The sequence below is a fragment of the Hemitrygon akajei genome, chromosome 16, assembly GCF_048418815.1.
Source record: "Hemitrygon akajei chromosome 16, sHemAka1.3, whole genome shotgun sequence".
NCBI lineage: Eukaryota > Metazoa > Chordata > Chondrichthyes > Myliobatiformes > Dasyatidae > Hemitrygon > Hemitrygon akajei.
In genome coordinates this window covers 12826065-12898153 of record NC_133139.1, presented here as the reverse complement: position 1 = coordinate 12898153, position 72089 = coordinate 12826065, and the positions used below count along the sequence as shown (strand labels likewise).

General features: G+C 42.5%; 1 protein-coding gene across 1 annotated transcript; it reads right to left on the bottom strand.

The window, feature by feature from the left end:
• Nucleotides 1-31702: 31702 nt before the first annotated feature.
• On the bottom strand, nucleotides 31703-67127 carry midn (midnolin). The gene is given in 9 exon segments (XM_073068268.1): nucleotides 31703-34810; nucleotides 44425-44709; nucleotides 46043-46160; nucleotides 49103-49241; nucleotides 49243-49493; nucleotides 64075-64137; nucleotides 64256-64343; nucleotides 64604-65152; nucleotides 66668-67127. Coding segments are annotated over 8 exon segments (1419 nt in total). The 5' UTR covers nucleotides 64816-65152; nucleotides 66668-67127; the 3' UTR covers nucleotides 31703-34547.
• Nucleotides 67128-72089: the final 4962 nt, after the last annotated feature.

The window sequence follows — 72089 nt, the reverse complement described above, 5'->3', positions numbered from 1 at the left end:
ACCGTGCATAGGTGTAAAATGGGAAGTGGAATTAAAATGTGTGGCCACTGGGAGATTCAGGTTGGAGGAACAACACCTTATATACCGGCTGGGTAGCCTCCAACCTGATGGCATGAACATTGACTTCTCTAACTTCCGTTAATGCCCCTCCTCCCCTTCTTACCCCATCCCTGACATATTTAGTTGTTTGCCTGTTCTCCATCTCCCTCTGGTGCTCCCCCACCCCTTTCTTTCTCCTGAGGCCTCCCGTCCCATGATCCTTTCCCTTCTCCAGCTCTGTATCACTTTCGCCAATCACCTTTCCAGCTCTTAGCTTCATCCCACCCCCTCCGGTCCACTCCTATCATTTCGCATTTCCCCCTCCCCCCTCTACTTTCAAATCTCTTACTATCTTTCCTTTCGGTTAGTCCTGACGAAGGGTCTCGGCCCGAAACGTCGACAGCACTTCTCCCTATAGATGCTGCCTAGCCTGCTGTGTTCCACCAGCATTTTGTGTGTGTTGTTGTTTGAATTTCCAGCATCTGCAGATTTCCTCGTGTTTGAACTTAAAACAATCTTTTGTTCATTTACTGCTCACCTAATTTCCAGAACAGACACAAAGTTTCCAGTAACCCCATCATTCAATACGGTCATAGCACATCTGTCCCAGGCCTCTATCAGTTTCCTGTGACCTCAACTCTCTGATCTACTTCCTTTTTAAATTCTCCTAATGATCAAGCTTCTGCAGCTTTCCATGGTAAAGAATTGCACATAACCTCCTTCAGCTGGAAATTGTAATGCCGTTAGCTTGCTGGATATTAGTAGCATATGGATCAGGGATTGAGGAGTGGTGGAGGTAGAGTCATAAGCATTTAAAGGGTATCTGATCAAGCACTGAGATATTGACGGAAAAGATAGGATTGCTATGGATGGGAGCAGACTGATCGGTGTAAGTGTGATGTCCTGTAAGGCCTGTTTCTATGCTGCTGTGATGTGACGGTCAAAGCAGCATTTTATTTATTTCGAGATCCGGCATGCTAACATGTCCTTCTGATCCACTTACACCCATGTGACCTATTAATGTACTAAGTCGTATTCTGTTTGGTTTTATTCAGAGATACAGTGTGGTAACAGGCCCTTTTGGCCCAAAGAGCCTACGCCACTCAATTGCCACCCATGCGGCCAATTAACCTACTAACGGTACGTCTTTGGAATGAGGGAGGATAGCAGAGCACCTGAAGGAAGCCTACACGTAGATGGGGAGAGCATACAAACTCCTGACAGGCAACAGTGGGAATTGAGTAAACTGCTGGCGTTTTGGGCTGAGATCCTTCATCAGCAGTCCCGATGAAGGGTCTCAGCCCGAATCGTCAAATGTTTAGTCTTTTCCACTGATGCTGCCTGACTTGCAGATTTCCCCTCAGTGCTTTGGGTTTCCAGCATTTGCAGATTTTCTCGAGTTTAGTGGGAAGTGAACCCGGGTCGCTGGCGCTGTAATAGCATTACGCTAACCACTACGCTACCGTGCCAACTCACGATTTTCATCACAAAAACTCTGCAATAATTAACTGGCGCCTGCTTTCCAATACATCTCAGCAGGAATTAATTTAAACTCTGGATTAGAACTCTAATTTGGGGGAAGAAAGTCAGCATCTGGATCTCTCCGTCATTCTTTCAGCTTTATCGATGGACTATGGGCATCAGTGGCAAAATCAGCATTTGATGCCCATGCTCACCGCCTTTACAAGGCAGTGGTGAGTCACATTCTTCAGATGAAAGAAGTGCAAGCATGTGGAAAATTTTAAAGTCCAGTTCCCAATTTTGTTAAAGTTAGTTTAAGCTGAAGTAACGATTAAACTGGACTGAGGGAGGAATGGTATGTCAGCGTTATTTCCCATTCTGCGATACTGCTCATGAGACTATAAGGTATAGGAGCAGAATGAGGCTATTTGGCCCATCGAGCGTACTCCACCACTCAATCATGTTAGGGTTTTGGCCCGAAACAACAACTGTTTACTTTTTTCCATAGACGCAACCTAACCCATTGAGTTCCTCCACCATTATGTGTAGGTGTTGCTTTGGATTTCCAGCATCTGCAGACTTACTCATGTTTATGTTCAATTTTTATTTTCAACCCCACTTTCCCACCATCAACCTGTAACCTTACCAATCAAGAACCTATCAATCTCTGTCTCAAATACATGAAATGAATTGGACTCCACAGCCCTCTTTGTCAATGCATCTCTCAGATTCCCCACTCTCTGGCTGAAGAAACTAGAGGGACGTCCCTTTATTCTGAGACTGTGCCAGTGTCCAGTAATCATTAACAAAGAAGTCATGCAAGGTCATGATCTGGCTCAGCTGTAGTCTTGTCAATGGCAGGCAAAATAAACAACTTTTTCCGTTTCTGTAGATTGTAAACTAAGGAACAAAGGCTTCCTCAGGATATTATAAGTACTTTTGAAAATGGTCACGGTTGTTATTTAAAGAACACGGCGATTTCCAAATATAAAGCTCACACAAAGAGAAATATGATAACCATTTATAACAGTAATGGTAAAGGGATTTATTCAGAACCATTGAATACCTTTACTCCAGTTTAAGGTACAAACAATTTGAAAAGCTTAAGTCTATGGAAAAAGGAACAAAATGAGTGCGTCACTTCAATGACCTTTAACCATATAACAATTACAGCATGGAAACAGGCCACCTCGGCCCTTCTAGTCCATGCTGAACGCTTACTCTCACCTAGTCCCACCTACCTGCACTCAGCCCATAACCCTTCATTCCTTTCCTGTCCATATACCTATCCAATTTTATTTTAAATGACAATACCGAACCTGCCTCTACCATTTCTACTGGAAGCTCGTTCCACACAGCTACCATTCTCTGAGTAAAGAAATTCCCCCTCGTGTTACCCCTACACTTTTGCCCCTTAACTCTCAACTCATGTCCTCTTGTTTGAATCTCCCCTACTCTCAATGGAAAAAGCCTATCCATGTCAACTCTATCTATCCCCCTCATAATTTTAAAGTACCTCTATCATGTGCCCCCTCAACCTTCTACGCTCCAAAGAATAAAGACCTAACTTGTTCAACCTTTCTCTGTAACTTAGGTACTGAAACCCAGGTAACATTCTAGTAAATCTCCTCTTTAATCACAACTCAGATCTTCAAAGCAAACCTATCAAATGGTGAAAGGCCTTGGTAGAGTGGATGTGGAGACAATGTTTCCTCTGGAGGGAAAGTCTAGGACCAGAGAATAGAAGGGGTGCTTTTTAGAATGGAGATGAGGAGGAATTTCTTCAGCCTGAGATTGGTGAATCTGTGGAATTCGTTGCCATGGGCACTGTGGAGGCCAAGTCATTGGGTATATATAAGGCAGAGGTTGATAGATTCTTGATTAGTCAGGGCATGAAGCGATACATGGAGAAGGCATGAGAGTGAGGATGAGAGGGAAAATGGATCAGCTATAATGAAATGGCAGAGCAGACTCGATGGGCCAAATGGCCTAATCCTGCTCCGATATCTTATGTTCTTATGGCCTTAAAGCAGCAGCTTGGGCCTTTTCATCTCCAACTGAGAGAACATGTAGCTTCAACATTTTATGTCACATCCGAACAATTTTGTTCGAAGTGAAGAATACTCTTTGGAGAGAAGGAGGATGAGAGGAGAAATGATAGAGGTGTACAAGATATTAAGAGGAATAGACAGAGTGGACAGCCAGTGCCTCTTCCCCAGGGCACCACTGCTCAGTACAGAGGACATGGCTTTAAGGTAAGGGGAGAGAAGTTCAAGGGGGATATTAGAGGAAAGTTTCTCACTCAGAGAGTGGTTGGTGCGTGGAATGCACTGCCTGAGTCAGTGGTGGAGGCAGATACACTAGTGAAATTTAAGAGACTACTAGACAGTTATATGGAGGAATTTAAGATGGGGGGTTATATGGGAGGCAGGGTTTGAGGGTCGGCACAACATTGTGGGCCGAAGGGCCTGTAATGTGCTGTACTATTCTATGTTCTATACTTGAAACTTTATGATCATGTCCATGGAAAGAGTCCAGAGGAATTTTCCTGGTATGGTTCAGATCGAGCAGAGCAGACTCGATGGGCTGAAATGCCTAATTCTGCTTCTATGTCTTATGCTTTATAACAAAGTATAAATTGAGTTGATTGCCATCTGCGCGTGCGTGCACGTGCACACACACACACACACACACACACACACACACACACACACACACACACACACACACACACACACACACACACACACACACACACACACACACACACAATAAAAAACTTACCTCAAAGTTCAAAGTAAATCTATTATCGAATTACATATATGTCACCATATACAACTCTGAGATTCATTTTTATGTGGGTATATTCAATAAATCTATAGAATAATAAGCATAACAGAGTCAATCGAAGACCGCACAAACTTGGGTGTTCAACCAGGGTGAGAAAACAGCAAATTGTGCAAATACAAAAATAAAGAAATAATAATAATAATAAATAAATAAACAATAAATACTGAAAACATGAGATGTATAGTCCTTATAAGTGAGTCCATTTGTTGTGGGAACATTTCATTGACTGGGCAAGTAAAGTTGAGTGTAATTCCGGAAGGTGTTCAATAAGGTGCCGCATAAAAGATTTATCCATAAGATAAAGATGCATAGATTTGGAGATGATGTATTAGCATGGATAGAGGATCGGTTAACTAATAGAAAGCAGAGAGTTGCGATACATAGGTGTTACTCTGGTTGGTAGTCAGTGGTGAGCGGTGTGCTGCAGGGATCAATGCTGGGCCAACAACTGTTCACAATATACATTAACGATCTGGAAGAGGGGACGGAGTGTAGAGTATCTAATTTTGATGATGATACTAAATTGAGTGGAAAAGCAAATTGTGCAGAAAATACAGAGAGATATCAAAAGGCCAAGTGAGCAGGCAAGGGGCTGGCAAATGGAGAACAATGTTGGTAAATGTGTCTTCATCCACTTTGGAAGGAAAAATGGAAGAGCATATTATTATTTAAATGGTAAAAAAATTGCAGCATGCTTCTGTGCAGAGGGACTTGGGAGTTCTTGTGCATGAATCACAAAAGGTTGGTTTGCAGGTACAGCAGATATCAAGAAGACAAAGGAATGTTGGCATTCATTGCTACAGGGATTGAATTTAAGAGCAGGGAGGTTATGTTGCAACTGTACAGGGTTCTGGTGAGGCCGCACATGGACTACTGTGTGCAGTTCTGGTCTCCTTACTTGAGGAAGGATATTCCGGCTTTGGAGGTGGTGCAGAGGAGGTTCACCAGGTTGATTCCAGAGATGAGGGGGTTAGTCTATGAGGAGGGATTGAACACCTGAGACTATAATCGCTGGAATTCAGAAAAATGAAAGGAAATCTTATAGAAATATATAAAATTACGAAAGGGATAGATAAGATAGAGGCAGGAAAGTTGTTTCCACTGATAGGTGAGACCAGAACAAGGGGACATAGACTCAGGATTTGGGAGAGTAGATTTAGGATGGAGATGAGGAGGAACGGCTTTTTCCAGAGGGTGGTGAATATGTTGAATTCTCTGCCCATGAAGCAGTGGAGGCTACCTCAGTAAATATAGTTAAGACAAGGTTAGATTTACTTTTGCATAGTAGGGGATTGAGGAAAAGGCAGGTAGGTGGAGATGAGTCCATAGCCAGATCAGCCATAATTTTATTGAATGGCAGAGCAGGCTCAATGAGCCAAATGGTGGACTCCTGCTCCTATTTATAATGTTATGTTCTTATCCCCTTTGTTTCAAGAGTTTGATGGTTGCGGGGTAGTAACTGTTCCTGAACCTGGTGGTGTAAGTCCTGAGGTTTTCGTACTTTCTCCCTGACGGTAGCAGCGAGAAGAGTGTATGACCTGGGTGTTGGGGTCCCTGACGACGGATGCTACCTTCCTGCGACAGCATTTCATGTACATGTGATCTTACATGAAACACCAGAGGCACATTGCATCATATAAGCAGCTTTCAAAAGAAAAAGATAAGTAAAATATAAATTATATACATGTTTAGCTGCTTTAGCAATTTAGATATTCTTCTTACTTTTGTTTAGATATTGGTAACTTTTGTAGAACAGAATTTGATTTGCATGACAATTGCTCCATTATCTTTGTTCTCATTGCTGAGGACAATTATATTCTTAGTCTTCCTGCTGTAATCAGACTCCTGAACAGACCTCCTGTACAGTAAGATAGGACACTTGACCTCACAATCTATCTCAATTCGACCTTGCATTTCATTGCTTATCTGCACCATCAATGAAATATTCCCACAACCAATGGACTCTTCATCTCATGTTCTCGATATTTATTGTTTATTTATTATTATTGTTTCACCTTTTGTATTTGCACAGTTTGTTGTCTTCTGCACTCTGGTTGAGGGCTCTAGTTGGGTGAGCTCTTATTGATTCTGGTATAGTTTTTTTTTATTAGTTTTTTTATACATTTTCTACATCGCTACAGATTTTTAAAAAACCCAGATCGAAATGAAGAACATTAATACAGTGCAAAAATAAACATACAATAATAATATAATACAAAAGAAGATAATTGAGAAAGCACCCAAATTGAAGATATGTAAAATTAGTATCCTCCCCAAGCCCCGCAACAAAAAAGAACTCCAGACCAACCACAACACAATCTAGAGAGTATACATCAGGACATTCAAACCCCCAAAACTGTAAATACAATTAGCAACAGAAGATATTAATGCCTACTACCAACAAAAAAAGGAGCTGAAAGCAAGGGACCGAAAAAAAACCTTAGTTAAGAGGAAGGTTATGAAAGTACTCAATAAAAGGTCCCCAGACCTTATGGAACTTTGTATCCGAATTAAGAACTGAATGATGAATTTTTTCAAGGTCTAAGCAGGACATAATATCATTAAGCCATTGAGCATGCGTGGGCGGGGCAACATCCCTCCATCTAATAGTTTTTAACTCTATAGAAATGTTGAGTACGCCCACAAGCACATGAATCTCAGAGATGTTAATGGTGACATATATATACTTTGATAATAAAAGTTACTCTGAACTACCATACTTTGATCTTTGCATTGCACTTTCTCTGTAGCTGTTACAACTTATTCTGCGTTATTATTGTTTTATCTTGTTCTGCCTCAATGTGCTGTGTAATGATCATATCTGCTTGAACCAAATGCAAGACAAGCTCTTCACTGTGTCTTGGTACATGTGACAATAGTGAACCAATGCCAATACTGACCAACAGAAACTAGAAACTGGGTAAATAGATCATTTCTGGGATTGCAAGACATAACCAAAGTGTGCTATAGGGAATAGAGTTGGTACTTCAGATGTTTACAATCAATGTTAATGACTGAATTAACTGTGGCCAAGTTTACTGATGGTACAAGCATAGTTAGGAAAGCCATGTGTGAGGATAGGAAGTGTCTGCAAAATAATTGTTTTGCGATTAGGTAAAAATTTGGAGTATAAAGTTAGGTAAAATTTGGCAAACGTAATGCAAAATTGAGAGATATGAGGTTATCCACATTGTAGGCAGTGTAGAAAAGCAGATTTTTGCTTAAATGGACAGAAAGTATTTCTAGCATTTTCAGATTTTATTTTAGATTTCTATTTTCGTGCCCAGCATTTCAGTGTGCCAATGATTTTGTTGTAAAAATCTGGAACTTGCTGAAAAGAAAGGGATAAACACAAGAGATTCTGCAGATGCTGAAAATCCAAGAGCAACATACACAAAATGCTGGAGGAACTCAGCAGGCCAGGCAGCATCTACGGAGAAGGATAAACAGTCGACGCTTCGGACCGAGACCCTTTAACTGGGCTGGAAAGGAAGGGGGAAGAAGCCAGAATAAGAACGTGGAAGAGGGGACAGGGGTACAAGTTGGCAGGTGGTGGGTGAAGCCGGGTGAGGGGAAGGTAGGTCGGTGAGGGAGGGGGGTGGGATGAAGTGAGAAGCTGGGAGATGATAGATGGAAAATATAAAAGACTGAAGAAGGAATCTGGTAGGAAAGGAGAGAGGACCATGGGAGAAAGGAAAGAACAAGGGACACCAGAGGGAGGTGATAGGCAGGAAACAAGTAGGGACACCAAGAAAGAGTAAGGGGTAAGAGAGGAGCCAGAATGAGAAAGAGGGAAGAACAAAGAATATAGAAATCTACAGCACATATGGGCCCTTTAGCCCACAATGCTGTGCTGACCATGTAAGAGGAAGAACAGGTGAAATTGTCAGAACTTAGAGGAATCGATGTTCATACTGTCAGGTTTGAGGCTACCCAGAAGGAATACGAGTTGATGCTCCTCCAACCTGAGAGTGGGGAGATATTCTAAAATAGGAAGGAGAGAAGGAAGATGATGGAAGTTCAATAATAATTGGAAAAGGTCCCTGAAGGATTCCCCAATTGTATGCTGAGGAAATGGCACTATCACTCAGTTCTCTTTCAAAGTAATATTTCGGATTGACCTTGTTTGAGAGAGGTGCAATTAATATGCTCCTTTCCAGAGATTCCTGCATGCCAGAAATGAATTAAGAATATTTAAATCATTAAATATTTAATGTTCTGTGCACTGACCCCCACTGTGTTTAGTAAAACAGCTATTGCAATGTTTATAAAGAAAAAGCTTTTATTTATGGTTTTTCATGTTCACAAGAAGTTCTCTGTCCTTAATTCATAATTAAAAGACAGCAGTTATGAGGAGGAATTTCTTTAGCCAGAGGATGGTGAATCGGTGGAATTTATTGCCGTAGACAGCTGTGGAGGCCAGGTCACTGGGTATATTTAAAGTGGAAATTCACAGGTTCTTGATTAGTAGGAGCATCAAAGGTTACAGGGAGAAGGCAGGAGGAGGAAGCTGATAGCGTGATGGAATGGCAGAGCAGACTCGATGGGCCAAATGGCCTGCTTCTGCTCCTACATCCTGTGGTTTTATAATGATTTAGAAGGAGATATCTTTGGCCTATTCAGTACATGCTAGCTCGTTGTAAGATCCCAGTCGATTTCCCTGTGGCTCATTTTCTCCATGTTCCCATCAGCTCCCCTCACCCCCAGATTCCACCTACACACTACGGCCAAGTTGCAGTGACTGACAAACCTACCAACCCACACCTTATTGGGGAGTAGAAGGAAGCCAGAGTATTCAGGGTCAAGCCGTACACTCACAAGGGAAACACACAAATTCCACATGACAGCATGCAGGCTCAGGAGTGGGCCCAGGTCACTGGTGCTGAACGGCAGGTGTTCGGGGAGTTGTATCACTGCACTACGTCACGCAGTGAGTTACTAATATCCTTCTGATGTCTTTAAGGAGAGGATGCGTCATTGTGTGCATGAAACACGAGGATATTTTTCTCATAAGTGGACTGTCGTTGTATTAGCCCACACTCATCAATAATGTTCCTTACTTTACATCTATTTAACAGAGGTTCATAAAATTATTCTGAGGAATTGTTGAAAGAGGATTTGGGAATTTCTTCACTATCCCCATGTTTAATAAAAATGCCCTGCAGGAAATGATTCAACTATGCCAAGGTAATTGAATTTTCATTGTACTTACTGCACCAGGCAGAGAGAGCCCAGCAACACAGTTTGTAAGGTGATTATACATTCTTCCCTTGACTGCATTGGTTTCCCCCAGGTGCTCTGGTTTCCTTCCACATTCCAAAGGAGTACATGTTTAGGTTAATAGGTGGTGGACATGCTATGTTGAAGCCAGAAGTCTGGTGATGATTGAGGGCTGCCCCCCTGCCCATTCCCGGACTGCGTTGGCCATTGATGAAGATGACACACTTCACTGTACGTTTCGATGCTTCAAAGTATATGTGACAAACAATGCTAATCTTTTCTTGGACCAAACAAATCAGAGTCTTTGCGGCACCTAAAACCTAGGTCCAGCACCAATCAAAGACCCATTTCCAAAGGTGCTTGACCTTTATGATCACTGCAGCCTTATTGCTTGCGATGGGGTTAACAATGAGAAAACTGGGGCGTAGAGTGCATTTGCCTGACTTGGAAGAGGTGGACTGAGATTTTGGGGGCAGTGGGAAAATCATCCCTCTTGTTTTTCATCACTTGAGATTCAGTGTCACGCAAACCTGCCACGTTGATCTGGTCCACCCTTTCATTGACCAGGCCCAACACTTGCCTTTATTGGATCTTCCTCCTCCTTACACAAGTCAGCAGGTTTGTGGGGGTGTGGCCAGGGATAGTTGGGGTACACTTATGGTTATTTGGGGTGTGTGCCCCCTTGGACGTTAGGATTAGGTTTAAGGGGAGGGTTGGGGGATGTATACGTGGGGCTGTGGTGGATAGGATTGTGGAGTTTACTGTAGTGACGTATGTGGGGCTGTGGTGGATAGGGTTGTGGAGCCACTTTAGTCTGGCCCATGCCTTTCATTCACTTGGTCCAACTGACCTTTATTGGATCTTCCTCCTCCTTGCACAAGTCAGTGACCAGCATTAGTCAGAGTGCGTTTAGGGTTGGTTAGGGTGTGCAGGTTCTTTGATTTAGGATTAAGTTTAAGGGTAGGGTTCGTGATTGTCTACGTCGGGCTGGGAGAGATAAGGATGTGGAGTATAGTGTGGTGAGCAATGTAGGGCTTTGGAGTGGAGGGTAGTGGATAGTGGAGTGGATAGGGTAGCAGAGCTCCTTTAACCTGGCCCTTGCCTTTCGTTAACCCGGTCCGACATCACTTGGTTTGATTAAATGGGTGTACACTGGGACACATCATCAGTAATGCAATCTGGAGTCTTCAGGTGACTTTTTAGTTAATGACCAACTTTATCATAGAGCTAGCCCTCTGTTACAACTCTTAGACCATAAATCTGGTGATTAAAACAATCAAGGTAAAAGGCAGACAAGGTCTGAATGTTTTAATTGGGATTTAAAAGAACTAACAAATTAGGTTTTAATAATTTACCAGGACCTCCTGCATGTTGAAACACCAACAATAGTTAAGTATTAAACTAATTTTACCAGTCTGATTAACTTCTATTACTAACCGATTAACTAAGTAGTTAACAGGAGACTTATTGCATAAAATATCCTCCTGTTATATAAAAGCATGTACTGCAAGATTTGCAAAGAAAAATTGTAACATCAAAATGTTTTAGTAAGCATTTTTCCATTGTGCTTTCCTGCTATATTAATTCATTAACTCACCAATGCAAGTCAACAGGTGAAATATATGAAGGGGATATTATTGTGTGAGTTATTGATTTACTAATAATGTGAGATTGTGTGGTGAAAACTTACATCTAATCCTATTCATGTGGGACTCTTTGGAATTTTCTGTTTAATGTGAAACTGCAGAATGGTGGATACTATTGAGATTAGTGTTTTGGCTCAGGTTCAGACTTCATTTCTGAGCCTACAGTAACCAGTCAAGGTGGATTTTAAGGCCTCATCTTTCCAAAAGTTGGTCTCACAATGAAGTACTATTAATCAGTCAAACTGTGATGCCTGTGACATCATCTTTAGAAAGACTTGGGACAAAGCCATGGAGAACTTGGAACAGCGCCTAACTTCTGCCAGATTATTATAACAATAAATAAATAATATCTACAACTCACGCTATCAATATTATTTATTATTATTCTTTGTTCTTTATAATAGTTGCACAGTTTGTCTTCTTATGCACATGGGCTGTTTGTCAGTCTTCGTTGTGTGTAGTTTTTTGTTCATTCTGTCATATGTATCTATTGTGAATGCGTGAAAGAAAATTAATCTCAGGGTAGTATATAGTTATATATACATACTTCAATAATAAATTCACTTTGAAATTTGAGAAATCTGTATGGAAAATAAGTCAGGTTCCATCATAGAATCCAAGAGCACTACAGCGCACAAACAGGCACTTTGAACCACATAGTCCATGCTGAACTGTTATTCTGATTATTCCCAACAATCCACACGGACCATTGCCCTCCATACCCCTCCCATCCAGACATCTCTTAAATGTTACAATCAAACCTCTATCCACCACTTCCACTGTAAGCCGGTTCCATTCTCGCAAAAATGTCTGAGTGAAGAAATTCCCTTTCAGGTTCCCCTTAAATATTTCACTTTTACTTTTGACCTTTAACCTCTAGTTCTAGTCTCACCCAACCTCAGTGCAAAAAGTCTGCTTCTATTTACCTAATCCACATCACTCATAATTTTGTATACATAATGCCCACTGACAAATGTCACATGGTTTCAAGGCCTCCTTTTTGCTTCTACTAACATACAAACTTAGAGATTAGCAGAAGGAGTGGGCATATATAATCATGGCTGATCTGCTTGTACCTTCCTGTCTTCCTATGGTAAGTTACATCTCCATTTGTTTGTCAAGAGTCTATCCAAATCTTATCTTAAGAATATTCAAAGTCTTCACTTCTACAGCCCTTTGAGACAGTGAGATCCAAAGCCTTTTGAATTACCTCACTAATTCATCTCCTCTCTGTCATACTTACTGGATGTGACAACGTGGCTACTTAATACAATCAAACCTTCTCGACTTTTGACTGTGATAACCAGGATCATGTAAAAAGCTGCACCATCACACCCTCCCCTTGATACAAATTCAGATTCAGATGAATTTATTTATGACACGTGTATTGAAACATACAGCAAAATGTGTTGGATGTGTGAACAACCAACAGAGCCTAAGGATGGGCTGGGGGCAGCCCACAACTGTTGCCACACACTCTGATGCCCACAATACTCAGCAGAACAACACAGAGCACAACAAACAACAAAGCAACAACAGCTAAAACTAACCCCTTTCCTCTTTCCCACCTGCCCACACACAGGGACAGTCCTCTAGGCCTCCAGTCTCCAGGTTGTTGAGATAGCCTCTGACAACCAGGTCTAGCTCTGGCCTTTATGTAGCCTAGCTATTAAACCCAGAGGAACCGTTTCTACTGACAGGAGAAGAAGCAAAGGTGGGTCGCTGGTGCCTTAAAACCAGTTGCTTTAGGCAGATGGGGCTCATCAGCCATGATTGACAGCTCATCTAAGAGAAGGAAAGACTCTGATCTCAAACCTCAGCTGCCCTGTGGCTGCACCTACTCATGGGGAAGGCTTTGGGAGTAAACAATGAGGAAAAATCCACAACCGGGATCCCTAAGGCAGTCCTACGTTGAGTTCAATGCTGACTGACAAGTCCTGTGACACTGCTGGTGCCAAACTGTATTGGTCTCGCCAGTTCCTTTGGATTCATCAGCTGCCTGGAGAGGGAGCCTGCTGCACGGGGAACAGCTTGCTCTCCATATCGTACCACCCTGGCTTGTGTATCACTTAGACAGCTGAGACACATCATCCATGATCAACTCCAACCAACGGAGGGCCTCAAACGTTGTTGAGATAACCTTCTCCAAAGAGTCATATGACCCTTGTGCTCAAGGTATGAATGTTAGGCCAGAAATATTGGTGGGTGAAATGTATGGGGAAGATTTACCAAAATGGCTCCAGAGATGAAGATTTACAGCTATAAGACTAAGCTGCACAAGCTGTGATAGTTCTTGTTGGATCAAAGGAGGTTGAGAGGAGGTTTGACCGACATGTACGAGGTGGGAGTAAATAGAAGGAAGCTACTTCAAGAACCGAGCACATGGAAACTTTGAAGGAAAAGATAAAAGATGCTTTATTCCTCAGAGAAGAGTTATGATCAATTTCCCACACATTGACATTGTGGAAACAGAAATACCATCTTGAAAAGGAAAATAGGATGGGCACATGAGAGAGAAAGAACTGTGGGACTAAGGGGAACAAGCAAAGCTGTGTGACTGAGGGAGCTGCTCTACCAGGAGCCATCATTAACTCAGTCACTGATTTACACAGAACACAGACCAGTACAGCACAGGAACAGGCCCTTCAGCCCACAGTGTTGTGCCAAACCAGCTAAAAAGTTAATCAATAAACTCTTAAAAACTAGTCCCTCCTACCTACTCAATGTCCATATCCCTCCATTATCCTCACAGTCATGTGGCCATCTAAACGTCTGGGGTTGGCTATCAGGCAGCACGATCCAGGCATCCACCACACTTACAAAATTTACCCCTCACATCCCCTTTGAACCTACCTCTTCTCCCCTTCAATGCACTTCCTCCGGTATTAGAACATTTCTACCCTGGGTAAAAAAGATACTCCCTGTTTACTCTACCTATGCCTCTCATAATTTTATAAATCTCTGTCAGATCTCCCCTCAGCCTGTGGCACTCCAGAGAAAACAACCCAAGTTATTCCAGCCTCTCATCATTGCACGTGTCCTCTAAACCAAGCAACATCCTGTTAAACCCTTCTGCACCCTCTCCAAAGCCTCAACATCCTTCCTATGGTGGGGTGACCAGAAATGTATGATTGGCTCCCGTCCACCCTTTAAATCTATGATCTCTTATGATGCTTGTCCATATTTGGACATGAGTATTGAAAGGAAAATCAATTGATAGAAACACATTACCTAGTGACTTGACATTCCTTGCCTTCATCCAATGTTGACATGTTAGCAACAAGACAATTTAATTCTTTACAATTTATAAGCCTGTAATATCACAGGCGCCCCAATACATTTTCAGCTTTGAAGAGACGCATTTGTGCTTTTCTGTTTCAACTCGTTAACTGAAACAGTTCATCACAGATTTTGGAGAGAATAGTCACTTCCTGTGGGGTGTTTCTGATCTGAAGCAACACAAGTACACTCAGTGGCCATTTTATTAGCTACCTCCTCTACCTAGTAAAGTGGCCACTGAGTGTACGTTCATGATCTTCTGCTGCTGTAGCCCATCCTCTTCAAGGTTCGATATGTTGTGCACACCTCTGTTGTAACACATGGTTATTTGCGTTAGTGTTGCCTTCCTATCAGCCTGAACCAGTCTGGCCATTCTCCTCCTGACCTGTCTCATTAACAAGGTATTTCCCCCACAGAACTGCTGCTCCCTGGATGTTTTTGTGTTTTGGATAAACTCTGGAGACTGTTGTGCATGAAAATCCCAAGAGAATGGGAGTTTCTGAGATACTCAAACCACCCCATCTGGCACCAGCAATCATTCCATAGTCAAAGCCACTCAGATCACATTTCTTCCCCATTCTGATGCTTGTTCTGAACAACAACTGAACCTCTTGACCATGTCTGCATGATTTTATACATTTGCATTGCTGCCACATAAACCGGCTGATTAGATATTTGTATAACAAGTAGGTGTACAGGTGTACCTAATAAAGTGGCCACTAAGGTATGGCTTTAATTGATTTTAGACGACTTATAGTCTGCTCCAGTTGCCTGGATTTTCCTGCCACAGAACCTTTTACAAAATCTGAACAATTTCCTTAAAGGGAAAGCAGTATTAATAGATAAACAGCTTCATTGCATACCTCACACCTGAATACTCCAATAACATGATGACACAGAAGGTAATCTAGTATTAATGAAAATTGTCCTCTGCAATGAACGGAATATTTTTTTGACATGATTAACATGACACACAAATTGTTCCCTGCAGTAAACAGAATGGTTTTTTTAAAAACCTGACACAGATTGAGACTGAAACCATCAGAAGACTATCACTGCCACCATGATAGTGTGCACAGTATGTCAATATTTATAAGTACAACCAAGAGAGTGTGTCAATTTCTCAAGGGGGTCTCTACAGTGAAGAGCTGGAAGCCTGTACTCTGACCTGCTGCTGAGCAGTAATATCCAAGTGACTCACTCAATCACTTACGGCACAAATAATAGGAAAAACCTGGTGATATTTGTTATGCCTAACAGCCACCCGTCCAGCAGAAAATGTTAGGAGCACTCAACTGGTGAGACGGCACACATGGAAAGAAAACTGTTAACATTTTGGGTTAAAGACCCATGAAAATTTTTAAATCTGTTTCTCTTTCCATGGTTGCTGGATGGCCTGTTGAGTGATTCCAGTGTTTTCTGTTCGTATTTCAGATTTCCGACATCTGGACTTTGTTTTACGGTTTTCATTGAGCTATCACTAGAGTAAGACAATGGCCGGGGTTTGATGCCTGCTGCTGTCTGTAAGAAGTCTGCACGTTCTCCCTGTGAACACGTGTGCTTCCTCCCACATTAATAAGTTGTGGTTTAGCCAGAAGCATGGCAACACCTACTCAGCCCAATCCTTACTAATTTGATTTGTGGTAAATGACACACTTCACTGGACACTTTGATCAGAATTGGAATCTGGTTTATTATCACCAGCATGTGACATGATGTACATGTGAGAAAGAAAGCTAACCTTTATCTTGATCATCTTTATAACTCTTCTTTCAGTTGACCACAAGCGTGAAAAGAACCTGCAGATGCTGGAAATCCTAAGTGACACACGCAAAATGCTGGAAGAACTCAGCAAGCCAGGCAGCATCTATGGAAAAGAGTAAACAGTCAATATTTCAGGCTGAGCCCCTTCAGTAGGACTGTTAGCTTTCGGTTATCGGCTGGTTGCTGATCAGTTTAAAGCACACATTAAAATCAACCAGTTTTGAGAGGTTTGACTCTGATGAAGCGTTTACAGATAAAATGTCTATCCGTTTGCTCTTTTCACAGATTCCGCTTGACTTGCTGTGTGCTTAGATAATTTTCTGCTTCTATCACACCAACTGATAATGCAGTGTCCCCATAATATCTGAAAGCTCAAACATAACTCTCATTGACCCAGCCTATATCAAATGAGTGTTCAAGAGTTCTATGTTCAAGTACAAGTTCATGTTTATTGTTATCAAAGACATTGACACACACTGGGTATAAAATGCCATAAACTTTACTTTGCATTACGTACGTGGACAAACACAAATTTACATAAATTACTCATAATTTACACACATGCAAAATAAACAACAAAAACAACGCTGATGCAAGATAGAGACCAGAAAAATTTCATAGAATTTGAGGTGGTATTGATGTTTTTCAGGTCACATCAAGAACCTGATGGAAGTGGAGAAGAAGCTGTTGTTGAACCTTGAAGTAGTTTTATACCCAGTGTGTGTCAATGTCTTTGATAACAATAAACATGAACTTGTACTTGAACATAGAACTCTTGAACACTCATTTGATATAGGCTGGGTCAATGAGAGTTAAGTTTGAGCTTTCAGATATTATGGGGACACTGCATTATCAGTTGGTGTGATAGAAGCAGAAAATGATCTAAGCACACAGCAAGTCAAGCAGAATCTGTGAAAAGAGCAAACGGATAGACATTTTATCTGTAAGCTCTTCATCAGAGCTCAAATCTCCCAAAACTTCAGGTTCCTGCACCTCTGGGTGACGACGACATCGAGAAGAAGACGTGGCACTGATGGCAGAGGTCCCAGATAATGGTTGTGGTATCTGCTTTTAGGCTTTTGTATCCTCTTTCTGATATACTCCACCTACCTCAGACATTCTCTCTTCTGCCCAGTGGTAGAGGGGAAAAAGACCCAGGGTAAATGGGGCCTTTGATTATGCTGGCTGCTTTCCTGAGGCAGCGTAGACAGTGTCCATAGAGGGGAGGCTGGTTCCTGTGACGTGCCAAACTGTCTCCACAACTCTGCAGTTTCTTGCAGTCATGTGCAGAGCAGCTGCTAGTCCACGCTGTCAAGACAGTTGCTTTCTGTGGTGTATCAATAAAAATTGATAAGAGTTGATAGGTTATGCTGAATTTCTTTATATTGTTTAAACGGTGTTTAAAGCAATCAGTCCAACTCAGTCCACCATTTACCCTATGACCTGTCTCTCTTAAAAAGATTATCCGATCCTTATCATTGTACTGTTTGTCAGAGCTGAGCTCATTTGTGTAAAGTAACTACAACATTACAAGCTCAAACACCAAAACAGTGCCACTCTCACCGTGGGATGTCCAAAAAGGAATGTAAAAGATGCCAAGGATTTTCTCCATTAATTTCCCTATTTCTCTCTGTTCTGTAGAAATGTTGTCTGTTGCTCACAACTTTGAACTGTTGAGGTTTCCCTCAACGTTCAAAGCAAATTTATTATCAAAGTACATGAATGTCACCATATAGAATCCTGAGATTTATTTTCTTATGAAGATACTCAATGCATCCATAACTCAGTAATAACCATAATACGAGAGACCCCAGAAACCTGGGTGTTCAATCAGAGTGCAAAAGGCAACAAACCGTTCAAGTACAAAAAGAAATAAATAATAATAATAAATAAATGAGCAATAAATATCAAGAACATGAAATGAAGAGTCCTTGAAAGTGAGTCAATAGGTTGTGGGAACATTGTGGGTAAGTGAAGTTGAGTGATGTTATCCACTTTGGTTCAAGAGTCTGACGGTTGAGGGGTAATAACTGTTCCTGAACCTGGTGGTGCGAGTCCTGAGGCTCCTGTACCTTCTTCCTGATGGCAGCAGTGAGAAGAAAGCACGGCCTGGGTGGTGAGGTCCCTGATGATGGATGCTGCTTTACTGCAAAAATGTTTGGTGTAAATGTGTTCAATGGTTTGGAGGGCTTTACCCATGCTGGACTGGGCCAGATCCTACTTCTGTAGGATTTTCCATTCAAGGGCAGTGGTGTTTCCATACTAGGCAGTGATGCAGCCAGTCAATATGCTCTCCACCGTACATCTATAGAAGTTTGTCAAAGTTTTAGATGTCATGCTGAATCTTCACAAACTCCTAAGGAACTCGAGGCACTGCTCCACTTTCTTCATAATTGCACTTATCTGCTGGGCTCAGGACAGGTCCACCAACAAATTTAAAGTTGTTGATCCTCTGGTGAGGACTGGCTCATGGACCTCTGGTTTTCTCTTCCTAAAGTCAATAATCAACTCCTTGGTCTTGCTGACATTGAGTGAGGGGTTGTTGCTATGTCACCGCTCAGCCAGATTTTCAATCTCCCTCCAATATACTGATTTGTCACCACCTTTGATTTAGCCTATGAGAATGGCGTTGCCAGCAAACTTAAATATGGCATTGGAGCTGTGCTCGGCCACACAGTCTGCAAATTTTCACCTCCTCCGCTTTGAGGATATGCAGACCCTATCTGATTTCTGACTCCCCGTAGTAGTGAGTTGCCTTTCACTCTGGCAGCTAACTATAGCAAGTAGAATCAAGGATTGGGCTGAGGGATTATAAGTCATTGGTCAGACGACACTTGGTATATTGTGAGCAGCTTTGGAAGCTTATCTTAGAAAGGATGTACTGGCATTGGAGAGGGTCCAGAGGAAGTTCAAGAGAATGATCCTGGAAATGTCAAGGTTAATATAAGAGGAGTGTTTGATGGAGTTTAGAAGAATGAGGGGGAAATCTCATTGAAATCTATCAACCATTGAAAGGACTAGATAGAGTGAATGTGGAGGAGGAATAGAGGGGGAAATCTAGGATCAGAGGGTACAAATTCAAAATAGAAGGACGTCCCTTTAGAACAAAAATGAGCTGAAATTTCCTATGCCAGAGGATGGTGAGTCTGTGGAATTCATTGCCACGGAAGGCCGTGGGGGCCAAGTCATTGGATATATTTAAAGTCGAGGTTGATAGTTTCTTAATTAGTAAAGACATCAAAGTTTACAAGAGAACGCAGGAGAATGGGGTTGAGAGGTATAATAAATCAGCCATGTTGGAATGGTGGAGCAGACTCGATGGGCTGAATGGCCTAACTCTGCTCCTATGTCTGATGATCTTATGGTTTTATAGATCAACTTCATTCCCCATATATATTTATGTGTATTAGGAGTTTGTTGTGTTGGGTTGGCAGGGCATGAAACAAAAATAAAAAACATCCAACAATTTTAAAGGATAAAAAGACATAAAAATAATTCAGAGGTTAAAGTATGGATATGGAATAAAATGTGCATAAATACATAAATACCAGCATGTATTTAGTATATAAACAGTATTATAAAGTGTCATTTAAAATGTTTACAATGCAGTGACTGACGCCCAATAATAAGACTTGTAATGGAAACAAAAACCAACACCTTTGTTTCCGTATTTACTTCTGACAATTCAGATCCGCATTACCCCGATAACAACTGCTCCGCAATTGTGTGGGTCGACAGGAAAGTGCATGGAGCTCTCAAAGCACTAGTGCAAATCACAGACGTGACCTGTTTACGGCCTCCCACCGTCAGTGGGATGGGAGCTAGAGCATCAGGTCAGAAAGTGGAGGGACGGGGAGGAAAGTAGATGTCAGCGTCAGTTTAAAAACCGGCAGGAGCAGAGTAATAGATATGATGGGACAGATATCTTGAAATGTGTGTATTGTAGGAGTACTGTGAGTAAAGGTGATGAACTTAGAGCATGGATCAGTACATGGAACTATAAAGTTGTGGCCATTACAGACGATTACTGTAGTTGAGACAGGGACAGGAATAGGTGCTTAATGTTCCAGGGTCTCAATGTTTTAGAAAAGATAGAGAGGAAGGTAAAGGAGTTGTGGGAGCTACACTGCTAATCAGAGGGAATATCACAACTGCCCTCAGAGGGGCATAATGGAGACTCATCCACTGAGCCTATATGGGTAGAACTCAAAAACAGGAAAGGGTGCAGTCACTCTGATGGGATTCTACTACAGATCGCGCCCCCTCCCCCCCGCCCCCAGTGGCCACTGGGACACGATGGACGTTGGTAATATAAGTAAGGTTCATTGGCAAGACTGATGACAGGGGAGCAGTGAGGCCTCGGTTTTTGTGCAGACCAGGCCTTCATGCCGTGGCATTGTCTGTTACAGCCACCCAGGGGAGGAAGCACCAGATGCAGCGTGGGAGGAAAGAGAGGCGCAGAAGGAACACTGGCCCCTTCAGGCTGGACCTCCCGTCAGTGCTGTTGTCCCGTGTTCACTCCCTAGAAGGAAAACTGCCTTCATCTGTAGCTGATCCTGAGTGAGATGAGGAACTGCTATGTGCTTGTTCTTGCAGAAATGTGGCTCCAGGACAACATCCGATGCATTATCAATCTTCAGGCCATGCCACTCAAGGGTCTGATGCTAATATTATTCTGTGACCATGTGCTATTGTAACTTTATGTGCTGTGTTTTTCACCTTGGCCCTGGAGGAATGATGTTTTATTTAGCTATGTATTTTGACCTTGTATATGGTTAAATAACAATTACACTTGAATGTGAACTTGAAATTCAACTTGAACCATGAGGCTTGGAAGAAGATGAACTTCTTCAAAGGTTCAAAGGTACATTTATTATCAAAGCATGTATCCATATACAACTCCGAATATTGTATTCTCCAGATAGCCATGAAACAAAGAACATGAAAGTTGTTCAGAGAGACACATCGGACCCCCCCCCCCATACAAAAAAGAAAGGCATCTCAATCATCAACTCCCCCCCAAAACCCTACTTCCCTCACACAAAATGGAACCGGAATAGCTACCCCCAGAAAACAACCCCTCCCAGCACAAACAAAGCTAACAGAACTTCAATTCCCAAACACCTTCCTCTCGCTCAACAAAACGGAAAAGGAACGGGCGATAAAAAGACACAAAATATAAAAAGCACAAGTCTGAAAGAAGCCCACACACCATAAATGCAATAGTTCAGTCCATACACGCATAACCACGATATCACTGACGTTCATCGAAAGAGAGGGACACGGTATGAGGCCGAGAGGCCTACCTGCCTGCATAGTGAGCCACACAGCGATAGGCTACTCTCAGTCTCCTTCTCTGGCAGCGATCACAAGGCAGGCAGTCAGCTCTGAAACTCTTGCTCACCACCTGCATTCGCCTCAGTATCTCAATCTTTCTCAACGCTTTAAGTAGCAAAATGAAGTCGAACATCAGCCTGCACCCCGCCTCGAAGTTTCTTCACATCGAGGCCATCCGAGTATGCGCTCACCTCCCGGAATCTTCTCGGAGACAGCAAAGCACTGGATCGCTCAAACAACCTCCAAACTGTAAATCACAGGCTCCAATAGCAGTTTGTTAAAATGCATCTACCCCAGAATATACTGGTGCAATTCTACACTGCCATCACAGAGAGCATCTTCACATCCGGCCATTACTGTCTGCTTTGGTGTGGCATCCTCTCACAGTATACAAAAACTACACCAAACTATCAGGTCATCTGAAAGGTCATTGGCTGCAGTCTACCATCACTGCAGGATTTGTATGTGTCCAGGACAAAGAAGTGGGGAGGAACTATCATTGTGGACACTCCCCACCCTGAAAATTGCCGTTTCCAAGAGCTCCCTCCTGGAAAGTGCTATTAGACTATTAAAACAAAAACTTCACCTCATCTTAAAAGTTTCTTTCCCCCGGCAGTTAATCTGATCAACCATTCTAGTTAACACCTCCCCACCCCCTCTATCTATTAACCCCATCACTGCACTGTAAACACTTTAAAGCACTTTTTATAATGCTGTTTACATTGGAAGTACATGCTGGTATTTATGTATTTATGCACTTTTTATTTCATATCTGCACTTTAACCTCCAACTATATTTCTTTATGGAGTATAATTCTTTGTAATTGGTGAATAGTGGTGTTTATTGTTGTATGTCACACACTGACCAACTGACTACAACTAGACCCAAATACATATAAATATATATAATAAATAAAGTTGATCCTTGATCCTTGACCCCTGGCCCCTGAAGCTCGCAGGCTGCAATTAGAAGTGCTACTAAGAATGTTTGCTGTTAGGAGAGTTGTCTAGCAAGGAGCTACATGACAAATTCCATATAATCATTTGTCACTATGGGCTTCTAATGGCAAAAACATTAGTAATTGGCTATTGCAAAGTTATCAGAAAAAAATAGCCCATTTCTTGGAGGCAGAAGGGAGAAGTGAGTACTATTGGTTTCACTTCTGTTCCCGATCCAGGAAGTACCACTCACCTGTTCCAAGGACATGATACTCAATGAATCACTTCTGTAATTGCCTCTCTTCCTTTTGTTTTTGGTCGTTGTGTATCAACAGGTACAACGGGTTCTTTTGGTTAACCTGCCAAACATTGAAAGACCTAGATAGAGTGGATGTGGAGAGGATGTCTCCTTTAGTGGGAGAGTTTAGTACTAAAGGGCATAGCCTCAGAATAAAAAGGATGTCCCTTCAGAATAGACAAGGAGGAATTTTTCTTTAGCCAAAGGGTAATGCATTTATAGAAGTGATTGCCACAAATTTCATTGGATATACTTAAAGTGGAGGCTGATAGATTTTTGATTAGTGAGAACGTCAAAGTTTATGGGGAGAAGGCAGGACGATGGGGTTGAGGGAGCAAAATAAATCTGCCATGATAGAATGACAGAGTAGATGTGATGGGTCAATTAGCCTAATTTTGTTCTTGTGTCTTTGGTTTGCTAATGGTCTTAGATTTATTTGTACAATATGGGCTTCACAAGCAAGACCAACTGCTTTTGCCATTGTGGTGAGCCTTCTAGATCCAGGTCGTGCCATCTTCTCTCAGCTGCAATCAGGCAGAAGGTACAGGGGCCTGAAGTCCTACATCACTAAGTTCAAGCACAGCCACTTCCATTCAACCATTTGCAGACATCCCATCTCTCCCGGAAGTTCCAGGAGTCTCCCGCAAATTGATAGCGGCTCCCTGATGTCCGCAAATTATATACAATATCCCGGAATTTGATTTTTTTGACAGTGAGCGAACGGGGGAGAGGGGACAGAGAAGTTTAACAGGTGTCATTTGTTCATTAGCATAGCTAACGTTATTTAACCTAGCTGGCTAGCTGCTAAGGAGCTACTCTGTTGCAGACATCCCACCTCTCCCGGGAGTCTCCCGCAAATTGCTGGTAAATTCATTTCATCCCTGAAATGAGTTTTTGCAGGGTGGGATGTCTGCATTTGGTTCTTGAACCAACCTGCACAATTGTGCTGGCATTGAACTGGGTCCAGAGGAGGATCACGAGAATAACCCCGGGAATGAAAGAGTTAATGTATGAGGCACATTCGATGGCTCTGGGCCTGTACTTACCGGAGTTTAGAAGAATGGTGGGGGGTTTCTCATTGAAACTTATTAAATATTGAAAGGTCTAGATAGAGAGGAGGGGATGGATCCCATAGTGAGGGAGTCTAGGACCAGAGGGCACAGCCTCCAAATACATGAACGTCTCTTTAGAACAGAGATGAGAAGGAATTTCTTTAGCCAGAGAGTGGTGAATTCATTGCCGCAAATGGCCATGGAGTTCAAGTCATTGGGTATATTAAAGCAGAGGTTGATGAGTTCTTGATTAGTAAGTGCATCTAAGGTTACGGGGGTGGGGGGGGGGTGGAGGAACAGATCAGCCATGAGAGAAAGGTGGAGCAGACTTGAATGGCCAATTGGCCTAATTTTGCTCCTATATTTTATGGCCTTATGGACAACTCTATCACTACCTCGGTGCAGCAACATTATGACCACTTTGCACAACAATGTTCTTTTATCTGTTCTAATTGTATTCTTTCTTGTAAAAATTGTATATAATTTATCTTTTTCTTGTGACTGTTCTGATGTGATGTTCCTGTGATGGTACAGCAAGTAAATTGTTTTTGTTGCATCTGTGTACACATGAACGTACTTGTGCAAACGACAATAAATTCAACTTTGACTTTAAATAATTGCAGTCAATGTGGTGAAAGTAATTCCCCTTTACAGCAGAGTAGGAAGTTCCATGGTTTAGACCCAACAGCAATGAGGGAACCGCAATAAGTGTTCAAACCACCACATTGTGTGACTTAAAGAGTCAATGTCCCGGGCCAAGACCCATCATCAGGACCTTATGAAGGGTCTCAGCCTGAAACATTGACTCTTTATTCTTCTCCATAGATGCTGCCTGACCTGATGAGTTCCTCCAACAGTTTGTGTGTGTTATTCTGCAGGATATTGTGTGTGAGAGAGTGAGAGTGGAAGAGAGAGAGAGTGAAAGAGAGTGAGAGTGTGAGAGAGTGAAAGAGAGAAAGAGTGAGAGAGAGTGAGAGAGTGAGAGTGTGAGAGAGTGAGTGAAAGTGTGAGAGTGTGAGAGAGTGAGAGTGAGATGTATCCTTCAAAAGTTTTGTTTGCATAGTGCCTCTCATTGCAAGGGTCAGGCTTGGAGCCAGCGAGGCGATTCAACTGATCTACCCAAAGAATGGGGTGGATCAGAGTTCATTTCTAGGTGGAAAACACCACATATTGTTAATCAGCACCACTGTCATGAGAATGACCCCAGTAATGAAAGAGTTAATGTATGAGGAGCATTTGATGGCCCTGGGCCTGTACTTACTAGAGTTTAAAAGAATGAAAGGGGTGGGGAGGGTTCTCATTGAAACTCATTAAATATTGAAAGGCCTAGATAGAGTTGGGAGGAGGAGATGGATCCTCTGGTCCAGGCAGGGCCAAAGGGCATAGCCTCAGAATACATGAACGACTCTTTAGAACAGACTATGTGTCCAACTTCCAATTATAGCAGAGAATACAAATGAATATCTAGTCAGATCAAAATCTGGCTTGGCTCTGAGGCCTATGATTAAACACTGCTGAGTCTCCCTGTAGGTTTTCCAATTAACAATGGCCACACAAGCAAAACCAGATTGCTGACAGCCTTGGAATAATATTCCAATAATATCACAATACCTTTGGAGCAGGAAGTATAAGAAATTAGGAACAAAATAAAACTGAATTGCGTTAGCTTCCTATACATCACTGCCTGGTATGGGAACTGCACCTCCCTTAATCGCAGGCCTCTGCAGAGAGTGGTGCGGACAGCCCAGCCCATCTGTAGTTGTGAACTTCCCATGATTCAAGACATCTACAAGCACAGGTGTGTAAAAAGGGCCCGGAGGATCATTGGGGACCCGAGTCACCCCAACCACAATCTATTCCAGCTGCTACCATCCGGGAAGCAGTACCGCAGCATAAAAGCCAGGACCAAAAGGCTCCAGGACAGCTTCTTCCACCAGACCATCAGACAGATGAACTCGTGCTGATTTGGGTGTACTCTATATTACATTGACTGTTACAATTATTATAAATCACTACAATTGCACATTGAGATGGAGATGTAACATAAAGATTTTTACTCCTCATGTACGTGAAGGATGCAAGAAATAAAGTCAACTCAATGCTTTAATGGGTATCGTGCATAAGTTATCATTCCCCCCTTCTCCACACATCCACTTGCCTTCTCCCTCACCTTGTTTCACCTATCACCTGACAACTTTTGCTCCTTCCTCTCCCCCCCCCACCAACCTTCCTATTCTGGCTTCTTCCCCCTTCCTTTCCAGTCCTGACAAAGGTTCTCGGCCCGAAGCATCGACTGTTTGTTCCGTCCTTAGATGCTGCCTGACTTGTTGAGTTCATCCAGCATTTTTGTGTGTTGCTCGAAAGTTCCTGCATCCGTAGAATCCCTTGTATTTAAATTGTTCTAAGAAGTGGGTTCCGATGGAAATGTAAATTAGACTTTTGCTTCCTAAAACTTATATACAACCGATCTCATTTTCATAGAAATCTGTACATCAACACTTCATATGCAAATAATTGATGCACACACTGTATAGAAACTATCTTAGACTAAGCCCTGAGAGAAATGACTTCCTCTACCAAATACGCTGAAAGGAAGATTTTTTTGTTTAAAAAGATAAATATTAGCCTTATTTGTCACATGTACATCAAAATATGCATTGTTTGCTTCGAATCAGCGAGTCCTGTGCTGAGGGCAGACTGCAACTGTCGCCACACTTCCGGCCAATGTAGCGGGTGGATTTTAGTACAATGTGCTGGGAAGCAGTTTCGCACCTAACGTTTCTAATCCAACAGCTGTTCAGAAACAGTTATTACCATCAACCACCAGGCTCCTGAACCAGTGTGGGCAACTACACCGAGGTTCAAAGGTTCATTTATTATCCAAGTATACAACTCTGAGTTGATGGCCACCAAACAAAGAAAACTATGAAAGTCATTCAATGAAAAACGTCATCCACCCCTGCACAAAAAAATACCCAAACTCGCCAATGACCATCAAACACCCTCCACGTGAAAAAACCTGCACAAACAGCAACAGGAACGTCAAACCCCCGACGCAGTAAACAAACAAACCAAACAGCAAGAACATCAGACCCCAAATCTCCCCCAGCACAATAAAAAACAACAAATCACATGAAATGGGAAAATGAAAGAACAGGCAAAAACACACAAAAAATAAGAGCCCAATTTGAACAACACTCTACAGTCCAAATCCGTAAATCGCAGAACTTTGGTAACATCCTCCAACAGAATCGAGGGAGAGAGAGGAAGAGAGAGAGAGAGAGAGAGAGAGAGACCACTCAAGTACAGAGGGCCTTTCCTTGGGAGCAACAAGCGAGCGATACAGACAGGCACCTTATCTGCTGTCAGCAGCAAACAAGAGATTGTCACAGCAGCGAGCAAGAGGCAGGTAGTTTGCGCTGAATATTCGCCTCAATGTTTCAATCTTCTTCTACGCTTTAATGGGTGAGAAATGGAGTCAATCATGGGCTCATGCCCCCATCTCTAAGCTTCTGCACCTCGAGGCAGCTCACCTCCTGGAATTTGCTCAAAGTCAGCAATGTGCTAGATCACTCAATTGATCTCCAAACTCTAAATTGCAGGCTCTTGACAGTTCTAGAAACACACTTAAGATTTAAAAAAAGATGTAGAAGAATTGAAGTATAAAGTTTTGTGGACTATCTAGATGTCCCCCAGGACAGTTGTTCACTGTTGCCACCTCAACCAGAAGTCGCTTACCTCAATGCTGAATTGATTCCACAACCTATGGACTCACTTTCAACGACCTGCAACTCAATATTATTTATTTACGTTTTTAATTATTTGCACATTGGTTGTTTGTCAATCTTTATGTTGTTTATCGTAAATTCTGTTGTAATTCTTTACTTTCCTGCAAAATGCCTGCAAGAAAACAAATCTCAAGAAAAGGCAGTGTATGGTGGCATGGAATATACTTTGATAATCAATTTACTTTGAACTATGAAGAACTTTAAATCCCAGTACAGCTGTGTGACTACCAGAGGGAAATAGATGATATCGCAATGCCAAGCTCCCATAGTCGGCGATCTTCTGGAACCTTCCCAACCTTTCTTATACCATTAAGCAAAGAGTCCATGGCCCCCAGGCTGGGAACCCCTTTTTCTAGATAAGTGTTAACCAATCCTCTGAACCTTTGCAACATGACATAATACACCTAAAGAAAGCTCCAAAATAGAAGTCCTTAACACATCAGTTATTGTATTAACAAAGTTATGGGATGGAAACACTACTAACTTAAAAATTATATGGCAAGACAATGAGATGAGGAGCACTTCGTCGGGGTGGTGCGTGTATGGAACAAGTTGTCAGCAGAAGTGGTGAATGCAGATTCAATTTCAACATTTAGGAGAAATTTAGCTAAGTACATAGATGAGAGGGTATGGAGGGCTATGGTGCAGGTGCAGTTCAGTGGGACTAGGCAGAATAATAGTTTGGCATGGACTAGATGGGCTGAAGGGCCTGTTCTGCACTGTAGAGCTTTGTGACTCCAAGATGATCAACTTTTACTTTTAAAGACTGGAATTCCAAAATAAATCATTGCATTCATGACTCGTAATCAGGAATTTGAAGCATGCCTGTGATAGTTGAGTAATAATTAGTCGTCTACCTTTATCAGACAAACTGAGATTATCACAACTTTCAGAAAATGGTCAGATAGAGGTAAGGTGTAATTACTTGTAAGAGATTTTTTGGCTCCAGTTCAATGAATGGAATTTGTGCATTTCCATGACTCCATGCTGCCCAAAAAAAGTGCAGTTCCAACTGGTCCGACTTGGTTCAAAGTGGAGTTTAACATAATCTGAGGGTGTTTGAATCCCATCTCCGAGTTAGGGCTGCAAATTCCATCGCAAAGAGTCAGGGGTTCTCTCTTTGGAGCGAAGGGCGAGATCGGACTTGAGAAGACACATAAGGTGATAAAAAGCATAGATAGAGAGGACAGCCATCATCATTTCAGCCCCAGAATGGCAGTGGCTAATACAAGCAGCATCATTTTAATGGGAATGGAGGAAAATATTGAGGGGGCGGTGACATGTCAGAGATATTTACACAGACAGTGGCACGTGCTTAGAATGCATGGCCAAATGAGGTAGTAGAGGTAGAAACATTCGGAACTTTAAAGGAACTCTTAGCTAAGCACATGGATAAAAGAAGAGTGAAGGATTATAGAGTTAAAATTGATCTTAGAGAAGGTTGAAAGGTCAGCACACCATGAGCAGAAGGGCCTGCACTGTACAGCTCTATGTTCTAAAATTCCAGTTGGCTAGACTTTGCAGGTTTGTAACAGAGGTGTCCACACCAATGCTAAGTGGAAGGAGATTGTACATTCTCCCCACGGCCACCGGGGTTTCCTCCGAGTGCGTGTTTCCTCCCACAGTCCAAAGGCATTACGGTCATTGGTTATTGCAAGTTGTCCTGTGATTGCGATAGGGCTAATCTGGGGGTTGCAGCTCAAAGTCTGGTAGGGCCTACTCCACACTGTATCTCCATTTTAAAAAAAGTGACTGAAAACACTTCTGCCTCCTCACAAAATCTTCACCTAGAAGACATTACAGGAGATTCTTCAGAGGGATCCATTAATATGATAAATTCCCTGCCTTGGTTTTGGGGAATATCTGTTTACGTCAAGAATATAGCCAGGACAAACATCTAGGATTCTTCCCTTTGTCCTTGAAATACCTTGCAGAGCAAAGTTTGAAGCCTTCTCTGCAAGGTACTTTAAGGACGAAGGGAAAAACTCCAAACTGTTTGCCCTGAGCATGTCATTAATGGGGAAAAGATCATTTCCAAAATAAATTACATTTCAATCAAACCATCTAGTTTGCCCCATTTCCTGCTCCTCAGTGCACTCCCATATAATGCTGGCATGTTCCTAGTTAGGACAGTGATGCTGTTCTTCCATATTCTTGAGAGCAAAGATTTCATGATTTGTCCAATTTTACTTAAAGAGCTGAGGATCACAATCAAATCATTTAAAAAAAAACCTGGAGCAAGTGGTGGGATTAAGAGTAAATCAGAGAATTTCACTGAATAGAAGTACCTTCACTGTCAAGAACTTCTGGCCTCTTTTTGGTAACTTCAATAGGTACATTTAATGTCAGAGAAATGTATACAATATAAATCCTGAAATTTTTTCTTTGCAAATATCCACAGAAACAGGAAAGCCCCAAAGAATGAAAGGCAGTCAAGCGCCAGAACCCCAAAGCCCCCGCCAGCTTCGCAAACCCCCCCACCACCAAGAAAACATTGGTGCCCTCCAGCAAGCACTCAAGCATCAGTAAAGACACAGACTTGCAGAAGCCCGAAGACTACTTGTTCACTTGGTAATTCAACATACCACAGTTCACCCGGTAATTCAACATCTCTTCCTAATAAGGGAATAAGAGGTGTTCCCATTTCATAGTGAGAGGGAAGACAATAAACAACTAGCTGACTTATGATGTTAGGAGTCTGTTGCATTGCTTTTACCAAGCTCTGCGCCCAGAGAATTGGCACCAGAAAGGCTCAGGTTTCTGGACACAGCTCCCGATGTTCTGTGCTCTCCCATGATGCCTCAGTCTGGGGCACTGGCTTTGAATCAAAGCGTGTCCAGAGCCACGAAGATCTGGCAGCCTGAAGGATCGCTAGTCTTCCAGGTCACGTCCTTGGCATATCAAAAAGCAGCTGGTCATGAAGCCCGGAGAGCGGGCCCATTCCCGCAAAGAATGGAAGTCAAGAGTGCAGCTCCAGGTCAAGGTTTTCAAAAGAACCTTGAAAAGGAACAAAAAGATATCAAAGATAGAAATAGAGCCGTTTCGAAGACGCAAGCAGGAGATGCTGTTTAGTGCCATCTTGACTTTGCTCCTCCCTTTAGTGATGAATTATTTCTGTGGGTTTAATCTCTCTCCAAATATGATTATCACTATCATTATCAAAAAAGCCTGCAGCTTGTGAAAATCCAAAACAAAACGAAGCACAGGGAGAACTCAGCTGGCTAGGCAATACCAGGACAAAGAGAGATGCTCAACAGTTTGAGTCTAAAGGCTTGCAAAACCAAAACATCGACTGTTTGCTGATCAGTCAAAATTCTCCTGCATTTATGGTGTCCACGTTACTGTGATTTAATTGCCTATATATAAAAACTTGGGTAATAGGCATCCCATGGCAAATAAATCAAACAATGAAAAGCCCTCACTTTTGTCTTTGGATATCCATTTGAAAACACAGGAGAAATACCTTGTACCAGAAGAGATCGTCTTCCAAGAGGACCACAACCTGGTCATTGGGTTTGGAGGCTTGGAGAGCTATACTGGCTGGAGTCAGGGCCTTATGCTTTGGCTCTTGGTAGGATCACAGGGTAGTGGCCAGACTAAAGAGTGGCTCACAGATCCTCTTGGTTCAGGGGTTCAGCTCAGGTCCAACAGCCCTGGACTGGTAAAGCAAAAATTGTTACGGGAATGGCAATGAAGAATCCTTCTACATCTGAGCGTGATGGTATTCCCGAGTCTCCAGCTGAGACTTACGTGACTGACAGTACTGAAAACCAAGAGGAAGCTACTGATATAATGAAAGAAGCCCTGAACACCCCCAGAGATGGAGGACCTTCATTGCTGCCCTAAACTCCAGCAGTATAACAGGTAGTAAGTAATTAAGTGAGAAGAGCTGATGAGCTCCCCCACATTACCTTGACTGAAAATGTGAACGGTGTGTTTGGAAAGTAATCTTGTTGACAGAATTAAACAAAAACTAAGTAAAAAATTGAAGAGCGTCTCTGATAATAAAGCAACACACAAACATGAAAAGTATGTTTATCACCAACATTTGGTCTTTTATTATTATTTATACCTGTGGAGTTGTTTTTTTTTTCTCTCCAATGCTATACAAAAACCTAATACAAGTTTGTACATGTTCAGATTACCACATAACAACCAATTACTGTATGTCCCACAAACCATTGTCAAGTCCTAATGATACATGCATGTAAAGTTATCTACATACCAATACATAATTTACTGTTTTTCTGCTTCATTCCAATGCTTAGGATGACAATCCGTCAACCCTCTCGTCTTGCCAAGTGTATATGGCAGAGGTAAATGCAAAATCCCGAGTGACAATAATATTTTGGTTATATTTAACCAACCCCCAAACCCAAGTGAACTACAAGACCTATTCCATGTCACAATGAAATGTATTGCTTAGAATTATGGAAACTGGCGCAGATTCCACGGAGGAGATTGCATCAACCCTGGCCGTGTTCAAACTGTGACGTCGCTTTCCCCCCCCAGACTTTCAAAAGCACAAATAAATACCTAGTTCACAGTCACCATTTTGGTTTATAAATTAATACAGTCACAGTTGTGCTACACCAGCCTAGCTAGAACATTGTATTTTTAAAATTGGCTACAAGAATACAGAATATTTAAATGAGGTGTTCAGACAGTTAATCCTCACCAACAAATTGGTGAATTAATGCTTCTTTACGTTTTTTTTTAAAACCAGGATAGGGGCACAATGGAAAGCACACAGTACGAAGTCAGTTAAATATATATGTTTATATATATAAAAAACCTACAGTAAATACGAGCAGGAAGATCACAAACAGAAGTGGGATGTCGTAACGTGTGCCTAGTCACAAAGGTACAGGACAAGACAGGTCCACATGGTGCATCCTGATACACTACAATGGCCTTGCAGGGTCTTCACTGCACACGTAATGGAGGCACAGTCAATTTATGAAGCTTGGAGTAGAAGTGTCATAACATTCTTTGTACAGTAGCAAGCAAAAACAAGTCAATTCAATGACAAAGACAGGGAAAACACAGCGACAGTAGGAAGACAAAAAAAAGTGTGGAAGGGAGGTGCGGGGGACAAGGATGTAGCACTGGCCTTCTCATAGACTGTAAGTAAGAGCGTAGGCGGGATAGGGGGGAATTCTCCCAGCTGAGGCCAAGGTCATCGAAGCAGACTTGGGATCAAAAAGGCACTTGTGTTCCTGACACTGATGAGGAAGAGACTGGGTTGTGACATCACAGTATTGTAACGGCATGACCTTGGGCAACTTCAGACGATCTAAACTTATCGTCTCGGCAACCTTGTCAGATAAGTACAGAGCCAATTGTTTCTAAAACATATTTAAAAGAAAGAACACACCTCACACTCTGCATTTTGCACTGTGGTCAACAAATGGCACACATTCAAACTTCATTTCTAATTGGACCCCCACCGCAGAGCACCAGGCCGTCTGAACAGCCAGGTGCTGGATTTCAAGAGGGGTTTATGCATGCTTACACAAACAAGTTTGGATTTAAACACTCCACCACTTCCCACACCACACACACTCTTCTATCTGTGCACACACACCAAAATGCAACATCTGTTATCTAAAGAAAAGATAGGTGGGAATTTCTGACTATTATCTTGGGAAGTTAAAACTTGTACCATTGGACTAAATCATAGCACTCACATTGGGTTGAGCAAAGTAGGAACTTGTATGCCAACTCCAAGGCCTGCTTTATACCCAATACCTTTCTTCCCAGGCCCAAATCAACCCCCATTGTTTGGACACTCAACACCGACATAGTTTCCATTCACTGGTTAAATCCAGGATGTGGCTTGCCCAAAACAATAAGAGAAGTTGAATAATGGATCTTGCAAGTTATCTAGTCTACATTAGCTTGTACTGTATCACAAGTGCACCTCTAAATGATCTGGCTCAGATGTGTAAGGGGGGGAAAAAAAACCCAAGAAAGGTGTTTATTCTGCCTCGCCGTATAGAGAGTCCCAGCCCACTTCCCAAAACAGCAGGGTGAAGGTGACCGAATTTAACGTCACACTCTCACTGGAACAGTTCTGCTCATGTCCGCAATTTAACCCTTCCCCGCCTGACACCAGCCACCAACGAATAGGATGAAGAGCTATACCCACTGTTCTCATCTCCAAAGTCAACAGCTTCCACAGGGTCAGACACCTGTCGCCATGGACACATGCAGTCACCACTGGCTAAACTCACTCGAATGAAAGCTACCTGTCGTCACGCTGTTCATAATTGTGCAAAATTTCAGTAACTAAATGCTTTCAGAGTGTTGGTGAACAATGCTACATACAGTATTATTTATGGTTTTTAAAAAAAAAACTTCATTTATTTTTGATAGAAGTATAGACCACCCTCCTCAATGAGGCAAAGGAAGCATTTTTGAAATTGCAATGCTCCTGCTACCTCTGCGTGGAAAAAACAGTGCAACCATGGCAACAAGCAGCTTTACTGTGCAGCTTTTATCATCAAGAGGAGAGGCATTCTCATGTCCGTACATGCCAAGTCTTCTCCGGTATCTGTCATAATTGACCATTTTGTAAGGCAGCCGTTTGTTGCCACTGCAGACGCGCCAACTACTGTTTGTTAGATCCACGTAATCGTGTGACTTTCTCCACCCTGAACTGCAGACAGCGTTCGTGTTTTGTGGGAACTAAATGTTTATTTTTCCAGGTGTTCTGTCCTGATTTCAAGAGACCACATTTTAAACTCTCTCCCCATCTTCTGCAATATTCCACGTGCAGCCATGAGACGTCTGCGCAGAGTACATTTGGTCACTGAAATCGGAAGTGAAGTCCTGCTTTTGTTTTTAATATATATGCCCCTTGCCAGGTAGGTCTATGCCACGACAAACTCGGACTTGATATCAGCTTTGACTTCAGGCTTCCATACAGAGTCCTCAAAGTCCAAGTCTAGGCTGCCGTCGCTCGATACGCTGCTGTTACTGTTGGACCGGCTGGACTTGCGGTTGGGCAGCCACTGGTATGGCGCCCGGGCGTCTCTCCGAGCCTTCCTGCGCATTCGCTTCTGTTGCATCAGCAGCTGCAGGCGCTCCACTTTGCAGCGTGTGGCACGATTTTCCGTTTGTCTCAGTCGATCGCCTGAAATAAAAAGGTGAAATTGGTCAAGCAGCTATCAGGAATGTTGTCCTTTTTAATATACCAGATAGGAACATTGTTTCATAGCTGTGAGTTGCGATAACACTCAAATCATGAGGGGTATAGAATCTCAATGCACCCGAGGTTTGAGAAATTAAGAAGCATGGGTACTAACTTCAGACGAGTGAGAGAGAGAGAGAGAGAGAGAGAGAGAGAGAGAGAGAGAGAGAGAGAGAGAGAGAGAGAGAGGCAACTTTTTCCCCTCACCCAGAGGGGGTCCACAGAGGAAGTGGTGAGGCAGGTACATGGATGGGAAAGCTTTAGAGTGATGGGCCAAATGGAGATCTTGGTCACCATGGACAAGTCAGGCAGAAGGGCCTTTGTCCCTGTTATATGACAATGAAATGGATTTGAATTTAGATACGAAGATAGTTTTAAATTAATCATAATGACCACCAAATAGGCTTATACATTGGAATTAGTCAATTGTCCTCTATAGTTGAAATGCATCTGTTAGTCAATGACATTATATATAAAGTCTAATTATATTATTTTTAAATTATTATTACACCATGCCTCTGTTTTAGATGCTGACATACAGTACACGTACAGTTTACTTCAGTTAATTCTCAAGGCTACCTTGATGATAGTTCCCAACCACGCAGCCTCTAACAGAGAAGAGCCTGGGCGAATATCACATGACAGTGTCAACACTTGCAAATCACACTCCAGGTTGTACAGGCCCCAGCTTGTAAACACACTGCCACTCCTCTGTTGTCACCGGGTCTAAATCCTGCAGCTTTTAATCCAACAGTGCTGTGAGACACCTTCACCAGAGGGTCAGCAACAGTACAAGGTGACACACATCCACTTCCCCAAGGACACCCAGGGCTGGCTAATGATGTGTTGGGATTACCAGGGTTGCTTTTTTTGAATATAGTTGGAAAAGCAATAGATCAGTTTTACTCGCCACATGTGTGTGTGTAAAAACAGAAATGGCCAATACAAGGGGGCATAATTTTAAAGGCAATTGGAGAAAGTGAAGAGGGATGTCAGTTCTATACAGAGTGCCCTGTCAGGGGTGGTGGTAGAGACAGATACATCAGGGGCATTTAAGAATCTCAGAGACAAGCACATGTATGATAGGAAAATGGGAGGTTATGAAGGAGGGAAAGGGTTAGGTTAACTAGGTTAGAGCATCAGCACAACATTGGGAGGCAAAGGAGATGCACTGTGCTGCAATGTTCAGTCTTCTGTGAAATGCACTGTTTGCGTCAACCACCAACCAAGATGTGCCAGGGGCAGCCCGCGAGCATCACCACGCTTCCAGCGCCAACAGAGCATGCCCACAATTTACTAGCCTCAACTTGTACATCTTTGGAACGTGGGAGGAAACCTACACGCTCACCGGAAGAACATACAAGCTTTCTTACAGAGGACGCCAAAAATTGAACTCTGAACTCAGACGCCCCAAGCTGCAACTGTGGTGCCCCACTCTACCGACTCGCCTTTATTGACTGGGTTGCTTTTCCAGTATTGGCCTTTAACCTCGATGGAATATATTGGACCTAACTAGCTCCAGGGGGGTTAAAAGCCCAACTGTAAATGAGGGTACATTAGTAATAGAAAACCATTTCAAAGATCTTGCTACACCCCACTGAATGGAATTAAATAATACCAGTACATTAAGTGAAGTTCAATGCTCCATTAGAAGCTCATGGGAATTGTATTGATTAAATATCAGTGTAGTGCATTCATTCATTACCATGGGAACAGAGAGCTAAAGGTTATTCTTATAGCTCCTACAGATCTTTGACAAAATGCACAAGTTAATGAAAATTCAAAAAAGCCTCAACGTGCCCCAATGCCTCAACCCCACTAGGTCCACTTTCAATTTGATAGGACGTGGGGATGTGTTAATACCAGTTTCCAATTGCCTAGCCATTCCCTCGCCCCACTAATGTGCAAATGTTACCTTTTAGAAATATTGCATTAGTTTTCCATTATCTTTGAACAAGGAATTAATTAAGAAACTAATCTGGCATTTAGGAAAGCTTTTACGAATAATGCTTGGGCTGTTCTGTAGAATTATCCTGAGCTAATAGTCCAACACTTGTTTTCTGCAGTGACTCAGCTGGTTTCTTCACTCATCCTCAGAAGCCCAACATGGCCCAGGTGGAATTCAAAATAAAAAGCTGGGACAGCTTTGGGATCCTGCAAATCGGTTGCTACACCAGTGCAAGAGAAGGGAAGGACAATTTCTCCTGTTCTTAGTCAGCGTAACCACTGGGGAAGTGAAAAGAAAACACACGACGGCTGTGAGCCCAAGTACTCCGGAGGCCGAAGAGGCCTGCCTTGGAGTTGGAGGACTGCGTAGGTGGGAGGGACGGAAATTGTTTTGCTGTTGTTTTGTTGTGCTGAGCACTGTGGGCACGCTATGTTGACACCAGCATGTGTGACAACACTTGCAGGCTGTCCCCAGCACACCCCCAGGTGAGGTGGCTGTTAACACCAAACATGCATTTCACTGCATGTTTTGGTGTACACAAAAGGAATAAACTTGAATCTTGGATCCACAGTCTGCTTCTAAAAAGCAGCAGGTGTAACAATTAACACAAGACCAGTGCTAAGCCTAGCCCCAAGACTAACCAACAATTATTACAATAACAAGTCGAGCCAATTTATAAGCCAGTCAAGATAATGAAGGAGATCGTCACTTGTGGACCAGATCCCAAAGGAGTCAGGCACCATTTTCAGGAGACAAGGTGCTGCTCCCTTATATTTAAGTGCAGCCAAAATTAAAGTGTATTCCAATAAACACACACACACAAAATGCTGGGAGGAATTCCGCAGGGCAGAAAGCATCCATCGCCAGGACCGATGAAGGGTCTCGGCCCAAATGGTTAACTGTTCATTTCTCTCCTTCATTGTGGTCTGACCTGCTGAGTTCTTCCAGCATTTTGTGTGTGTGTTACTCTGGATTTCCAGCATCTGCAGAATCCCACGTCTTAGAAAGAAAGAGTTAACTTTTCAGGTGCTGGCGAAGAGTCCCAGACCAGAGATATCAACCATTTCTCTTTCCAAAGATGCAACCCGACTTGTATTCCCTGGTTTTATTTCAAATCATTTTCGAGATGCTGCCATTTTCACAAATACCCCAAGTAACTGAATGAACAAGAGCCACACCAGACAATTTTATCCGATTGCTTTAAGTGATGAGATACCTCATGTTTCACAAAATCATTTGCATCTAGCCGAGAAGACTGGCAAGATATTTATTCAAATATCCCAAATTCCTGAACTATGGGTTACAACTTCATGGTAAAGCTAGATGTTCGGCCAAGATCACCAAAATAAAACTCAAAACAGTGAAACTTCAGGTGTTGAAACTTTTGATTTGGATGAGATACAGTCTTTCTAAAATTATATACAATGACAGTTTCCTCCAGATGCAAACTGTGCCTGCTCCATTCAGCATCAGTTAAACTTGCTTAAAAAAAAAATTTCCTTTTTAAGCCACACAGGTTCAAAAAAAAACCTGATGGTATTTGATAAAGCACAATTGACACTAACATCTTTATAAACTATCATCCAGGCCATGCTCTCCACTCACTACTACTATTCGGCAGGAAATACAGGAGACTTAGGTCCCACGCAACCACCAGGTTCAGGAACAGTTATTACCCTGCAACCATCAGGCTCCTGAACCAGTGTGAATAACTTCACTCAGCTCAACGCCAAACCAATTCCACAACCTATAGATTTTTTTAAAATATTTGCATGATTTGTCTTCTTTTGCACATAGGCTGTCAGCCTTAGTTTAATGAGTTTTTCCATAAATTATGTTACCTTAAAATTTTTTTACTGTAAATGCCTGCACAAAAATGAATTTCAAGGTAGTAGTACAAGACCATAAAAGAACAGAATTAGCCCATCCTGCTTCACTATTTCATCGTGGCTGACCCATTTTCCCTCTCAGCTACTATCTCCTGCCTTCCCCGTTGTCCCTTCATGCCCTGACTAATCAAGAATCTTAAATACACCCAATGACTTGGCCTCCACAGCCACCTGCAGCAACGAATTCCACAGATCCACCACTCTCTGGCTAAAGAAATTGCTCCCCATCTCCATTCTAAAGGAACGCCCCTCTATTCTGAGGCCATGCCCTCTGGTTTTGCACTCTCCCACCACAGAAAATATGTACTTAGATAATAAAATTACTTCAAACTTTTGAACACCTGACAGTGGTGACAAAAAGTTCATGATCATCAGCAATCCAAGGACTGAAATATTCCTCAACACTGCTTAATCATTAGCAGCAGTTAAAACAATCCTTAGTGACTTCATATCCTTCAGATGTGCAATGTAAGAAGTCTGTGCGATTAATGTGCAAAAGTCAATGCGATTAGGACAAGACCCAATGTGCGTGCCGATGAATATACAAACGTATGAATGGTGGTGAGAGAGGAGGGGGTAAATGGGAAGGAAGTTATCACCTGCAATTATGCTTTTATTGCACTTTTGTCCTCTGCCAAGTGCACTCCAGCCTCAAAACAAGCAACCAAGGAGTTTCTGTGCACAGTGACAGCACAAGAACTGGTTAAAGTTGACAGGTGTTAATGTTAAGAGGCTATGGCTGTAGAGCAAATACCTGGAACAAGCACAGGGTGGAAACCACAAGGTATAGCACAGCTAAACCATATGCAAAGACCTACATCTTCCTGTCGCAAGCCGCCCACGATCTCCTCCTCCCCCGCACCCCACCCTGTGTGCTCTACCTTCCTTCCACGCAACTGCCTGCTGTGTGGGCGGAAAGAATGCAAATGCTGATAAAACTATTCCCTGCAGGCCCTCCACATCTGTCAGAGACAAAGCTGGTGAAAAGCATTTCATTGTCTCTTCTCCCCCCCACCCCCCTAAACTCCACTTCTCTGACCATTCAATTCCTTTCACCATTTCAGCACAGGCAAAAAAAACACACCCTTTGCAGGCATGTGAAATGCAAACTAAAGTCAAAATTGGCTGCATTTTAAAATACAGGCAATTTAACTTTTCTATGGGGCACACTTCAGGTAAACAAGCAATTTTTTCCCTCTTGCAAAGGCCCCACTTTCTCTTCCTTATTCTATTTCTGAAAATCTTCAAATGTGCGCAATGATAAAGTATTTGCAATTTCCAAACTGTGGCAGTACAATTTGCTTAACTCTGGGGCAGTCAGAACCTAATTGTTAAAGGGACCTTACATCTTAAGAATCTCTCCCCCACATTCAAATTTATAATTAAAATATAAATTTTCACTGGAGCAGATAATTCACCTTTATGTAGCACTTCAGGAATAGCTTCTTCCCCTCCACCATCAGATTTTTGAGTGGACAATGGACTCATGAAGACTACATCAACACTTTCTTGCTCTTTTTGCACTAAATTAAATTTGCTAAATATATACTTATTGTAGTTTATAGAATTTTTATTATGTACTGCTACCATAAAACTCATTTCACGACATATGTCAGTGATATTAAATCTGACTCTGAATCTATTGGACTTCTCTCAAGTCAGCCTAGGTCTGTGATATCTATAAATAAAGTGCCACTGGCATGGGCACACGGTTTGTTGTCATTGCACTGGGGGGGGGGGGGGGGGGAAATCACAGCCATCTGCCATTTCTTAATCTGCAAACATTGCCTCGAGGTCTACTATCAGAGGCAGTTGGTACAAATGACGTTTCACATGATTTGGGAATTGGACTCTGTTTCTTTACCACTGGGTTTAATGACCTGACTATTCTTGTAATTGCAAGTTTTGCTACCGATTGCAACAACAAAGACTGACACAATCAAGTTTATTGGAAGTGATTCATTTACGTGCCCTTAGGATATGGAATCTGGTACCATTATGGGTTACTGCAATGGATTTCGTCCTACGGTTCACCCCTCACCAACTGCTTAAAATCCAGGTAGACACAAACAAAACTTCCTTGTAGAGGGCAGGGTCCAAAGAACAGTCTCTACCAAATGCACCTGCAGAAATACTGATGTGGAAGAAGTGTTGCTTGGGTCACACAAGGGAAACACACATAAAATGCTGGAGGAAATCAGCCAGTCAGGCAGTATCTATGGGGAGGAATAAACAGTTGATGTTTCAGGCCAAAACCCTTCATTAGGACTGCTGAGTTCCTCTAGCATTCTGCATGCATTGCTCTGGATTTCCAGCATCAGCTGTATCTCTTAGGGTTAGGTCACACAGAGGTACTTTCTGAAATACACAAAGCTCCAGGTTTGGTAAGATGCAAGATCTGAGGTCACAAAAAAAAATTGTGCAAGATAGTGGATTAGGTTTGAGTTAAATATTGTTGGAAGGTAGTGGAGGAGGAAACTAGTAGACAAGAATGAGGAATTCAGGCAAAATATCTTCCTCAGACATAGCAGAAGGGCGATATGGAACTCGCTAGCTGGGGAAGGGATGGTTAAAAGGTAGCGGGCAGACATTTGACTTTCGAGGTAGCTTTAGTTGTGGCAAAAAAAGATTTCCACTCAAGATCAGAAGAAATGGACAAGCCAATAAACAGAAAATCCACAAGAAACTTGGGGGGGGGGGGGCAATCAAAAAAAAATCACAAAATAACACCATGAAATGCCTTCAGCTATCCAATATACAAAACTACTCAGAAAAAACACAACGCCCAAGACTCGGCACGAACAGAAAACAAGGAGGTGGTCAGAGCGTGGCCCGATTTTAAATTTAAGCTACAGCGGAGAAAATCCAATGAATACTCTTTGATACCAAGAAATAATTAAGTTTGGAATTCTTTCTATAAATAAAAGGGGTTGGAGGAGTGTAAGGCTGTCACTGTGCTTCTGCTTTTGAGTGCAAAAGCATCATTGTCAACTATTTCAAGAGGATTTAAATTATTCATGGCTGTGTGTGCAGCAGTCAATGGCCTCTCCTGCCATTTCCTCATTCTGTTCCAAGAAGCTGACCTCATCGACTACAATGTCAGCTGTCTCCACATTTGCCTGAATAGTGCGCGCCTTGTTTGGGTCTTTAAATAGCAAGAGGAAAAATACAAAAGACTCCTCAAAAGACAGAAAAAAAAACCAACAAATTCCCCTTCATAAATTTCTCTGTATGGTATGAGCTGAATGATACACTTTCAGCACGAAGTCAGCGACACACATTAAGAGGCCCACCCCTCACTTCAGGTGACAGATGTTTCGGAAAGCTGATAATTACAGCCACGCTGCAGAGGAGCCTTCACAAGCTGCTGAAGCCTTTATATAAAAAAAACAGGCAGTCCAGGTACTAACAGGCCCCATTTATGGACGCAGTAACACACAGCATTCCCGCGGTACCCATCCCTGTTAATTCCTCCAGCTCCCAAGTGGCGGCTGTTCTATCCGGTTTGACTTTATCAGCAGCTGCTCTAGCACAAGAAAAGCACACGCTACCACTATTGGCTAGCACGCCCTGCTTAACACAGCCTCTGGGAAAGATACGCTGAAAAAAACACCATCAAGCAGACAACAATTAAATGAACACCCTGCTCTGAAATGCATTAAGGCCCATTTGAGCCAGTTTGACATTTTAATGTTATTACCTGTCTACGTTCACTGCCAACAATCCACCCCTGACCTGGTCAACTGTCCTCTAGCCACACCATACAGAGCAGCTTTCTTTTCCACTACCACAATCTGCAACCTTCCCTCCACCTTCAGAATGCATATTGGCAACTACTGGACTATAGGGACTGACATTTCCTCTCCCACTTTGTGCTCAGAAACAGCTCCAGCAGACACCAGCATAACTATCAGAAACTTAGCTGCTGGCCAAATTTCATAGCCCGATCACAAGGGAGGCAGAGATTTTCAAACCAGGTGCCTAGCACAGACTGCAGCGCAAATTCCCCTCAATGTGGGTCAATGCCCAATTGGGAAGCTATTTTTAGCCAGTTCTACTTGATCCACAATGCATCATATGGCATAAACTAGGGCAAAAACTTAATTCTTGTAATACAATTACACTGTTATTTGTCTGCTCTTTTAAACTCTCTAATGGTTGCAATCCATTTCTCCCCCCCCCCCCCCCCAAAATGAGTTAGTGCACAGAGTGCCAAACCTTTCCTCACCAATGCCAGACCAGGGTGAGAGGTAAAAGAATCATTTCTTCTTTCACAAAAACTGTTAATTCCTCATCAACTCACAATCAGGCCCCCCACTTTTCTGAACATGATTTATCCCTCGATTCCTGCTGGAAGTTCACTTGTACTTGGCTTCTTGAGAATGCAGTGCAATGCCTTGTGATTCAATAGCAAGCTACTCAAAGTTAGCTCTACCTGCTACCATGGTTTCTTCCCATATTCCAAGACCTGCAGCTAGGATTAATGCTAGTGAGTTCTGGTCACACTTTGTTAGCACTGGAATCACGGTGGCACTTCCCCCCTCCCCCCCAGCACATTCTCCTTTGTCCTTGATGCAAATGACGCATTTCACTGTACAGTTTGAGGTACATGTGACAAATAAAGCTAATCTCCAAATCATAAACAAACTTGGGGAAAACACTCACCACCAAGACCTGCTCACTTAATAATGGTTGCACAGATACACAAGTAAAACACATCAAAATAAAACAACTCAGCATTAAAGAACAGGGCAATGAAAGTAATGAATATTGAAAGAATACTTAATGCTTTTGGATTGTATTGTTTAATTGGCATTTCCTTTGCATCTCAACAATTTACCTACTAGTTTTTTTAAAAATAACTACTTATGTGCGTGTAACTGCTTAGTATGTTTCCTAGTGGCCCCAGTATGTACTGTATATGCAGCTGTTCAGTGCATCTCCTAGTGGTTATGTCTGTACGATTCTGGAAAGGTCTGGAAGCTTTTCTGGTGGTACATTGTTTGAATGGGGGCATCTGAATGGCTGAGTCTTGTCTGCATATTTGAATAGCATGTTTCTTATCTATGGGTAAAAAGAGCTGACCAGTTAGTGGTGCAATCTTTTTGCTTCTCTCTCCCTTCTCCTTCTAGCCTCTGTTCCTGCTACTGTCTGTTTTCAATTTTCTTTGTTCTATTAACACATGAACCACCAGGTTCAGGAACAGTTACTACCCCTCAACCATCAGGCTCCTCAATACTTATTATTTTCCTTTAATACTTGCAGTTTGTCGTCTTCTGGTTAAACTGTCTTTCATTGATTCTATTGATTTATTGAGTATATCCACAAGAAAATGAATTTCAGGGTTGTATATGGTGACATATATACTTTGATAATAAATTTACTTTGAACTTTAATAAAACTATCACAAAGCTACAAGTTTTGGGCCTTGCTCCTGACTTTTGAAAGATCCTCGAATTATAAATATCAGAATGCAATAACGTGCTAGATGCAAACGTGGCCTACCCATCTCCATTGTAAAAAGACTACACCACACAAGCATCTATACCTGGTGTGTTGAGATATTAAGGTCATAGCTTGGAGGGAAGCTACGAAGTGGATCAGTCATTTCACAGCTTCGCTCCAAGCAAATGAACGGACGCAAGGCAGCGTGATTCACAGGATCACTGGTTTTGAGGAAGACCTCTGATGGTCGAGTAAACTGTGCCGCAGTGACTCACCGTTGGATTTGCACATCCTGATCTGGCTCTGGCACTGGACGAGGGAATGCAGTGGTTGCTGGGCTGTATCTTCAGAGGTAGTTTTGTTCGAGCAGCTGGGGGAAGGTGGCGAAGGGGACGGCGGGCTGGGCGCGCACTGTGTCTGACAACGCAGCTGTGCCAGGGAGTGGGGCATCCCCTGGTAGTGGCGGGTCGCGCTCAGCAGATCATTGAGGATCTGCAAGATGGTGGTGATGTCGCGGCGAGGTCTCCCAGTGCTGTCTTGGCAGTTTGGGTGCAAAGTGCCTAATTTGGGAAGGAAGAAAAAGCAAAAAGTAAATTAATGACAAATACCACAAACAGGAAGATTTTACCATCAAGAACACCTTTTGAAGGCAATGCCTCCAAAAAAGGCAGCATTTACAATTAAAGACTCACAGCACCCAAGACTTGCCCTCTTCTCATTACTACCATCAGACTGGAGGTACAGGAACACAAAAACACACACTCGTGTTAAAAACAGCTTCTTCCCCTCCACCATCAAATTTCTGAATGGACAATGAACCCTTGAACACTACCTCACTATTTCCCCCCTCTTTTTCCATTTTTTAAAAAATTCTAAATAATAAGAAAAATTTCATTATGTATTGCACTATACTGCTGCCACAGAACACCAAACTTCATGACATGTGTCAGAGATAATAAACCAGGTTGTGATGCACACCATAATATTGCCATAACCCAAAACACTTCCTGTGCTGCTGGGAGCAAAAAATTAAATTCTTTTAGCCATCAAAAGACAACGTAGGATTTGGAGAGGACTCCATGTGGGGAATGGAAAACTATACAATACATTTTAGTACAGGGGCTCCTAACTCTTTTTTTATGCCATGGGCCACTACCATTAACCGAGGGGGCTGCGGACCCCAGGCTGGGAATCAGTCCCTGCTTTAATGGCTGAAAAGTAAATTCCCAGTTCGAAAGGGACATCAGGGGCAGCATACTTGGAAGGAGCTGCCAGAAAGTGGCTGGGTCAGGCACATTACTTCAAAGTAAATTTATTTTCAAAGTACATACAGTATATGTCGCCATATACTACCCTGAGATTCATTTTCTTGGTGGCATTTACATGAAAATAAAACAAACAGAATTTAGATCAGCAAAAATGTAAAAGTCTTTTAGATAGGTACATGGATAGAACTGGGTTGGAGAGCTACAGGCTGAGTGCAGGCAGATGGGACTAGCTCAGTGGGGAACACAACATTGATGGATCGGGCCTTATGGACTCTTTCCATATGGAAGGACCAAATGAAGGAACGCAAGAAAACTTCATAAAAAGCAATACTAACAGGGATGGCCAATGTCACATTCCTGATGAAGGATCTCAGCCCAAAATATCAAGCATATGTTCCCCTTCATAGATGCTGCCTGACTTGAGTTCCTCCAGCATTGTGTGTGTGTGTTGCTCTGGATTTCCAGCATCTGCAGAATCTCTTTGCCTGAAGTCATAACTGCTTAAAGGAGCTGAAAATCTGACTTCCTTCAATCAGTACCTACTCCCAAACATCCACCACCCATTTTGACAACTTTAATAAAAATCTAGAAAGGGTTTGAACAAAAGCCGAAGGCTTTGAATTACCTGAGAAGGTTCCGGAGAAAACTCCAGGGGCATGGTTAACAAAGCTCTCGATAATGGCACCTGGTTTCCGAGACTTGCCTGAAGCAGTTGGACTAGTGTTTCTTGTACTGCAGTCACCCTGGGAAAGAAATTGTTCAATGTCAGCACCGCCCAAATAACAAAAATAAAAGCATATAGCAGTGTGATCGTGAGAAACAGTTGGCACAATGAACTCATTGACCAAGGTTCGATTCCCGCCGATGCCTGTAAGGTGTTTATACATTATCCGTGACAATATGCGCTTCCTCCGGGTGCTCCGGCTTCCAACGACGTACTTAAGCAAGTTTAAGCAAGTCGTAGGCATGTCATGTTGACACCAGAAGTGTGATGACACTCAAGGGCCCCTAGTACATCTGATACTGTGTTGGTCGCTGATGCAGGACAACGTATTTTACTGCAAGTTTTGATGTACATGTGACAAATAAAAGGATTTTAAAAGACTCGCTTTACCTTTTAGCATTTCACCATGTATTGTCCATCTCTTTATTGCATAAGTTCCTAACTTGGGGTCTACAGATCCCTCGCTTAATGATAGGGGTCTATGGCTTAAAAAAAAAGTGCTTGGGAACCCCTGCTTTATTGTCTTGTAACATCTAGTACAACACTATCAAATTGCTATCAACACCCACATTTACAGAATGTGCTGAAAAAACCCAGCATTGATGTATCAATGCTTATTACTGAGAAGAATCAGTGTGAACCAGATTTCATGTACAGATGCCAGTCTGTTTCCTGATTTCCCTCCCATCTGAATTAAAAAAAAATGAACGGTTTGCACTGCCACTGAGATTCAGCCTCTTAATGGAATGCAAGGCAGGAAGCTGGGAGAACACAAGACTCACAGATAAGATGACTGATGGTATGTGGCCCTTCTTCCTGCCGATAGAGAGCACTTCCTGGCCCGGCGACAATGCGGCCGTTTGTACGACTGCACCTAATCTGGCGTCTTTGCCCCTCAGCGGCTCTGGACGGTCCCATGTATTCAGTGGTTAATTAAACCGATTAACAGGGCAAGCCTACACTAATGCAAACTATACATCACCAGTTAAAGCAATTCCGTTCTCTCGTAGACCCATCTGAGCTGGCCATTATAGCTAATCAGGGACAGCTAAGCTCTATAATAAATTATCTTAATTTCAACTCGGTTAAGGCTTTTGGCAGGCACAGCAAATAGGCAGCTGACAATTCCCAACAGATACCACGGCCAAGAACGTGGCTATCAGCAAAAGACATCAATAAAACAGCTTCCTATTACTTTCATAATCTCAAATAAACCCAGAATTGTTCCTTGCATTTCCTTTCAAGATTAGTCCATTAAAAAAGTAAACTATAATATTTATCAATGGAACAGGTCCAATGTTAATATCAGCCACTATGCAGAATGTTAAAAAATGCTAATGCATTTAAAATGGAGAGATGGGAGCGAGCAGATTATGTTTTATAAATTTAAAATGTTGCTGGATTTCCCTTCTGGTTTTCTGTTAAGAGTACCAAGTCCTCTCACTTTCAAGGACCCTAAAATTCATGTTCTTAGTACTATTTACTTCTTTCTGTATTTGCATAGTGGTTTTTGTGTATAGTTTCTCTTTGATTCTGTTGCATTTCTTTGTACTACTGTGAATGCCTGCAAAAAAAACCCTGGGTGACAATCACGTACTTTGACAGTAAATTTACTTTTGAACTTGACAAAAGTCCCCTTTTATCAAGTGTCCCCAATTCTTCCAGCCCCTCAACCTCCAACGGTGTGCTGAAAGTGTTAATACACACTTGAGGTTGAGGTTCCAAAGATACCCCTTGGTCCTGCGGCCACACAACCCTTCTCGATGTCCGCATTCTAGTGGGCAACTGAACACGGGAACACACTTGGGATTACTGCTCCAGCACCGGATTTATTCATGAACACCGATAAAGAGCCTTCAGCCCAGGGTTCATGACCATCAACCACCCACTTCGACACTCCTAATTCTACAATAATCCCTTCATTTTCACCCACTTATCAACAAACTAAATAAAGAAAAGGACGTGGCCAGCAACCCCAGACATCTTTGGAATCTAGAGGAAAGTAGACAAGATCACAGCAGGAACATGCAAACAAGGTCAGATTGAATTAGGGCCTCTGCTACCACAGGACAGTGGTTGCTGTACGACCTTTTGACCCCACTAGCTGGAAATGGAGGACTGGTAGGTACAAATTCCTCTCTTCCCGTAGTTTTCGAAAAGATTAGCTTTATTTGTCACATGTATATTGAAAGATACAGTGAAATATATCATTTGTATCAATGACCAATGCAGTCCGAGGATTGTGCAAGTGATGCTGTGACTCTGGCGCAGAGTATGCCCACAACTTGCCACCTTAACCCACATGTCTTTTTGAACTACGGGAGGAAACCAGAGCACCCAGAGGAAACCTACACAGTCCAAACTCCTTACGGACAGTGTCTGGAATTGAACCCTGATCAGCAGCACCCTAAAGCATTAGTCTAGCTGCTACGATACCGTGCAATCATCTCGATTCCTTTTACCCTAAGGTCAACGACCGGTCTCAGTGAGGACACTGAATATTCAAATACCGAAAGGCCTGGATGTGGAGAGGATGCTTCCATCAGCAGGAAAGGCTAGCATCTTGGGGCAAAGCCTCAGAACTAAGAGGAGAAATTTCTCCAGCCAGAAGGCAGTGAACCCTTGGAATTCGTTACAACAGAGAGCTAGGAAGGCAGAGTCATTGGGCATATTTCAGGTAGAGATTTACAGGTTTTTGATTGGTAAGGGGGTTAAGAATTACAGGGAGAAGACAGGAAAAAGGGTTTAAAAAACACAACACAGACACGATTGAATGACAGCCCAGACTCAATAGGCTTAATGACCCAAATCTGGTCCTATATTCTATGGTCTAGTCATGATTTTGGATTGTGCACAAATATTCTAAAGCCAAAGAATAACCAAGTTTACGATTCGCCCGGCTGTAAACAATGCAAGACCATTTCAGGTAGTTCTAGCATCAACGAGTTTGATTGATCCTACCTCAGTACAAGACGAAGCAGCGATGTTATGGCTGGCTGTTGACGCGCTGGCCCCGTGTGACCTAAACGACCCGGCAGTGACCGAGGCTGGGCGAGCCGTGCTGAAGCAGGTGGTCGTTGCCGCGGGGGCAGGGGCTGGCAGCCATTGCTTGCTGGCAGGCCGCTATGTGGTTACAGCTCGAGGCTCCCACCGCTTGCCGATGAAGTCCTTGAGTACTGGCAAAGCTAGGGGCAGGCGCCCCTCCGCTGCTCTCCCGGCTGGCTATCACGTGCCTGTGCTGGAGCTGGCTGCCAGCCTGCTGAGCCGCCAACTGGAGCTGAACAAACATCATGTGATCGCCAACCCGCAGGGCAAGTGTCAAAGGTGACCGTCCAGACAGAAAGTCATTGACCTGAAAGGGAAAAAAAACAAAATGACTTAAAACTTTTGAAGCGGCTTAAGTAAGTGGCATCTGCTTACTTCTAACCCTGTGAAACCAAGTCCTTCAAGAATAGCAGAACTTTCCCAAGCACTCTGGCCAACACAGTTACCACTCAGTGGACTGCGACAAATATGAATATTCCAGTCATTATAAAAACTACTGCACTTCAAAGGAGACCGTGGATGGTCCCAACCCCCCAGTTGTGAAACGAAGAGGGCTGCACATGAAGCTGCCAATCTCTTCCCATAAAAACACAGCACGACAAAAATGCCAACTGAAGCTCTTACAACCTCACTCCTGGGAGAGGAAGGACCTTCGCCGAGAAGCCACAAGATGGGTTAACACTGGGGACAATTTGAAAGACTAGCCCAGGATAGAGGTGCTGTCAGTGGCCCAAGCTCCAGTAGGGGCGATGCGCTTAAAGCAAGGGAAAGGAGACTGACCCCCAAATTAGTACTCCATTAATTAAATGGCCATGATATTTCAGAAGTATTCATTTGCCGTAAAGTGAATTCCCTGAAAGAAATGGAACAAGTTGAACTGAACCCTCAATTTCTTGCACTAATTCATGCAAAAATTAATTATTTCATTCAAGCCCTGCTTCTCTCAGATTAACCCTACTGGGGAGGAAATTAAACTGCTGTAGAAAGACAAGACATTGTGAAGTTTGCAGATAACTTATTGGGAGACTACATTTGAACAAGCTTGTGAAATTATGTGCTTATTTACTCAGCGGTCACTTTATTAAGTACACATGCTCATTAATGCAAATATCTAATCAGCCAATCATGTGGCATCAGCTCAATGCAGAAAAGCAGGCAGACATGGTCAAGAGGTCAGTTGTTGTTCAGACCAAACATCAGAATGGGGAAGAACTGTGAACCACCTTGCAACAATTATTGGTGACAAGTCAGGGTTGGTTCAAGTCTCTCAGAAACTGATCTCCTAGGACTTCACACACAACAGCCTCTAGAGTTTGCAGAGAATGGTGTAGAATTTTTTTAAAAAATCCTTGTTAAAAAGCACCTTGTTAACGAGAGGTCAGAGGAGAATGGCCAGACTGGTCCAAGCTCACAGAAGGCGACAGTAACTCAAATAGCCACATGTTACAACAGTGGTGTGCAGAAGAGCATCTCCTTGACAAAAGTCAAAACTTTTAGTGGATGGGCCTTAGCAGGTGAAGACCATGAACATACACTCAGTGGCTACTTAAGTACAGGAGATACCTAATAAAGTAGCTGCCCAGTCTAAGTAGAGCTGGTATTTTAAGCAAAAAACATTTTTCTATTTCTCTTTGAGGAGATTGTAGAAAAATAAAAATGTGGAAATTCACATGCACAAAAAAAAAGACAGCTACACCACAATACACTGTTACCATCAGCGATGGGTCACCAGGACAATAACTCAACTGACACATTTTCAAAGGAGTGTAAAGGCCACTTTAAAGAGGCAATCTTTTACTTAGCTGGGAAGCAATCAATAGAGCTCAAGGTTCATTGCAATAAAGGAATTACTTTGCAATCTGTTTTTGGTAACTGTCAAAAACTACAGGTTAACCTTTAAATTTGTACATGCCTTCTTTGCCACTTCCAATTTCTGATGCAGATCATGTAAAACTCTGGATTCTACACATTTAATATTCAGGGAGCTTCCCCCCGCCCCCTCCAGGTTCTTCATACCCATGTAAGAATCCATCTACAATGCTGAAAAAGTTTTCCAACTGCTGGATGCAGAATTGTCTACATGTTGCTGACACAAGGGCTACTTGCAGTGATCAAATGAATAACAATAGTTTTTCTACCTGGAGGCGTTAAAATTAGTGTTCTGTTTTGAAGGCAGCCACTTGATTTTGGAGCATAGAACAAAGGCGTTACACCTGAGCTCTACACCCCTCCCACTGCGTCTGGATGTTGTCGGAGGACTTCCCTCCTGGGGGAGATCTAGCATCACGGAGCACTGGGCCTCACTGTGGCGAAGCGATTAGCGCAACACTACAGCAGCACGAGGGCACTGGAGTCCAGAGTTCGTATCCAGCACCACCCGTAAGGAGCTTGTACGTTCCCCCTGCGACTGCTTGCTTCCTCTGGGTGCCTCGATTTCCTCCCACAGTGCAAAGATGCAACGGTTAGGTGAAATGGTCACTGTAAATCATCCTGCAATTAGACCAGGGTGGATTCCTGGCCGATGTAGCTCATTGGACCAGAAGGGCCTGTTCCACGTTGTATTTCTAAGTAAATAGTTTTGAGTTTGCTTTTTAAGAACACACAAGGTAGAATTTCTTAAATGGCCACCAATCGGAATCCTCTCCCCCCCCCCCCCCCCAAGAGAACGGTGAATGCAGAGTCATTGATTATTCAAGGCCAAGACAGAATGATCTTTTATCTATGGCAGGTCAAGGGTCACAGGGGCCAGGCATGAAAAATGGAGCAGACAGCACAATCAGAGCAGCCGGGACCCCCCACTCAGTAGCAAAGCCGGCCCAAGGTGCCATATGACCCACTTCCCTCTGCTCTGTCAGAGAAGCTTTCTTTTAAGGATCAGTGAACAAACAGGAGTTAGTGCCTCCTTCCTCTCACACTCCAGCCAGACAGACCGACGTTTCGGGCCAAGACCCTTCATCAGGACTAACCGAAAGGAAAGAAAACCCCAAAGCCCAACAGTGCAAGTAATATATTTTCAAAAAAAAAGCAGCAGCAATTAGCTAAGTAATGCATTTTGAGAAAATCAGAACTGCTGAGACCAAATCTCCACATCAGCTGGTAACAAAGGGTGCCTTCTAATCTTCATTTAATTTTCTGCTCCAGGGAAACAGACACATGGGTTTGCATCCTACCAAGGCATTCAGCTCAGTCTAATATTCATGGCTGCAATTAATTCTGTATACTTTCATGTCAAAAATCGCTTGCGTGTTGCCGCTTAGCCTATAGAGCCCATACTCCAGGGACTCGAAAGGCAGGCATAGCTGTTTTATACATCTGCGCTGCATGTCTATTTAAATTACCCAATGCCTGGCTGCAGTTAGCTTGCAACAGCTTAGTGCTGAATCAACAGCAATTCAGATGACGCGCACGCTTAGCTTTTACATCCAGTCGCGTCTCCACTCATTTACGGCAGATCTGCATCGCCACAGCGGGCACTTTATTAGGCAAGCCCAATCGGCCAATCGGGTGAAAGCAACTCGATACATAAAAAGCATGCAGACACGGTCAAGAGGGTCCCGAGTACGTTGGCATTTCCGACTTGGAATTATAATCACGAGCAGTCAAGAGATGCACAGTGTGGACCGGGGGGTCCGCAGGAAAGAAGAGCAGAGAAAGAGAGCAAAGTGGAAAAAGTGGTTGAGTAGTCCCATTTCCGTTCAGTTTGTGCACCAGAGCAGCTTTATAAAGAACCAGTTTCAAATGGCTTGGTTCATTTTTTATTGATACACCGAGTGAGGGAGGCCCTTCAAGCCATGCTGCCCAGCAAACCCCCCCCTCCCATCTTAAACCAAGCCCAATTTACAATGACCAACTAAACTACCAACTGGTAGGTCTGTGGACTGTGGGAGGAAAACAGTGCATCCAGAGGAAACCCACGCAGTCATGGGGAGAACGTACAAACGCCTTACAGGCAGCAGCAGGAATTGAACCCGAGTCGCTGGTACCGTAAAGCATTGTGCTAACTACTACACTACCATGCTGCCCTATTTTTGTGCATAGTCATATTGAGGAACCTTTGTATGTCACCCTCCACAACACCAAACCTTCTATAAACTGCACCACATTCAGTGAATCCAACAGCTGAACTCTGGTGTCGTTACAACATCTATGGAGCTGGCAGGTAATCTAGGAATTTCACTGTCTGATGGCCACTCATCGCCATCTTCTGAGACCAGTCACCCGATTGTTAGGGAAAGCAGATGGGTAAAAAAAAATAGATAATCTGCTTGGACAGAGTAAACTTTCAATGTTTGTCAGTTATCCAAGGAGACGAGGCCCAATGCAGGAACACAATGTTCAGAGGGGAAGCAAAATTTCCAAGTGCATTCCTAGCATCCTTTGAGCAAGGAAGTTAAGCAAATTGAAGGCCTGCATTCATTCTGAAAACACCAAGTTTATTGGAAGGGATGAACCTGTATGAAAGGATACTTTAGATCACACACACACACACACAGAGTCAGGCAGCAGGAGTAAACAATCAATGCTTCAGACAGAGACCCTTCATCAGGACTGGAAAGGAAGGGAGTGGATGGGCAATGGGAGAAGCAGCCAGAGGCACTGCACTTTGTGTGTAGTTCTGGATTTCCAGAGTCTGCAGAATCTCGTGTTTATTTTAGATTTAATGCCTGTTTTAGAAGGAAGGCTTCTGAGCAGTCTAATAAACCTTATTGCTCTAATTTTGGCATTCCAATATTACGGTCTGCATTTCGTCTGCTTTTGCGAGATTTAGTTTTCCCTGTTCCTCATATCCATTAGACTGTAAAATTATAATCAAATTAATATAGGACAACACTCCAATGGACTTTCTCTGACAATCCTACTTTGATACTGACAGTACCACTTCACTAAAACATACTGCAGTAACTCTTGTTAACAATGGGGGAAGAGAGATATTCCTATCCATCTCCAAACACACAAAAATTCTATCTGCATGCATTACAAGCAATGAATCAGAAAGTAATTACAGCCATGTTTCAAGGTTATGCAGCTCCAGTAAAAAGAGCAAGTAATTTCTCTTCCCCCACCACTCTAAACAATGGGAACTTGACCCTGGGGTTAGATATTTTTGTACTCCCAGGTCCTTTGTAGTGAATCCATCAAAATATGCGCCTACACCTCAAAGCCAGAGTGCACAATTAACTTCCAACAAGAAATGCAAGTTCTATCCAACATTTGACAAATCAATCAAAATTTAGTTTGTTGACCCCCCCAAACTAACTGAGTCTTGAACTCAATTAATTAGGCTTTGTTTTAAATTGTTCCTCTCAAATGCAGGTGAGCATTTGGCCTTTGGTTTTCCAGCATCAGAAAAATAGTTCAAAATACAATTAGCTTGCAGCCAATAAATTACTAACTGTTGTTTTATCAGTTCCACTCCAATAAAGCTGAACATTTGGCTTTGTATTAAATTATACAATTGTTGACAACTGGGTGATAGTTTTAAAATATCCAGACTGTCTAATAAGCAGATGTATTTTAAAAAAATCAAATTTTTATAAAGGGGATATTTTTCAAAGAAATGGGAAAAAATAAAAATATTCAAATCTGCATGCAACTTTTGCACTTAACTGTGGTATTATATTCATGAATAGCTTTACAATTATTTGGCTCCCTGGTGAGACTGTCTGGATATACTGAATGACTCGGAGTGGAGAATAGGCACCTAAAGAAAGGTAGTGCAAAATCTGTCTGTATTTACAAGGATTTATGAAAATGAGAGACAACTCATTGAAACATACAGAATTCTTATGGGGAGCAACAAGACAAATTCAGGACAGTTAGAGTGTGTGGAATCAGGAATCAAAGTCACAAAATAAGGGCTTGGCATTCAGGACTACCATGAGAAAGAAGCCCTTCACCCAGAAAGGTAGTGAAACTTTGGAAATTGCTACACTTACTGAGCGTTTAACACAATAACTGATTTTGGATATTTAAAGACAAGAATAATGAATCAAGACAAAAATCAGTTTATGCACTGAACACTAAAAAGCCAGATGGGCCACTCTTGCTTCTGTTCTCACAAAGATATGATTGGACTAGGCAGTTTAAAGGTTTGGCATGGACTAGATGGGCCAAAGGGCCTAATTCTATGCTGTAGCTTTCTATGACTCTATAACTATTTAATTCCCAACCTCAGCTCAGCTGCTGGCCCAGGCTGGTCCTTAAATAGCCTCAATATTCCTCACTGGAACAATTATTCTATGATGACAACTTCCTTTAAACCTAACATGGCCTTGACAGGGAACCTGATCCTCTCGCTTCTAACTCTGAAATCCGCCAATGCAGCTCAGGTGTGTCTGAAGTTGTTAAAAAGCCAGGTGTGGAGTAACACAAGAGGATCTAAAGGCCTTCAAAGAAAATAAAAATGTAAAAAAAATAGGAACTCTTAGCTCACAACAGGATGCCAGTGAAATGGAATCCAAAAATCCTATTTAACACCTGTGCTAGTCTGTTTTGAACTTCAAAACAGCTACATGAAAGTGAAAGCTAAAGATTTTAATGGTTTTGGTGAACACCCTCATAATACGAGAGATCTGCTTGTATGTGGGTTCAGCAGAATAGGGAAGATCATTTCAAGTATCACCATCCCTGATAACTGAATGAACGGATGGCTACATGTCCAAAAAGACTTAGAACTCGGAGGAGATGGGATTGGATTTAAAATCTTCACAGAGCAGAGTTGAAAGACCAAAAGGTACAAACCAACATTTTTTTTGTTTATTCATATTAAGATTTTGAAGTTCATCTTCCCCACCCCCCCAATCCCACACAATATAACTCCTCCTCCATCCAAAAGATCAAAGAGAAAATTTATGCAGTGACGTCTGAAGGAGGTGGGGTGAGAACATTTTAAGAGTGCCTTCAGCCTAAATATATGGAAAATACACAATCACTCTCCTAATCATTAACCCCCTACAAAAAGCCAGCCTTGTATCATGACAAATTATATGGTCAAATTGCAGACACCGAATAAGCAAATGAAAGTATGATGACAGGCCCAAAGGTCATCTGAAATTTCAACATTTTCTCTTCAGTAAGACAGTTTAAACTGGCTCACCACCTACTGACGTCCCTGTGCAATGACACAACTGCGCCGGATTATCAGAAACAGAGAGAGAAAAGAAATCACATTAGCCAAACTGAACAGGTGTTACCCTGATCGCTAGAACCAGAAACGCTTTGGGAGCAGGCTAAAGCAGTACAAATGTAATCTTGCTATGGTGCTGGGATATGAAATGTACTCATTCCTTTCAGGACATACCTTTCATTTCCTTACATCTAAAGGGATATACTTTAAAGGGTGTTGGGAAATGTATACTATCTAGATATAGCCTGGGAGATTTGTAGGCATTTTAAAAATCAATGTAGAATATTACCCTTGGGATTAGAGCTCAGCTTTCCAACTATTTTAGGATTACGGTAAAACTGAACCCCTCACTACTAGAGGGAGCACTGACTGATGTGTGCATTATTAAATCAGATTATACAATTTTTAATTCTAGGTTTGTGAAGGCCTGCAGAACCCAAGCGACCCAACTTTGACAAAACTCAATGGTCTACATCTCACTCATCCCGGCCCTACAAACAGATCATAAATCTAATGCCATCTGCTCAATGGGATTGCAACCCTTTCCCCCAACCCCATCCCCCCCCTCATCCTCTCAAAACACCCCACCCCTCAACTCCTGGTAGGGGCAAAAAGCCTACTTAGAATTCTAAGCATGCTGCTAAACTTAAGCCCCCTGGGATGTATTGATTATGTACCAGAGCGGTACAAATCCCAGACTCGCATAATGCAAGCTGATAAGGAACAGAGCTCAACCTCCCCCTGCATCTTTGAAAAGCCATCTTGCCTTTTTCAACCTACCAGCTGCCAAGGACTAGCTGTAGTCTCTTTGAAGCTTAAGACGCAGGCCCTGACCCTCCTGGGCCTTTCCTTTTAAAAGAAGCTGGGCAGTCTCACTCACACCCACCATATGCAATTGCAGTCATCAGCTAACAAGTCAGTATGGACTATTCAGTTTTTTAAAAAAAATTGGTAGCAGGCACAAACTAAAGCTTCTTTTCCCGATTCAAGCACATATCTGGAAGTTTAGAAAAAAAATCTAACAAAAGAATTTTTGTTTAAACAACAGATCGCTACCGTAAATGCTTTGCCTGGCTCCACACTATAATATGCAAGTAAGGAACATCTACTCTGGTACTGACAGTGAATGAATGAATTGCAGTTTTTTTTTTAAAATAGAGAAAACAGCAAAATGCACTTATCACAGTCAGTTCCAAAATAGCAACTGCACATTTGAAACAGATTTTTTCCTGCCTTGGCTAACTTTCTCTGTTGGTTGGACCCCATACTGCAGTCCAGATTTCATTGACTTTAACTGCAAATTGCTTCAAAAAGATGATCAAATTGAAAAAAGCTGAAAGACATACACTTGCAGTCACAAAATGACAAGCTTGCTAAACTACACACTCTGAAAATTCAGAGCTGACAGATCCATTTACAGAGGTCCCTACAGTTCACAGAAACCCATTTACAGCCTTGTACTGCAATATTCATCAGTATGCAACTCCCCAACACACAAGGCCACCTCAAGTCTTAAACCTATCTTCCTTCAGTACACTATCAATTTACAAATCATATTAGTTTCTCCCCCTCCCCAAAAGCATGCTGAACGAGAGCCAAAAATTGGATGCCATGCACATTGTAACACCATGCCTTAATAAAGACTAACACTTTAAAGCGGAAGTAGATACGCTCTGAATTAGTCAGGGCAGCAATGATTACGAGGAGAAAGCAGGAGACTGGGACTGATAGGGATAATAAATCAGCCGTGATGGAATGGTGAAGTAAACTCGATGGGCTGAAAGGCCCAATTCCGCTCCCATGCCTCAAGGTCTTACTGTGCCACAAGAACTAAACCCATCTTGATACTTAAGCAAGACTTAGAAAACCAAAATAAAGTGCCAATGGGTCCGAGGCTTTTAACTGTAATGAAGCAGGTAGGTGCTCTCATTTCCTACTTCTTCTTGGAATTCATTTAGCAAGCCCACTCGTTCTTTCCAACCGCATTTGTATAAAAACCACAGCCAAGACTATCTCGAAGGTGGTCCCTTGCAACCTAGTCAGTCACGACTGAACCCACTTCACTCATTTAAAAAAAAGAGGAGCGCAGCATCAAACTTTCAGACGTCACGACTGCAGATTCTCCGTCCGCCTCAGATGTAAAGCCATCAGGCATTGTAGACCTCGCCCCCGCACAAAAACAAAAGAGGTTTCACATGCACCTTTTGCACAGCCATATATAGATACATTTAAGAGATCTAAAAAAGTGAGTTGCTACAAAAGCTGTAGGAATACAATACTGACATCTCAATGGCTTCTGCAAAAAACCTCGGAGTGGTGATATGTTTTATTGGGGGGGGGGGGTGAATGATGATTATTCGATTAAAATTTATAGCATCCCTCATGCATTAAAATGCACATAGCTTACACGAGCAGTGGAGAACCAATACCCAAAGAACAAAAGGTCATTCAAATTTTAGCTCTGCTCTACAATACATGCTAATTAGCAAATAAGACAAAGGTAGCCCTTCTGAAAACCTACTCTAAAATCGAAGGATCAGGTGAAAATGGGGTCCTGCACAGCAGTTAACAATAGGCCCTTGCTCCTGCTGTTTCAGCTGACTATTTAAACCAGGTCAGGGGCTTCAGTTAAGATAACGTTTGTATTCAAGCATCATATAAAGAATTATTAATGAATACTTCAGATTTTGTTGCTAGTTTCCCTAACAATCATCTGTTCAGAATATATATACACACACACAGACACCCGTGATGTATGCGTGGATGTTTAGCTCATTTGGAGTGTCTATGTGCATTTTAATTCTGCATTTCAGTGAGCAATTTAAAGAAAAAAAACAGCCTCTATTTTTAATTGCCATGATTTAGTTTGAGTGTTCTATTCCCTGGTCGTCATTAACTGAAGAGACAGCAGCCCACATATATACAAATAAAAAAAGGCACAGACTCATTTTTCATTCATACGCTGGCTGCTAAAAATAACTCCTCACCATGGACACAAAAAGAGTGAAGACAAAAAAAAAACCTGCTATTTTGAAAAGGCCACAGCATGTGGATATGAAATCATTCTCAAGTCTAATTCCATGAATTAGTGCATACAACAAAGGTTCCTTTGATTTCACAACTGTTTATTTCCACCCTTAATAATGCCTTAAATCAAGTTTTTGTCTTAAAAGGGAATAATCTTAACCTGTTCAAAACAGTGTCTCCAATAAATACCACAGTTGCTGCATGCATGTTAAATCTTTAGAGAAGAATGTCTCAAAATATTTCATATTAGCATTATGAAGCTAAATTTGATATTGAGGATTTAAGAAAATATTAGGACAGAGGGGCTTTAAAGAAAATAATTAGCAAAGAAGGGGCAATTGAAGAAGAAATAGAGACCTCTTGTGATTGGAACCCAAATGCTAGAACTGAGCCTGAGAATCTTAAATCATCTTAGAAGGGCTGCAGAAATGAAGGAGATGGGCTGGTTCCATCCAATGCCATATTTGAAGAGAAGTCAGTCAACCATATCCAATTTATAAAGATTGGAAATACCATGCTTAAGTATGCCTTTCAAATTCCAAACAAATAGTACCATACCACAGAGGTTTAAGTAAATACATTCAGGATGTTTAAAGTGGAATCAAGATACAGATCAGAAATTATCAAAAATTGAGAAGAGGTGCCATCTAGAGGGGCTGAAGGGCTTCTTATAGACAATCTGCACTACGTGAAATTGTCCTGAAATAGAAAGTGTTGTTTTAATAAAAATATTTAAAACTTTGAAGTTTTTAAGAACTACAAGTTTCAATTGAAAAGCACTCATTTTGCATTGCTACTCGGTTAAAAATAGCCTTCATCATGGACACAAAAAGACCAATAACAAAAAAAAACATTTCAAAAAGGCCACAGAATTCTTTAGTCCAATTCCATGAACAACTTAGCAATGGATGGTCCCAAGCCCAGCTGTGAAAGGAAGAGGGTCAAGTATGGGGCTAGCATCCCCATCCCATATAAAAAAACCCAGCTCAACAGAACTGCCAACAGAAACTCCAGAGACCTCATCCCCGGGAGAGGAAGGATCTTCGAGGCTGGGTTACACCTGGGGAGAACTTGAGGAGACTGACCCAGGGCAGAGGATTCTGGTGAGCTGCTGTCAGTAGCCTGTAGGGGTGATGATCTTAAGGAAGTAATTCCATGAACAGTGTATGAAATGGATTTTAAAGCATTACTCATTTCACTTCTGTTACTTTACTTTATTGTCTTAACTGGTATTGCCTTAAACATTTTTTTAAAAAAATAAGCGGCACTGAATCGGAAGCACAGATCAGACTTAGTAACCACCACAGTTCTGCTCTTCTGCTTGTGAGCACAAGACAAACCTCTTCCCTATAACCTTAGGTTAACACACTTGAGGTTGTTACTTGGCACACTGGACTCTTGGGGCATAGGCAGTGGGAGGGCAGCTAGTGGGCTTGCTTGACCAGCTTTCAAAATAAACCACCACTTGGGATCTTCCGGTCAAAGTGGGAACACTGCCTTTACAGGAAGGGGAGGTAAACGGAAAAAGTAAACAACTGCACGGATAGCCAGGCAGGGATCTTTTCAGCCAGGCAGAGAGACCTGCTCACAATGCAGCTGCCTCAGACCAGCCGCGTGCTAAATTTCAAGGACTAGCTTAAATGAACTGGCCCTCTGCACTTGCAAAAAGAGAAAAAAAAAATAGATGAATATAATTACGTGTAATTGGGTACTTCTGTACGTCAAGCCATTTACACTGAAGCACAGATATAAATAGGTACTTTAAAACCATGAACCCACTCGTCACACATTTTGAAATGTAACCAGATCTGTATCCCTGATCACCTAACTTTTTGACTCAGCTAATTTAATTCCATTTGTAACTGAACTGGTTCTTTCACCTTGGTTAAGGACATTCTTTATTTGATCATGGTGATGTACAAGACCATAAGATATAGGAGCAGAATTTGGTCATTTAGCCCATCAAGTGTGTGATGCACTGCACGTCACAGCAAAACATCCTGTGCCATTAAGATAGACATCTAGGAAATGCTTTGGCCATTCAAGTGCTTGGAGCCAACTATATAGATACCAGTAATATAGAAAAGTCATCCTGTATTCAAGTCTGGAAAGGTTTTAAAAAATACATTAACTGACACATTCTGACCATCATCGTCCTATTCAGTCTAAAAGCATTCACTGCCTTATAAGACTAATATGTTTGACAACAGTGCGTGTGCTTCTCTTTCATCAAGTCTGATGCAGCTTCAGCCTACGTCACCATAATGCCTCTGCTATTCCAGATTATGAATTTCCACAGCGTCTGTTCTTCCCTGAGGGAAAAGGAGGAGGAGGAGGGGGAGGAATCATTGTCAGCTTGTGATAAAGGAATTTCAAATGGAATTTAATGTTCCTTTGACTCAGATCCATTATACAGAACATGCTGCAAATCCAGATTGGCTGGTTGTGGTGTAGCTACTACAGATGCAGGAATTTTACGAAATGTTCATTGTGAGCAAGGTGGAATAATAGAGCCCTTATATAAATCTAACAAAAGTCATGACAGAGATGAGCAGGAATTTTTTTAGCCAGAGGGTGGGGAATCTGTGGAATTCGTTGCCACAGACGGAGGCCAAGTCATTGGGCCTGTTTAAAGTGGAGGTTCAAAGATTCTTGATTAGCAAGGGTATCAAAGGTTATGGCAAGAAGTCAGGAGAAGGGGGTTGAGAGGTTTAATAAATCAGCCATGGAATGGCAGACTCGATGGGCCAAATGGCCTAATTCTGCTCCTGCGTATAGCACACCCCAGAAACCTTAAAATCCATGTGTCATTTTTATTAAAAAAACTGTTTGATGACGAGACATTTTCTGCACCTTTTCCCCACCAGATGATGTGTAAAAAGGATTTCCGGTTTAAAAATAACACTCCCCAGGAAGTCCAGGAAATATGCTTATCTACAATGCCAGACCATTCAAGAGGAACTGATTCATTGACTGCATGATCAATGGAACTAGTTAAATTTCAAATGAATATTGCCAGGTTCAGAATGATTCTGTGCTTAGCAATGCCTCCTCAGCCAGTCCAAACCTACCCTTTAGAGACTATATTCATTTATTTGTTTTTTTTTAAAACATAAACTTACTTTATCTTATATAGTTATTCAGTTGGCCCTCATTAAACACTAAATAAAATATTACAAGAGACTTTAAAGGGTGCTAATAATTCTGCGGAAGTCTCGATCTGATCTGACAGATTAGATTCAAAGTCTAGCAGTTTACAGCTCTCAAATCTGTTCCTACGTCCTGCTACAGTAGGGGTCCCACAGACTTCTTTCTTAAAGGAGCAAGTCCATAACATTTAAAAAAATATATAGTGAACCCCAGCACTAAAGCATCCTAGAAGCCACTACGACAAGACTACTGTTCAACAGAACCAGAACTATCCAGCAATCCGAAGCTCCTTCGTATCTTATTAATGAAGGACTGCTTCCTAGGGCACTGTTTCTGTCAGCTGAGAAACTTGCACTGAAGCCAAGAAATCCCCCACCATCCCCCAACACAGAAGCCGGTCTACAGCCATTTCATTCGCTTTAAATAATGTTGGCTGGCTGGTCAATACAACTTAAGCCAAAGTTGTATTGAATTATGTATCTGCTCCCAGTTCAGTAGCAGTCTGCAGTGTCCACGGGCCTCCTCAACCCCCGCGCAACAAAAGGGTCAACGACAGCCGTCAGAAATGTTTAAGACGCTTTCTGTCTGTCGTTTGCCACCGTCACGAACACCCCCTCAGCTCTGACCATTTAAACCAGGCACGGTTTCTAAAGAAAGCGCTTGGGCGGCACTCGGGCGAAGCGGGAAGTCCTAAAAGGAGTTAAAAAGGGTGGCGGTGTATTATGCCCACTACCGCTCTATATTATCAAGTTTAAAGACTCCGTCACGCTTTGGTGAAAGGCGCTGCGCAACCTATAGGCTCGTTAACCGCTGAGAGCCAGCAGAAGCGCAGAAAAACAAATGTCACACACAATGGTAACCAAGGCTAAGCGAGTTATTTAAGCAGTCCTAGCAAGGCCGGTTGTAACTTCACAAAAAGGAGATCAAGGAGAACAATTGCAGTAATTAGGATAAAAATGTACGGAGCCCGTGAATTTAGGGGGTGAAAGGTGAATTGCACGGTTCAGGAAACCGCGTTCAAAAGGAGAGGCTTTTCAGTATGGGGTCATGCTAGTAGGAGGTCTGAATGTCGTCACTAGGGGGAGGAGTTGGCTCTGAACAATATTCTCTGTGTAGATTAAACACCAAGCCTGTCGCCAAGGAACTCCCAAATGTTGCATGAAACACGCACAGTACGAATAATACAAAGGGACAGAGTCTGCGGAGGCTTTGGAAACCAGATTTGCAAAACACTTAAGGTCAGCAATGCCGAATCCCACATTTAAATAAGATATGAAGTATTCAGGTCAAATTGAGCGTCATTACTTTAACAGTGTAAAATAATAAACTAGCCCACAAAATAATAATCAGCCCACATTATTTTAATTAATGTCTGTATAATTATTCATCTTGAAGTGGACTTTGATGCTTAAAGTCGCTTTTCGCAATCCAGCGTTTTTAAAAAAAATATGCAGCACCAGCATTAAGAACAATTGGAAAGTATTACATTCAGAATTACATCTAGAAAATATCAATGAATGGGCCACGCGTACCGCCCATCTCTGGGTTGCATGCGCGGTGCTTAAGGCTTTAATTTTTTCTTTACCTGAGTTTCTGTTAAGCTTTCCAAAGCTTGCATTACTGATTGCTCCGGCCGTGAAGCTTGAGACTTTTAAGAGAAGGAGAAAAACAGGATTAACGAGAGCCGCGTTCGTTTTCCTCTGATCTGTGCTAACGTACACAAAATGCATCGATATTCTATGCACGAGGTGAGGCGTCGATCTTACCATCAGTCCAGCTTCTACAGTGGGTACAAGGGTTAATTTGCTTCCTTCTGTAATCCCGTGATCCTGCAGCTTTCCCGAATTTAATCGCCTATAACATTAAGAAAAAAATCACGGGTTATAATCCAGAACCGGGAACGCACCTCCATACAATGACCCTTCAATCATATCAATACAGTTAAACGCACACAAGCTTGACAAATGAGCTCGATAGCACATATAAAGTTTATATAGCTTACTGTTAGAAAAGTAAACTCAGTTCTGAATGGCTGAATGCCTGCCGTAGAAACCTGTCACAGAAACTCCGATTGGGGTTTCGTGGCCTCGCTCAGAACAAAGGGATGTACGTACGTTTCTTTGTGCAAGAGGACAAGTCGCTCCTTGGCAACCTTCAAGCGCTGTGACAACCTCCGTTTGAGTCCTTCTACCGTTTCGTCTACTGGTACAGAAAGATCATACTGGGCTCCGGTCGTCGTATTGATGACTACACGCATTGAAGGCTCGTTCTGATGGGCCTCGCAAGTTGGGGCTCGGGAGCAGCTCCTGGTGCTTGTATGGTCCATTAGATTATCTTTGATCGGTCTTCGAGTCACAAAAGAAAGTCCCTTAGACACTTAAAGGAATCATGCAATGTTATGGAGCCTGAATATTATGGATACAAATCCCGGCGCTCTCTGCTGAAATAGTTACCGGCGAAAGTGTGCGGTATATGTATTTGGGTTTTTCCTTGTGAGGTCTTCTTTTGTCTTCGAAAGATCTCGCAGACAGGGTTAACAAAAAAAACACAAGTGGTTTGCCCAGAGCTCGAAGCCGTGCTTCTCCCAACCCCGCCGACTGCCTACGAGCCTGACTCTGGCTCACTCTGCCGCGATCCCCCGGAGAATAATCCTCATAGAACGTCTGCAACAAAGAAAACACAGCGTCAGCCAATCAGCGCTTCCGCGACGCCTCAACCTTCGCAAAAGTATCCACCTGTTCCTCGCCACAAACCAATCAGCCGCCACTCCATTGTGACGTCTCACTCTGAGCTGGACGTCCACTCGTCAGTTTCAGCCATTCAAAAAAGACTGCGACGCCTGCCACGTGACAACAGCCGAGTTCCTCCCCAAATCCTATCCGCCCTGCCCCCCCCCCCTCCACACGCCGTGTACCTGAATTGAAATACGCAATGAATCAAGAGGAACAAAGGGTCAACCCGATGTTCTGCGAGGGGCAAACGTTTGTTAGATCCTTTTGGAACTCTGCAAAAGCATTTCATTAAAGAACTAGCACTATTCACATGTCTACCTCCCTCACAGGTGAGAGAGGCTGAAATCGGAATTGATTGCCGAAAATCTTGGGTTTTTCATTGAAATATTTAACCTCGACATCAGATAGCCAACGCATTGTGCGGGTGAATTAATCAAACGTGTCTGCACCAGTCCCCAAAAGTAAGCAGGCCGAAATGCTCCGACAAAGGAAACACGATTTAAAAAAAAATAATTGACAATGTTTGCAAATGCAAACAAAACATTTTCGTCCTTTATTGTGCGATTTCAGAAATGCTTCCAAAACTTGCAACCGATCGCAATATTTTGCGAACAAACAATAGCTTTGCTTCACATGCAGACGGTATGTTTTAGCTGACTTAGTTTGAAAGTGTTTCATTTAGATGCAATCTCACAACTCTAGTTAACTATTAAAAAACGGAATGATCCCAGTTAGACTTCAGTGATTGCGTTCCAATTATTCGTTTGTATTAAAGCAACATAAGTGTTTTAATATTTACTGACGTGTTGTGATTATTAACTCGCACATAAAGAAAACCGGGTTTCGTTTGCATTATCATTGTAACACCCGGCTGTGGGGGATGGTCTAACAGAAATATCTCCCACAGCAAAGATCTCCAACTCTCGTACACGAGCAACAGCGCTCCCTCCTGATAAATTGTAGTACTGCTTCTCGTAACCTAACCACGACTGACTATATATGAGCATTTAATCAAATAACAATCCTCTTCATTTTGCTTAAATTTCGCGCTGGAAATATCATCTGTCTACTGATCCCGACAAGCGAAAGAGCGCCGAGTTAAAGCTAGCAATATAATTAAACTGGAGCCCATTCAGAAAATAGTTATTGGTACTGTCAAAACATTAGTCATTGAATAAAATTCACTCAATTGGACTATATGTTAAAGCTCGGCAATGATATATAGTGGCTCTCTCTCTCTTTCTTACACACGGAGCGTGTGTATATATAATATGCTTCACATATATTAAGCTTATCTGTGTAATGTGCTTGCAGTATCAATAGCATAGAATCATTTACTCTTGTACTGCACAACTTTTCTCATTTTTCGAAATCTTGTAGAAACCTTCGGTATTAACCTGATTAATGTTCCACAAGACAGTTTATCTTATCAAATTAATTGCTTACCAGTTTTAATTAAATCGCCTTTATTCTTCACTTCGGAAGTAAGTTCCTTCAGTTAAGATTCAAATTGTAAAATCCTTTAAGCTCAGACGGGCAGAAGACTCGTCTTTCTGAAGTTGCTGCTTTAAGCCTTCGACTCCAGACTGGTGTTGGTATTTAAGGAGTAGATGATATGACGCCGGTAACCGGGTGTGGTGGGAGGTTGAAATGCAGGGTCTACTCGACAGAGATGAGCATCTAGGGCGGAGCCTTAAAACCCCGCTGACATCATCAGCAGGAAGAACCGTCAATGAATCACCGTTTAAACCGCCGCCGACCTAAACATCTCTTCCAGAGACCACGGTCCCTACTCCGCCAAGCAGAATCGGATACTTTTGGCTCCTGTGTAATTGGAGCAGGGGGGAACTAGCGCTTTGCCGGCTGGGGCTTGGTGGCGCTTCGCTCTCTTGGTAAAGAGCATAGTTACGCGATTACGTGGTGAGTTGGTGTCATAACAAACAGTTTCTGCTGACTATCAATCACACCTGGGACATTACTAACGCACGTCTTGTACCATGTTTGCTTTTACCAAGGACGTCACAAATTAAACATTTCCCGAAAAAAAAACTGATTCCAATTATTATAGTATTTGTGTCAATATTTTCTGGTCTTGTAATTCCGGTTACTGAGAAAAAAACTAACGTATTCAATCTGCTCCTCAAACATACCAAGTATTCTATGCTAAATTGAATGCGGAAATGATTTTACGTCAACACTCCTTACTTGGAGGCAGTAATGTCTAACTTTAGAGTGTAGCAAATGCGCGAATAAATATTATTGGATTGACCCTAATTTGTATCGCATATTTATACAAGGAAACAGAATGATGCATGCACGCTTAGTTGACCATCTCAAAAGAGCGCAAAACCTCAAGAGTTTGATAACACAATGTTCTGCGTGACTCACAGTTACTGTCATTTTCATGTCAGCGCTTTGGGGAGGGAGGATTTAGTGAGAATAGGCGTTTCTTTTCCTGGCAGTGTTGGCTTACTCAGGGACATTTTTCACATTGTTAAGTCATTCCCCAGTTTGCCTTCGACCGCTGCGGACCTTCTAAACTCACCCCCCCCCCCCAAAAAAAAAATAAAAACAATATACAAAGTTCATCCCTAAAAACAAACAGGCATATAAGAACACAGTGCGCTTTCGGTAATATAGCCGCGCTGGCTGTAAGCTGTTCCGATTTAAAAGCATGAACAAAATGTACTAACGTTATAGAGGAACAACATAACTCCGCTATTACTCCGAAGAGGGCGGGCCAGGGGATATATTGCTGAGGTGTTCAATTGAAGACTTTGCTCACGTTTTAGAATACTGTCATATGAATAATATGATGAATAAAATGTCCAAGAACATGCACATAGGGATGGGCTATTAGTAAGGAGCTTCTGTGAGTAACTATGAGCGATGGAAGTCAAAATCTGTCGGTGAAAACATGCAGTTAAGTACCACGGTCCTCAGCTGGCAATCTCGCCACTGACTCACTGCCAGCTGTTTCGCTCCTGTCCAGAATGAATAGGCAATGACAAATGCAATAATGTCCTTGTTGAACTGATTCATGAAGGAATCCTGATAAGGGCAGCTCTCACGTAAGATAATGCAAAACAGGAAATCTGCTGGAAACAGGCAGCAGGTCAGGAAGCATCTGTGGAGAGAGAAAAACGGCTCCGAGACTTCTGCGCCTCCAAAATGAGCCGGTTGATAATAAATCAGCCATGATGGAATGGCAGAGAAGTCTCTTGATGGGCCAAACGGCCTGATTCTGCTCCCATGTCTTCTGGTCTTAAACAAGAACCGCTATTCTTAACCACAAACCTAATAGCTAAAAGCAATATCTTGTGCTCTCTCATTTCATAAGGTAGGTATTTCACATTCAACTTTACTGCAGATTCTTAGAATCAGAATCAGATTTATTATCGCTGTCTTCCATGACACCCAAAATTACTGTAAATTACAAAATAAATCTTCACTCAGAGGTGATGAGAATGTGGAACAAACTGCTAGCAGAACTGAAGGATGCAATTTCCATTTCAACCCTTAAAAGAAAATTGGATAGGTACATGGATGGGAGGGGTGTGAAGGTTAATAGTTCAGCATGGACTAGATGGGCTGAAGGGCCTTTTCTGTGCTACAGTGTTCCATGACCCGATGACTTTAAATAATTTATGCACAATATTAGGAATAATGAGGTAGTTTCTTGGGTTTACCATCATCATCATGTGCCATGTTGTACAATTATGGTCTTTCTGTGACCATGATAGCTTCTCGGCAAATTTTTCTACAGAAGTGGTTTGCCATTGCCTTCTTCTGGGCAGTGTCTTTACAAGACGGATGACCCCAGTCATTATCCTCAGAAATTGTCTGCCTGGCATCAGTGGATACATCACCAGGACTTGAGAGATGTACCTGCTGTTCTACCACCTGCTCCCATGGCTTCACTTGACCCCGATCGAGGGGAGGGGGGGGTTGCTAGGCAGGTGCTCCACTTTGCCCAAGGGTGACCTGCAGGCTAGCAAAGGGAAGGAGAGCCTTCTGCCTCCTTTGGTAGAAACACACCTCCATCCCATCACCCAAGTTGGGTTTATGAACCGTCCACAAGTTTCGTCCTATTAATTTTTCCAAGCTGCCACCGCTGGTCCTGCGCGGTATTCCGTGTCTCCTACTTTGCTTTTAATCCTGATGATGATCCTGTGGTTGCTGTGTCTACAAGCCAGGGAGTCAGACTTCCCCTCTCAGCCTCTTGCTTCTGCTTGGTTGCTGCTGTGCGGCTGACTGCTGGTTTTTGTAAGCCCAAGGCTGGCATCAGCTTACGCATGGCTGACATCTGGTACTTAGCTGGCAACGAGGTTAGCAGACAGTTCCAAGTCTCTGTTCTCTGGCCGTTTTGGTTGCCTGTGACACTGCAGTGTTAGCCCATTTATTTCCTCTGCACCATCAACTTATTCAGCAGGAAACCTTTTCAAACACGCATTAGTTCCCAAGATGAGCTTATTGGAGCAACGCACACAGGAGCTGGAGGAATTCAGCATCAATGGAGAGAGATGTTTCAGGTCAAGGCCCTTCATCAGGACTCCGACAGCTGCTCTTAGAACTGACATCCGGTCTTGTTGGCGAACTTCTCATGCTTGGACTCTTTCTCCAACCCACACACATTTTTTCTGACTTCTTCCCCCTTTCTTTTCAGTTCCGGTGAAGGGTCCTGGCCCAAAACATCAGCTCTCCACAGATGCTGCCTAACCTGCTGAGTCCCTCCAGCATTTTGTGTGTTTCTCTTGTCTCGATGAAGGGTCAACACTCAAAGTGTAGACCGTCCATTTCCCTCCGTAGATGCTGCCTGACCTGGCAAGTCTTCTTTTTCCTCACCTGAATCCACTTGTCTCCCGTGAGCTGTCATGCTCCTTCCCCCCTCCCTCCACCTTTTAATACAGATTACCTCCTCTGTTGATTTCAGTCCAGACGAGGGTCCCATCCTGAAATATCAATAGTCCATTTCCCTCCACAGATGCTGCCAGGGCTGTAGAGTTCTTCCAGCACTTTGCAAGTTGCTTTAGGAATAGAGTAGAGTCTATCGATAGTAGAATAATGGTGTTCTTTAATGTCAAGATCTGGCTACAATAAAAAAAAATCATGACAGAAAATGGATCAACAAACCACAAACTTAGACCCCTTTCGTAATTGGTCCATGACATAAATAAAGTTGGGAACCCCTGGTCTGGAGACATCTGTGGGAGGAAAGGTATCAACATTCAAAGTTGAAATTTCAAATTAAATTTATTATCAAAGTATGCATATGTTACCATGTACCACAATATCCTGAGATTAATTTTCTTGAGGCATTTACAGTAAAACAAAGAAATACAACAGAATCAAGAAAAAAACTATGCACAAACAACCAATATGCAAAAGAAGACAAACTGTGCAAATACAAAAATATAAATGAACATAAGTTGTAGAGTCCTTGAAAGCGAGAGCATTGGTTCTGGAATCAGTTCAGTGTTGAGGTGAGTGAAGTTATCGATGCTGGTTTCAGAGTCTAATAATTGAAGGTCTGGTGTGGGACCAAAGGCTGTTGTAGCCCCTTCCAAATGGCAGTAGCAAAAAGAGAGCATGTCTTGATGGTGGATGTTCTTGACGAAGGTTGCTGCTTTCTTGTGGCAGCGCCCCTTGGTAATGGGAAGGGCTTTTGCTGTGATACACTGGGCTGTATCCACTACTTTTTTAACAAATTGTTGATATTTTGGGTCAAAGCTCTGAAAAAGGACTCGTCATTCTGATGTCAACCCAAAATATCAACTGGTCATATCTCCCTCAAAGATATTGCTCCATTGCTAAGATCCTCCGGCAGAGCTTGTTCCTCCAGATTCCAGTATCTATGACCTCTTCTGCCTCCACGATATGAAGATTAGACTTGTCACATCTTTCTTCCCATATTAATATGCAAAAGGCACCTTTGTTCTAAAAACTCGATAAACTTGCTGAAGAAGCTACCTTCTCTTACCAAATAATTCGCTTTGAATTTACATGAAAAATGCCTACAGGATTTTTAGAATTTGTGAGATCTAGTCAGCAGTGTACTTAATACTAGATGTCAAAGTGTGATTGTAGTTTTAAGGTTATGAGTCGGTGGACTGGGCTATGTTTGAGGACTTGTCGGTGGATCTGAATGAATACACCATGATTTTACCAGACTTTATTAAAACAGTTGTAGACAAGTGTGTCCACACAAAATAAATTCAGAGTTTTTCCCATCCAGAAACTCTGCATGGGCCATGAGATCCACAATCTGGACAGGGCCAGATTAAAGACAATCAAGTCTGGCGATCATAAGAGGTACAAGAGGTCCAGATACCATCTCCAAAAATCTATTTCACAGGCAAAGTGGCAATTCCAGACTAAACCTGAGTCAACAAAGGATGCTCGACAGGTATGGCAGGGCTTAGATACTATCACCTCCTGTAAAGTTAAATCAAGCGACATAGGCGACAACAGGACTTCGCTTTTAGATGAGCTCAGTGCCTTCTATGCTCACTTTGATGTGGAGGAGCCATCACAAACTCCCAGAGCCCCCAACGATCCTGCATCTTCTGAGGCCGACCTGTGAGCAGCCTTCAGTAAGGTGAAACCCACAGAAGCCGTCTGGCGCAGAGGGCGTACCTGGCCAAGTATTAAAGATCTGTGCTGATTAACTGGCTGGAGTGTTGGCTGAGATCCTTAACCTCTCGCTTCAGCAGTCTGAGGTACCCAACTGCTTCACGCAGACTTTAATTATACCGGTGCCTAAGAAGAACCTTAATGACTATTGTTCAGAAGCACTTAGATCCACGGTGATGAAGTGTTTTGAGAGGTTGGTGATGAAGCATATCAACTCCTGCTTGAGAAATGATTT